Raw genomic sequence first — 72089 nt, 5'->3', positions numbered from 1 at the left:
GTTGGTAGTTTGTATTTCTGTGGGATCAGTGATGATATTCCCTTTATCATTTTTGTTGTGTCTATTTGATTCTTCTCTTTTTTATAATTTATTAGTCTAGCTAGCAGTTTATCTATTTAGTTAATCTTTTTTCCAAAAATCAGCTCCTGGATTCATTGATTTTTTTTTTTTTGAAGGGTTTTTCATGTCTCCATCTCCTTCAGTTCTTCTCTGATCTTAGTTATTTCTTGTCTTCTGCTAACTTTTGAATTTGTTTGCTCTTGCTTCTCTAGTTCTTTTAATTGTGGAGTTAGGGTGTCAAGTTTAACTTGTTTAATGAATCTGGGAGTTCCCTATGAGTATTTTTAATTCAACAGGTGTCAAAAGTCTCAAGCTACTAGGATAAAACTGCCACACTTTGATATCAGCCAAATGAAACGGGAGGATATTGGCAGTATTAAAGCGTATCTGAAACTTTGGAATCAGACAAATCTAACAGTGCATTTTGGCTTCTGTCACTTAAGAGTTTTGTGGGCTTGGAAAGACCATTTTTAATTTTTCTGAATGTCTATTTGTTTATCTTTAATTAGGATAGCTCTTTCTTGGTGTTTTAAATCAGTGATCCCCAACCTTCTTGGTATCAGGACCAGTTATGTGTAAGAAAATTTTTCCACAGATGGGGTCAGGGGGAATGATTTTGGGATGATTCAAGCACATTACTTTTTATTGTACAGTTTACTTTTATTATTACACTGCGATATACAATGAAATGATTATACATCTCACCATAATGCAGACTCAGTGGGAGCCCTGAGCTTGTTTTCCTGCAACTAGAAGGTCCTGTCTGAGTGTGATGGAAGACAGTGACAGATCATCAAGTATTAGGTTCTCATAAGGAGGATGCAACCTGGATCCCTTGCAAGTGCAGTTCATAATAAGGTCCATATTTCTATGAGAATCTAATGTTGCCATTGATCTAATAGAAAGTGGAGTTCATGCAATAATGTGAACCATGGGGAGCAGCTATAAATACAGATGAAGCTTGGTTCACTTGCCTGCTGCTCACCTACTGCTGTGCAGCCCTGTCCCTAGCAGATGGGGATTGGTGACCTCTCTTTTAAATAAATAAATGAAGATCATCTAATCCCAGTGAAGGACCTGGTTCATGGGTGCCTGATGGAGGTTGGTTTCCTTCCTCTTTTTAATTCATCAGATGCCTGTCACATAGGTGGACCACCGTAGCTGGCAACCATTCATATTAACACGAAATCAATCAACCAACAAACATGCATTAAGGGCCTACTTTATGTAAGGCACTGTGCCAGACCCCAGAGTGATATATGCAACCATGCCTCCACTCAGGGAGATGCCAATCTTATTAGGGAATCAGTGTATGAACATATGAAAAAGGAAATAACAATAAAAGATAGTTTAACAATAAAGTCACAAAACTCACCCTAATTGCTGTATGATTCACTGCCCACATTCAAGAGGTAAAGGGTCCTATAAGCTAGATTGAAATGGATGGTTTCATGGGAGCAAAGGATTTGAGCAGGGATTTGAAAGATGAATTAAATTTAGGCAATCTGTGAGGAGGGAGAGTTTTGGTTTATTCTGAGCAAACCTTTGGATTTCTCCCCCCAGTGACCTTCAGAGATCTTGGGTACTTTTAGGGGGAAGTGTTCTGCTCAAGACAGGCTAAGTCAGCCACATGAATATACCACTAAACACTGCCATCTCCACCTCCTCCCCTCTGACTGCCTGCCTCCTTGCCAGGCTTCCTCCCTCCTCCTTCCCCTATCTCAATATGAGACAAAACAGTCTTTCTTCTTTCTGGGATTATTTAGAAGCAGTTTCCCATAATTATAGTAATCCTATCTTCTTTGAATTCACCAAAATTACCCCTTTTCTTTATGTTAGCACCACTGCTACATGACAGACATTATTTGTAAGCTTCGTGCCACGGTGCAATGTTGTTTTTTAAAGTGACATCTGCTCAAATAAACTAATGTTCCTATCTGACTGACTCACTTGGTGAGAACATGTCCACATGCCAATGTGAATGGGTGGGGGTGGGGGAAGATGCAGGAAGAGGAAAGCTCCTGGAAGAATATTTTTTGGTGTTTTAGATTAAGAATAAGACTATTTTATTCTTAAATAGTATTCTTAAATAAAATTTTATTCTTAAATAAAATAGTCTTATTTTATTTAAAGACTATTCCTATGGAAAAGCAGTGGACATTAGTTGAAGCAGCAGCAATGACTAATTGTCTCATGACGTCTGAAACATGCCATGTTTCGAGATGAGTGAAGATGGTTACGTTTTTCAAATACATTTTGATGAACTTGGTGATTCTCGACCACATTTCCTTGTTCTCAACAACCTGAAAATTTCTCAGTTCATCTACCCTCCAGCTATGCCCTTCTTAAGGGAATTTCTTTAAGAAAGCACTAAGATTCCATCTGTGTACCTTTCTGCACTCACAACCTGTGTTTTCACATGTTCAGTGTCTTATGCTCCCTGAAATCCATCCTCAGTTGGCCCTGAGAAGTCAAGAGGAGGATATGGTTTCCTGTCAGGGCCCATTTATTCATCACTCAGTCTATTTACCAAGGGCCTACTATGTGCCAAGCCTTGGGGAAACAAAGATGGTAAATCAGAGCTCTGTCCTCCAAGAACTTACAGTCTTATAGGGCCATGACCAGGGCATCATGGAAGTCTGACACCCAAAGCAGAGCACAAGGGAGGGGGTAGATAAAGCTTCTCCAAGGAGGTGACACCTGAGAAGGATGTAAAATGTTCATTTCTGCTTACAAACTTCAATCATCTCTCAATGGCTGTTTCATAATAACCAAACTCCCTCGTCTGGATCTCTAGGGTCCGTATACCCTGATACCCCAGACATCCCCATCCCATCTCTCTCCCTGCCGTCATGAATCATGAGCTCCTGCTGGGAAGGCCTATTCCATTGTTTACCCTGCACATCCGTTTATTCTTAACTCTTGGTCTTTTCTCCCTTTATTGCTAACTCTGGGTCTTTGCTCATATTTTATATCTAAAATGAACCCTCCACTACCACCTCCACCAACGCCACTAGCAATAACTATTCAGATCCACATCAGTTTCAGGGACCAGCTTATTCTTTTTAGGAAACTCCCTCCGATCACCCCAGTTCTTTATGGAACTTGATCTATCTACCTCATATATTTTATAGCTCCTCTGAATTTCCATAGTACTTAAGCTATAAGTATAACTTAGATAATAAATGAAAAACAATAGTTACACACTCATAAAACACAATGCAAGCATAAGGTATGGCCATTATTTTAAACAGATAAAGAAAATTTTGATGCCTTTTATTGACACTGTGTTTCCTTAGGCAAGTAGGTTCTTTAGCTATAAAACCAAGAAAAACATATTTACATTGCAAGCTTATTGTGAAGATTAACAGATATATTGAAATGCATACAAAACATCTGGCTTGTCATAGGCAGCTCTTGATGAAATGGTAATAGTGGTAGGCATGTTGCTATTCTCAAAGAGGATTACTAATTTTGTTCCTTTTTTGTTCAATAGACCAGGATAGGTGTGTGTATTGAGGTGGTAAGAGGCAGAAAATTTGTCTTATGAAAAAAAAAAAAAAAAAAAAAAAAAAAAAAAAAAGGTTTATCATGAAGGCTAAAAGTAAACATCCTTCAGAGCTCTGCAACTTTTATCTCAAAAATCCAAAGAGAATTATAGTATTGTAATGGTTGATGATCCCCAATTTTCTGTGTCACTGGTTCCTGGCAGGAAGGCAATGGCTTGGCCCTGACACTGCCTTCCAGACTATGGGATCATTGTTCTCTAGTAGACAGTGTTTATCAAAAATGGAGGCACTTTGAGGAAAGTAGAGATGAAGGAGAGGGCAGACTCGCAGGTGCTCTTTTTGGAAGGTGGTGCCTTTCTAACCTTTAGAATCAAAGGATTCTCCTGTGTGGAACTTAGATGCTGAGCCATCAGCAAAACTTGAAGAATGGTTGTCAACATGGGACATTTTACAACTCCCAAAGCCAGGGCATTTGATAATGTCTAGAGACATTTCTGGTTGTCGTAACTTAGGCAGGATGGTGGCATTCTATTGGCACCTAATGAACAGAAGCCAGAGATGCAGCTAAACATCCTACAGTCCACAAGACAGGACCTAATCAAAGACGTTTCTGGCCCAAAATGTCAATAGTATTGAGGCTGAGAAACCCTGCATTAGAAGCAGTTGTAACCCACAGTCCTAGGTTCTGCTAATCCTAGCTGAGTGATCAGAGCTCCAAAGCATTTCTCCTCTGTATCTTCTCTAGACCAGAGTCCAGAATGGCCACGCTGGAATTAATCAATGGAAATCAGTCAGCAAAGCTTGAAGATCTATTACAAACATGATTTCCTCTATGAATTCTCCGTAGATAGACTACCCCCTCCTGTGTCAGCCAGTGTCTCCCTGCTTTAACTACTTACAACTTGTTGTGGAGGGGGGTGTTAATATAAGGAATTGATTCCAGGTGATGGAAGAGTTAAACCCAAACAGCATGGTGAATCAACCTAGAGATTAATAGCCAGCAAGAAGCTACTACCACCATGAACTGGACAGAAGGAAGTCAGTATTACTAGAACTCATAGCCAGCCGAGTGGAGCCATAAAATACAGTCATCACTGCAGCCACTGCATGAGACAAGCAGATAGGAAGAAACACTTCAGCTTCTTCCTTTTTCCCATTGGCTGAATCCAGGTAAGGTCGCTGACAGGGGAATCTGAGAGATGTAACCTGCAAGATCCGTCCTCGAATGAAAAAAGAGGAGCGAAAGAAAGAGGAGGAACGGGCTGGGTGTGGTGGCTCCTGCCTGTGATCCCAGCACTTTGGGAGTCCAAGGTAGGTGGATCACAAGGTCAAGGATCGAGACCATCTTGGCCAACTAAAAATACAAAAATTAGCTGAGCGTGGTGGCACGCTCCTATAGTCCCAGCTACTCGGGAGGTTGAGTCAGGAGAATTGCTTGAACGGGGGTGGCGGGGAGTAGGTGGAGTGAACTGAGATCTCGCACCCTGTCTCAGGGAGTGGATAAAAAAGAGGAGGAACAGCAAGGAGACTCAAGATCAACACAGTACCCAGTGTACCTGGGGCATGCCTCTTCTGCAGCTCTTCCATGATAATCATACAATGATAAGTATGATTCCCTTCCCTTTACTCTCCTCCTACTGGTTGAAATATAGATGTGATGGTGGGAGCTGGAGCAGCCAGCCGTGTTGGACCACAAGATAGAAGATGCAGTTTGAGGATGGCAGAGCAGCAAGACTGAAGAGACCTGTGTTCCTGATAATTGCAGAGCTGCAATGCCAGTCATCTAGACTTTAAAATGAAAGTGAAGTGAACTTTTAATGTGACTAATCAATTTCCATTATTTTGTTGTTGCTGTTGTTGTTTGAGACACAGTCTCCTTCTGTTGCCCAGGCTAGAGTGCACTGGCGTGATCTCAGCTCACTCCAACCTACACCCACCAGGTTCAAGCTATTCTCCTGCCTCAGCCTCCCAAGTAGCTGGGATTACAGACGTGTGCCACCATACCTGGCTAATTTTTGTGTTTTTTAGTAGAGATAGGGTTTCGCCACGTTGCCCAGGCTGGTCTCAAACTCCTGACCTCAGGTGATCCTTGGCCTCCCAAAGTGTTGGGATTACAGGCAGGAGCCCAGCCAATTTCCACTATTACTTTAGTTTTCTCTTTGCATTGCGGCTGAAGCAAACTGCTAAATAACACAAGCCTCTTTACTCCTGGGTCTTGCTGTCTAAAGCATATTAAAGATTCTCTTTCATTCATTCATTCACAATGTAGAAACTAACGAGAACAGAGACAGTGGCAACATCATGTTTCAGACGTGCCTTTTGGGCATGTAAAATGTTGCAGCACCTCTCAAATTACCTTGCTTGAGCAAAATATTTAATTTTTACTTCCATATGTAAAAATAAATTTTTAGTCAGTAATTAAGAGTTTCAGTAGGAAAAGGAAAAAAAAATACAAAATGGCAAATGAAGTACCTTAGAACAGTGTTTCTTAAGCTTTAGGATAGCAACAAAATCACCTGGAAAACTTGTGAAAACACAGACTTCTAGACCCCAAACTCAGAGATTCTGATTGAGTACGTTTGGAGTGGGGCCTAAGAATTTGCATTTCTAAGCTCCCAAGTGATGTTGATGCTGCTGGTCCCAGAACCACACTTCACGTGGTGTTAGTTTAGAACAGGATGCTAGAAGGATGGAGACAGTAAATGAAGACTGCCCACTGTCTCAGACACAACCCAAATGTTCTGCCTTTTAAAATCACGTAAGTGAAACATATAGAAAGCTGAGGTTCCCACATTTCTGGCATGGAAAGATCATTAACGAACCAGGAGAAAAACTGACTTTAAGTTAAGCTGGCTTGGATAAAGTATCCAAGTGATTAGATAAAATGAGAATACACACATCTACATCGACCATGGGGGTTTCATTGGGTAAGTCTGCTTGACTGCCAGTCTGTGGTCAGTTTAGCCACAGTTTTGCCAGCCACTTTGGCCGGGGACACAGACAGTGTTGTCACAATATGGCAATTGCAGCAGCCTATTCTTTTATTTATTTTTATTTATTATTATTATTTTTTTAAGACGGGGTTTCACCATTTTGGTCAGGCTGGTCTTGAACTCCCGACCTCAGGTGATCCGCCCGCCTTGGCCTCCAAAGTGCTTGGATTACAGGCGTGAGCCACCACGCCCAGCCTGCAGCAGCCTATTCTAGGCAGAGGTGCCAGGGAGGATTGGGGGAGTATTGAGGAGACATTAGATCCCTTTCAACCCATCACAAATAAGCACACAGTGTAAGTTTTTTAAAAAAGTATGCTCACTATTCAAGCATGATTTCAATGCAAGTCTTCTAGCTTGCCACGCTCTTCCCACTAAATTACTACCCCTGAGTACTTCCTACACAGAAATGCCAGCACTGCCAGTGCCAAGGAGCGTGGGTTAAAATCCAGCCTTAGTGATCTAATCCGTTTCTGTGAAGTGTGTATAAGATTTCACATAGACAGTAGGGCAGAATAAGTGATTTCACAGGCCTGGAAATAAATTATTGGCTGTCTAAACATAGATACTAAATTTAGATATTGACAGAGCTTAACATAAGACTTCCTTCCTCCTCCTTCCTTTTCCTGTTTCTCCTCCTTCCTCCTTTTTTTCTCTTTCTCTGCACATCTCTAACTCCCACCCCCTCATGCCCACCTCTCTGAGCAATCAGTGGGCTTTTTGGCACTGCTTCACTTCATCCTGAGCAGTTCCTTGCTCTTCTTTACTAAACTGGCAGAACCACAAAGATGTTTGCAGCATCCTCCTTGCCTGGCAGAATCTCTGCTAGGCCTTTCCATTAATTAACCTGACTTGTTTGCAAGGGCTGTGTCATCTGGGCACCCCAGGCCCCTCTCACACTGTCTCTGAGTTCTAAATGACCCAATCAGAGGATTCAAACCAGGATGGGCTTCCCTGCCTGCTTTATGTGCATGCTGGCTACCTGGGCTCTGTTTAGTCCAGGGGCTGAGTCTACACAGTGAGAAGTCAACATAAAATGCATGAAGATTGATAATTTCTCATCGACTGCCCAGAAGACTGTATATGTGATTTCAAGCATGATTTCATTCATTTAAGAAAGTTTTCATTCCCTATCTCCATACCCTCAAAAACAGAATCCATTATGGAAAACCTGGTCCCTAATTTGGAATTTTGGAATTCTGATGCCAGGTTTCTGAAATGACTCTTTTTTTGTCCTACACCCTGTCTGCCAAACACATTGTCATGTTTCTGGGCCTCGAGTTCTCTCAATTCTGCCTTAGCCTTCCCCTAATCCACATCATCACTGGTGGGAGTGACACTGCTCTAGGAACACAAAGGTGTCACATGAGTAGGAGATACAATCCTTTCCTGAAAACAGGTATTGAAACTGTCTCAGCTGTATAAGCAGGGACAAAAGCCCATGTTCTAGCCATCCACCAACCATGTAGGAGAGTCTAGAACAAACTGAGGAGGAAAGTCCTGGAATGCATTCTAGAATGAACTCTGTCCCTCTGTGTGCTTCAAGATTATGAGCCTTTTGGGGTCAGGGTTACTATTTTAGAAATTTACCTATAAATTTCAAGTCTTAAATCTCCTATCATAGGGTAAGACAGCCAGCATGGATCTCCCAGCCAAGATCCCTTTATTGGGCCTGATTTTCTTCTTTATTAAAACAAAAAAATCTAGATTGAAAGCATGATCAGGCCAGGTGCAGTGGCTCATGCCTGTAATCCCAAAACTTAGGGAGTCTGAGGCAAGAGGATCACTTAAGGCCAGGAGTTCAAGGCTACCCTGGGCAACATAGTGAGACCCCATCTCCACCAAAACAAAACAAAACCATGATTGAAGGCATGAAACTAAGGAGCTATGAAACATTTCACCCAGGTATAGCTGCTTCTGAAGCCAAGGAGAAAAGACTGTTCCATAATTTCCTTGCATGGATTCTCACTGCAAAAGTGAGGTACTCACATAGGTACTCACTGAGAAAAAAAGAAGCAATGAGGGCAAAGCATGAAAACCAGAGATTCTGGAAATGTATCAGATCCAAGTTCCTGGACTTAAAAGCCCTCAACTATATTATCAAAATAATTTTGCTATCCCTGAAAGTAGGCTTTTAGGTAGCATATGCATGCACACACACACATACACAACAATCTATAATTACTTTGGGGATTTTCATTAATATTTGATTTTCTGAATAATAATTTTAAAATCGAATTTTGTTTTCTTAAATATTTTAATTCTTTTAATTTTTTTCTTTTTTCTTCAGAGATAGGATCTCACTCTGTCATGCAGGCTGAAATGCAGTGTTGTGATTATAGCTCACTGGAGCCTCGAACTCTTGGGCTCAAGCAATCCTTCCATCTCAACCTCCTGAGTAGCTAAGACTAAATGTGCATGCCACCATGCCTGGCTAAGAAATTTAGTATTTCTTATGTGTTTTACTTTAACTTACTAATTTTGTTATTCTAGTTATGAATCTAGAAAACTTTAGCACCATTTTTAAGACAGAAATTTTTTGATTAAATACTCATGAACATATTAAAATACATCAATCAACTTAATCTATTTTATTTGCTTTGTACTTAATTATCTAATAGAATCTTACCTAATATTTAGATAGCTCTTATAAGTATAATAAATAATATTCAAAACAATGGTGAATCTTATATTCTCTTAGCATTACCATGTTGTTTCTATGCATAGTTAATTTCCCTTCTACTTTTCATATTAAAAAATCATACATCTCAATCAATCATTCAGTTTACATTTGAATCACAAGTGTTAGCTATTGGTGTTTCAACTATCTATTGCCATGAAACAAAGTGCCCCAGAATTTGGTGGCTTAGAATAACCATCATCTTACTTCCTCTTAGAGTCTGTGGGTTGATTGGGCTTGGTTGGGTTGTTCTCATTCAGTTGTAGTCATGCAGGACCTGGGGCTGGCACCACCTGGAGGATTGATTGGAATGTGCAAGGACAGCTGGGCCTCTCTCTCACCAGGCAGTCCCAAGTGTCCCCTCTCCAAGTGGCATCTCCACATGGACTTTCCAGCAGGACAGCCAGACTACTTACATGATGCCACATGGCTCTAAAAACTGAGAGTTCCACAGTAGACACTGGGGACTACAAGAAGCGGGAGAAGAATGGGGGGAAGAGCTGAAAAACTGCCTGTTGGGTACTATGCTCACTACTTGGAAGACAAGTTCAATTGTACCCCAAACCTCAGCACCACACAATATACCCTTGTGCAGCAAATGTGCACATGTACCCCCTGAATCTAAAATAAAAGTTTAAGGAGAGAGAACGAGAAAGAGAATGAGAGAGAGAGTATCAATGGCGAAAAAGAAGCTATCAGTCCTCCTAAAGGTTAGGCCTACAACTGGTACAGAGCCACTTCCACCCACTTCTATTGGCTAACATGAGTACAGGCCAGTCGAAATTCAATGAGGGGACTGAACAAGATCATAAATATTGATTGAGAAGTGTGGTTCATTGGATGACTTTCATTAGAGACTAGTTACCACAGTTAGATAATCCACTATGCCAAAATTTCCAAAAGCTTACAAATATCATAAATATCATTGCCTACCCCATTTCATAAATGCCTATTCACCATAATGAATACCTGGGTCCCAACAAGATATGTGTATTTGCTTCATCCTCTAATACATCTAAAGTAGTTTCACAATTTCCTTGTTCATACAAACACAAAAAGAAAACCTACTCAAAAAAAGTTCAGGGTTTGTTTGCTGATCTCCTCCTCCTAAGACTTAGGGTACATGGTCAAATATCATGTTCTTAAGGTTCTTAAGTTAGCCAGCTTGCTCCCTTTTTTCGTTCTGTGTGGTTATGCAATTCATTCAAAACTCTTAGGGTTCATATGTTTTCATTGGTTTTCAACACTAGGTTCTTTTCTCCACCCACCTCTGTTGATTTAATTATACGTTTTATAAAGAGGTAGTACATATGTGTCAGAAAGACAAAACTGTACAGAAAGTTGTTCTTAGAAAATGCCACTCTATTCCATGTTCCTTCCTCCACATTTCCCTTCCAACACCTTATGTAGGTAGCCAACTTCATTATTTTCTGGTTTATCCTCCCTATATGACTTTTTGTAAAGATAATTGTATGCATAGGTTTTAAAAATTTCTTCTTCTTTCTTACACAAAGAACAATATAACATATATATATTCTTGTATGTATATATATGTATACTTTATATATATACGTGTGTGTGTGTGTGTATGTGTGTGTGTACTTTGCTTTTTTTAACTTCACAATATCTTTTGGTAATCACTCCATATCAATTCATAGAGACCTTTCTCACTGTTTTTATGATTATAAAGTATTATCCTATGTGAATGCACCATAGTTACTCAACTAATCTCCTATACTTGGACATTTAGGCAATACAAAAAACATCTTCAATATAAATAACACTGTAATAAACTTTCGCATATTTTTTAATGTTAACAGGCATATCTGCAAGGCAGACTCTAGGGTCAAAGGGTAAATGCATCAACAAAGTCACCTCCATAAATGTACCATTTTACATTTTCATCAGCGATGTATGAAAATGTCTGCTTCCCCAGCCTACTAACACAGTGTATTGTCAAACTGAGAAAGTTTTGCCTGTCTTGATAGGTAGAAAATAGTATCTCAACCTCCAGGTTCACTCATGTTGTTGTAACTGGCATTACACTCCATGAAATAAGCCAGATATAGGAAGAATAAGACTTTGACCCTAGAGTCTACCTTTTCAGATCTCACTTAACTGTGAAATCTGAAGAAAAAAAAAAGTCAAATAATAGAAACAGAGTAGAACAGTGGTTGCCAGGGGTGAGGAGAAGAAAGAAATGGGGAGATGTAGGTCAAGAGTCACATACTTGTCATTGTGTAAAGTAAGTCTAGAGATCTAACATATAGCAGGAGGACTACAGTTAATAATACTGTATTACATATGGAAGATTTGCCAAGAGAATGGATTTTAAGTGCTCTTACTACCAAAAAAAAAAAAAAAAACTATGTTTAATTGCTTACCTATAATAATCATTTCACCATGGATATTTACATCAAACATTATATCATACATCTTACATTTATGCAATAAAATATATAAATATGTACATATATAAATACATATAACGATAATACATTAAAAGGAAAACAGTATCTATACATGTAAAATTTTTCTTAAAGCAAAAGGACACAACAAAAGAAACGGGAATACTACCTCAGTGTCCTGAGATTCACAAGCAAACTGTAGAAAACTCTCAACTCAGAGAGAGTGATTATTGACAGTGATTTCAACTGAGAAGTGAGTTCTGGAACTGCCCATATCCAGAGCAATGCTTCTTTGCAAGCCTCGCTGAGTCCTATTTAAAATGCACTCTGCCAATTGGAGATCAAAACCATTTTTTTACATAACTAGACTGCCAAATTTCTGTTTACATCCTTTATTTAATTATTTAATAATCTAGATCAACCTTATTGCCTGATTAAGGGGGGAAAATATTCCCTCTGCCAGCCCAGGTGGATCTGCCACTCAATCGACTCAATTAATATTTGCATCACTTGACTCTATTGGAATTCTTTGCATATTCCTCTTCTCTAGAAGAACACATTTTATACAGGTACGTAAATGGCTAACTGTATCTGTATCTATTTCATACCTTTATCTGGTTCTACAGTCATAGCTTCTAAAGTCATCTGTATAAGAGCTCAGCATGTCTTTCAAGTCTTCTCCCCTACCTCTTCCACAGAGGTCACACTCTAGGTCATGGATTTTTTACAGCTTTTATAGTAGAAAATTGTTTCAAATGAATTTCAATACGTATAAAAGATTTATACAAAGAAGGGATAAATTAGGGTATGGTCACTTGCTGTACAAAAGATTTCAAAATAATATACTTTTATTCCAAAGATCAAAAAATTCTTGAGGAAAGAAACACTTATATCCCTACAGAACTTAGCATGGTAAGTCTAGTTGTTTTGTATCATACCATACATTTTTTTCAACTATCTGTGATTTGTATCCACAGAAGATTTCAAGATTCTTGAATGCAGAAACTCTGTGTGTGTGCATGCGTGCGTGCGTGTGTGTGAGTGTGTGTGTGATAGTAACGGAATCCCCAAACAGAAGTTTCACTAGGCAGGACTCCTATTACTGCTTACCTTGGCTCCCCTTCCACTGCCAGCGTGCTGAACCAATAGGATTACAGTGAGAATCCTATCCTGGAATAAATATCCTCTTAGACTCACAACTTTATCTCCCCTTCTCATCTTTCTCAGCAAGTTACATAGTTCCAACCTTCCTACAGAAGTTCAACTTTCCCAGTCTGGTCAAATGTTCGGCTAGTTTGTGCTGAGGGCAGGTCTCATAGGTGACCTGCTAATTAATTAATTAAGCAAATAAGATCCACTAAATGAATAGGCAAATGAATGAAGACCAAAGCTGCTCTTTCTAGACCTTCTGTCACCTTTGTTTCCCACACCATTGATCTAGACCAGGAAAGGCCAAGGCTTATTTTTGTTTCTTTTAGTGCCTTGCGTTAGAGGCTTGTGACCATATAGTCTATGTCATGCCTTCATCATGGTCAAAATTCAGCTGAAAATGGTGATGTTTGTTTCACTTCCAATACAGCACCCACATCCTACAGATGCTATTTACTCTTCCAAGCAGCATCCTGAAACACTGAAGACACTGTAGCAGATGCTCCATGTGTAGCTTCACCTAACTGTGCCAGAGTTTCAGCTTTCACATTAGAAATAAAAGTATGCAAAAGGGTGGTAGGTGGGAGTGAAGCCCAAGGAGGAAGGAGACAGAGACAGGGAGAAGGAAGGATGTTGGCCTCGGCCTTGCTCTGAGGAGATATAGGGCTTTACAAGAGCTCACTAACATAAAGAATGGTGCCACTGTTGCCAAAACTAGGCTGCCTGCAAATGCCAAATAATAAGAATCCTTTATCAGGAACACTAGGAACCTTTTCAGGAGAGAAGCATAAAGAATTCCGGGAAGCGCATATTCAAAGCCTGTTTCCTAGGCAGCTGAAACCACCCACCTTCTCTTGCACAAATGGAGCCAAATTCAGTTCTCAAATGTGCCGTTTGCCTTGGCTTTGAAAACAATTCTGGGAGTTGAGCTGGTTTCTTTTGCTCGCTAAAAGAAGCCCGTAGGAGAAGGGTTGAATGCTGCTCTCTATCTGGCCATTGGAAATCCTTTCATTCCCAGAGCATCCTGCCTCCCAAGCACCCCACCTCGGCCTCAGTCCTACCTCTGCAGTAGCCTTGAGCTGAGTTGTCACTTCAGTCACTGTGGAAATGCAGCACTGCAGTTACTCTTCTTGCAGTTCTTTGAAGTTCTTGGGGAGGAACAGAACACATCATCTATTACTGTCTTGCTGTCTTCTGGGGCCCTGAAGGTAGATTTAAATTTTGAGTTTAGTTGGAATATGGGAGTGGGAGTCAGATCTTAGAGAGAAAATGAGAGTTTGTTTAAATAAATTATGGTACAACTCTGTGATAAAATATTACATAGCCATTAAGAAACGTCTATAAGAGTACTTGATTATATGGCGGAAAGTTCAGGATAAAGTATTAAATGGGAAAAAAGCAAGTTTCAAAATAGAATGGTCCCAGTAAAGTGAAAATGTGTGTATCTAGACAGAAAAAAAAACACCAAATGTCAGTTGTGGCTACATCTGGGTATAGAACTGTGGATAGTTTTTAATTCCTTCTTTTTCTTTCCTTTCAAATTTTCTATGATGAACACATATTTTAAAATTTAAAATATCAAATTTTAATCATAGAAAGGATATTAATATAGAATAAAACAAAAATAATAAAGGAAGTATAAGGTACAAATTGGGCAAAAGTCATGCCAGGTTATGACCAGAGAATTTTCCCTCCCACTGCTGAGTCATTTCTCTTCCCCTTTTAGCACCTGTAGTCTCATTTTTACAAGTCAACATTGTTTTGTACATTATCCTACATCTCTGATAGTTCACTGAAAGCATATTCTGTTTTCCTGGTACTGCCTTTTATTTTTCTTTTACACACAAACCCCTACCTTCAATGACTAAGCATAGAGCTATACACACAGCAGGTATAAGGTTGAACGGTCAATTTAACAGAGCTAGAGTCACTATGAGAAGGAAAAGAATGTTAAGAGGAACTAGGAAAGAGGTGAGCCAAGTCGCCTAAGATGAAGATGATTGATTGATATACAGACAGACAAATAGATAGATAGATGACAGCCAGATAAGCAATTTTTCATCCTGATGCTTTGTATTCCCTAGGAGGGAAGTGAGGGGATCTTCTGAACAATGTTTAATCTGAAAAAATTATCCCTCTCTCTCTCTCTCTCTCTCTCACACACACACACACACAGAGAGAGAGAGAGAGAGAGAGAGAGAGAGAGCACCAGTCCGTTTCACATTAAAATCTGTAGCCCCTAGCATAGAACTTGGTGGTACTCAATAAGAACTCCCTGAATGAACAAAAGAACAAATTCCCACTCTCCATTGTCCCTTCCTCCCATCTAAGCGCTCTTCACTTGGGAAAACTGTGGCCATAGAAAAGGGTTTTGTCGAGGAATGAGATATTTTCCTTGTTTAAAGAGTCTGGAATACACATTGATAGAAGCCCATGATAGTAGATACCTTGGTCTACAAAGCCAACAGCCGAGCCACCATGTCACCATATTGACAAATAAAGCACTGCACAGCTTAGCTAGCTGTTTTTGTATTGTTGCCATATATTTGAACCAAACTGCATGAAAGCTGAGTCATAAGTTCATATATCCAAAAAATATTTATTGAGATCTACCCTATGCAAAGCACTGTGTTAAGATGAGATACAGTTACAAACAAGACAGACCTTTGCAAAGTTAGTCCACGGAGAGGTTATTCCTTGGGAAAACACCGTCTAAGTAAATGTGAAATAGAGACACTCACATTTTTGTGCTCTGTGATAACAGCAAGACAAGACCCTTCTCAGGCTATGCTGCAGGTCTGTCCTCTGAGGACCCTCAGGCTCCATGCTTTTTTAATTTTAATTTTAATTTAATTTTTTTTCTTTTTATATTGAGTCAGGGTCTCACTAGGCTGCCCAGGCTGCTCTTCAACTCCTGGACTTAGGCAACCCTCTTGCCTTAGCCTCACAAAGTACTAGGATTACAGGTGTGAGTCACATCACCTAGCCTCCAAGCCTCTCTAAAGGCCACATAAAACACAACTGAGGGCAAACCACAACCACATTCCTTTGCACCTTCCTTCAGTTAGTGACTTATTTTCTACGTTGACACCAGTGCCTTATCATTGTAGCAGGTACAAGCATGAGTCAGATGATTAGCTAAATTCCTAAAAGACAAAGACTCCACTAAGAGGTCAACAAAGGGTGAATGCAGTAGCTCATGCCTGTAATCCCAGCACTTTGGGAGGCTGAGGCAGGAAAATTGCCTGAGCCCAGGAGTTTGAGACTAGCCTGAGCAACATAGCGAGACCATGTCTCTGCAAAAACATATTTTTTAATTAGCCAGGCACAATGCCACACGCCTATACTCCTAGCTACCTGGAAGGCTGAGGTGGGAGGATCCCTGAGCCCAGGAGTTTGGGGCTGCAGTGAGCTATAATCGCACCTGTGACTCCAGCCTGGGAGTCAGAACAAAACCCTATCATTAAGAAAAAAAGAAGAAGAAGATGATCACCAAAAGAAGTCACAACAGAACTGAAAAAAATGATGTGGTTCCTCCTATGTTTACAATTTACTGAAGGTATCCTGAGTCCTTTTTCTTCTCTAAGAACAATGATACAGCTTGGACCATCATAGTTACCTTTTTACTGATGTTTTAAACAAAAGCATAATACAATTTAATAATAATGTTGAAAATCTGCTACTGTCTTCAAGATATTTTTTACTATGACATGTATTCTTATTTAAACAGTAATTATTGCCGGGCGCGGTGGCTCAAGCCTGTAATCCCAGCACTTTGGGAGGTCGAGGCGGGTGGATCACGAGGTCAAGAGATCAAGACCATCCTGGTCAACATGGTGAAACCCTGTCTCTACTAAAAATACAAAAAATTAGCTGGGCATGGTGGTGCATGCCTGTAATCCCAGCTACTCAGGAGGCTGAGGCAGGAGAATTGCCTGAACCCAGGAGGCGGAGGTTGCGGTGAGCCGAGATTGCGCCATTGCACTCCAGCCTGGGTAACATGAGTGAAACTCCGTCTCAAAAAAAAAAAAAAAAAAAAACAGTAATTATTTGCAAATAATTATATAATTTTTAAAATTTACTCTATATCAAAATAGTAAGGAAGATATTATTGTCATGAATTTACAGCTGAGACAATTTAAGTTTAGAGTTTTTAAGTTACATTTCCAAAGTCATAGGGTCTTATTTGTTTCTGCTATGCAAAGCCAGTGATTGATAATTTTATTCGAATGGGTATTTTCATTTGCTTTCACTTTTCTTACTTTCATATGTATTCCAGAAGATACTTTCTTCCATCGTTTATGTCTATTTTATTCTGCCTCAATTAAAAGAAAAATCAAAGAAAATCTACTTTGTTTTTTATTTTTGTTCTCTTAGTATATAAGATTATCTTGAAATTTGGTTATAAGGACCATAACATTTTAATCCTTTCCACTCTCCTTCTATAACTGGACAATTATATAAAATAACCCTTTCTGTTTCCTTGGTCAGTAAATTATTTTAATACTTAGTTGATTTTGCTCTTTAGTTGAATTAGTTACAACATAATGTTGAACAAATTTTGTAGCCAAAATATCTGTTTGGCAATTTAGATCAATCTGCTTATAATGATGATGATGAAACATGAGTTTGTAAGCTCTATAGTTGCAAAAAATCTGTCTACTTAGTGTCATGAATTTAAGTGCAGTGCCTGGCACAAAGTAGACACGACCTCAAGGGTGTCAAAATCCAGAGTGAAAAAAGGTAAACAATGAAAGAAGTGAAGAAGGCTGGCACAGAAAACCAAAGGAACTGTAAGTGAAATTAGCTAGAAAGGCTTAGTTGAGATAAAGGTTAAAATTACTGGCCTTTGAATGAGAAATTCTATGCTTTAACTTCAAAACTTCACAGCCTTTCCCTTTTTTTATGCGTCTCTCCTGTATCAGATCATCTCCAGTATTCCAATGCTCATGACGACTTATGAGTGACAATGATGAAGAAGTCCTAGGTGGTGTGCTAATATCAAGTTGGCTTTACATCAACCTTTAAATAACCTCTTTCCTATAGGATTATATGGCTGTTGATAAATGGAATTAAGTTAGGAAAAAAGTGGAAATTGTTAACGGATGTAAAGGAGATCTCCCAAGTTCAAGCCGAGGTACCTGTCTTTCACAGCAACAGCAAAATCAGTTGTTGATGTTTACAGAAACTCAATCAATGAAACATGGGGCTTGGTGCTACATAAGTATTTTTGTTGTTGTTTGTTTTGTTTTTTGCAGTAACCCTCAGAGATTCTTATAAAAACATTGACCCTCTCCAAAAGACAAGAAAGAACATGCTTTTATATATACCTATCCTTGTTTTCAGTTTTCTTCCGGATCTCCTACTCCCTCATGGAACCATGGACATTGGATCTATGAGCCTAGAGTAAGAATTTCTGTCCAGATCATTTAAAATGCCTCTTCTAGATATAATATTCTATTTGTCTATGAGTTGACACTGCTGTATTCAGATTCCAACACTGCCAAGGTTCTATTGTTGGCTTGTTGAGACAGGATCTTGCTCTGTCACCCAGGTTAGATGCCATGATGCAATCATAGCTCGCTACAGCCTCGACCTCCTGGGCTCAAGAGATCTTTCTACCTCAGCCTCCCAAGTAGCTGGGACCACAGGCATGTACCACCATGCCCAGCTAATTTTTGTATTTTTGTAGAGATGGGGTTTCACCATGAAGCCCAGACTGGTCTCAAACTCCTAGGCTCAAGCGATCTGCCCTCCTTGGCCTCCCGAAGTGCTGGGATTATAGGCATGAGCCACTGTGCCCAGCCCAACACTGCCAATTCTTTCTGTATTATCTGGGTTAAGTTTCTTAACCTCTCCAAGTTTCTGGCTCTTAATTGTAATTGCGAGGATTAAATGAAGTCATGTGTATAAAAAGCCTTACCTCCTCCCCTTCATCTCTGTGGTAGGCCAAGTAATGCCCCCTTTTCAAAGATGCCCACACCAATCTCTGGGTTTTATAAATTTGTTCAATTGTGTGGTAAAGGGACTTTGCATATATAATGAAGGTTACAGACCTTACGACAGGGAGATGATCCTGGATTATCTGGTGGGCCCAGTCTCATTACATGAGTCCTTAAAAGCAGAGAAACTTTTTCAGCTGGAGTCAGAGAGAAGTGGCGAAAGCAGCAATGGGAGAAATGAGGCAGAGGAGAAGGCAGGAAGATGTGGAGCCTGAGGATGCCATCAGCATTGCTGACTTTGAGGATGGAGAGGGAGCCACAATCTAGAGAAGGCAGGTGGCCTCCATGCTGAGAATGACTCAGCCAATAAACTGCAAGGAAACAGGGACCTCAGTCCTACAACTAACTGCAAAAACCCGTATTCTGCCAGCAATCAGAGTAAGCCTGGAAGTCGATTCTCCTACAGGGCATTCAGTAAGGAATGCAGCTCTGCTGACAACTCAATTTTGGTATGGTGAAACCCTAGGCAGGACCCAGTCAACTCACCCAGACTTTTGATTTATAGAACCGTGAGACAATTAATTCGTGTTGTTTTAAACCATACGTTTTTTGGCATTTGTTATGCCAGCAATAGAAAACAAATACCCTTACATTTCCCTATTCTCATGACAACCTACTGTCCCAAGGATGGATCAGTTAGTTCCTCCATAAAGTGATTTTCAGCTGACAGGTTGCTGTGCTCAGGGTTTTTGTTATGAGGATTCTGGATTTTTTTTTTAACCTCAAGTTATATTTACTCTTCTACTTATAAGTAAAATAAATTTTAGGCAGCAATAATCAAAAGAGAGAAGGTGTTTTGGAAAGATAATAACTTTTTCCTGGCATTTCTAAAGTTATACCATAGCAGAAGCTGCAAGTCCAGTTGATCTTTTCACAAGTAAGCCTCTGTATGTTGGTCAGCACTCTGTCCTGCCTACCAGAACCACATCCTTCTTTGTTCAGACCTCTGACTCTCAATTAACTTTTCCCATCAGCTTTAGGTAGTCCCCACACCTGGGCTAATCAAGGGATCTCTCCGGGGACATGGATTCAGAATTCTGCTTGGTTTCCATATATAAAGGATAGCTCTCAGGAAGCCAGGCAGATAGCTGGAGGAGGAGGCACAGAACCTCCAGTAAATATTCTGCTGTGATGGAATCTGGAGCTGCATTGCAATTCCTTGGAACACCGTCATTGCTGAGAGCTGATGCTGCAGTAAGATCTTATCAAGTTGCTCCTTTGAAGAGAGTGAGCCCTTGTTCCTGTTTTTCAAACACCCAACCTGCCTGCATGCTCAGTAGCCTATACTGTCCATTCATCTCCATAAGAAACCAGGCGATATGATTTGGCTCTGTCCCCATCCAAATCTCACCTTGAGTTGCAATCCCCATAATCCCCACAGCTGGAAGTTAATCGATCATGGGGGTAGTTTCGCCCATGCTGTTCTTGTGATAGTGAGTGAGTTCTCACAAGATCTGATGGTTTTATAAGGGACTCTTCCCACTTCACGCCTCAATCTTCTCTCTCCTGCTGCCTTGTGAAGAAGGTGCCTGCTTCCTTTTTCATAAATTACCTGAGGCTGCCTCAGCCATGTGGAACTGTGAGTCCATTAAACCTCTTTCCTTCATAAATTACTCAGTCTCAGGTAATGTCTTTATAGCAGTGTGAAAATGAACTAATATACCAAATGACTTCGCTTGCACCTGTGGGGCATCATATCTGGGGAAGCAGATAGCTGATGCGTCTGGTCTGGATGTCCCACACAGCACAGAAGCCAAGATATGAATGAGTAGACACCAAGCGAAATAAGCTCCCAAGTCTGAGCAGAGGCCCTAGGGCTCATCAGAAAATATGATTACAGGGTCATGGGTGGCATCATGTGACTGACCAACTCTGTACCAGAATTTTGAAGCAACACAGGAAAGAGAAGCTTGAATCTTTTCAACTTCTGTAGCTGTTGTCAAGGGGAACTGATGCAAAGCACAGGACAGCATTTTTACTGTGTGCATTTCAGAAGATTTTCCAAATAACAGAACTGGAACTTCTCTGTCTCATGCACAGGAGATTGGCCTGGCTTTTCATGTTGGCTGAATTTCCACTGGCCTCTTTGATCTCCAGTTGTTCAATACGCCCTTGTGCTCAGCATTTCCAGGCTCTCCACAGCTTCTTCTCTTCTTTCTTCCTCCTGTCACAGCCAAGCTTTAGATTGTCTGGATTATAAATCCCAACTCAATAGATGCCCTATCATAGATTATAATTTGCTCTTCATTACACTGTCCTGTATTATTTGTTATTGCTTACTCTGTAAAAATACATATCCAGACGTGTGAATGTTGTGGACATAGCTATTTGTCTATCAATCAGGATCACGGAAGCAGAAGGATTCTCAGGATAGAGAAAGAGAAGAACGGGAAACAAAGTTTGGAATCAGAAATTACAGATTTAAATCCCTGACAACTCCACAGTAGCCTTGAATAACTTTGAAATTTCTCTTTGCTCATCTTTTTGACTATAAAATAGGAGTAATTAGACCTATTTATTGTGAAGACTCATGGGAAATCCATGTTCTTATAACAGCCTCCAATCCCTCTCGCTCTCATCCCACCTCCTTCCTATCTTATCTTCTACCTCTCTCTCCTTGATCCTCCTGCTCCAGTCACACTGTCCTGTTAGATACTCCTCAAATACACCCAGAACTGTCTTCCAAGGACATGTGCATTCTATTCTCTCTCCTTGGAAAGCTCTGTCCTCAGATAACCACATGGTTTGCTCCCCCATGTCCTTGGGTAAGCTGCTCATTTCAGAGACCTATCCTCAACACCTATATTATTTAGAGCAATATCACACTGCCACTTCGACACCTCCCAACCCTGGTTCTTCAGAGCCCTCTTGAGTACTTTATGTTTGTCCACTGCTCTTATCACCAGCTTACATAATACTTATATATTTTGCATATTGCTCTCCATTAAGAGTTGGATTTGACTGTTTTGTTCACTGTTGTATCTGCAGCCATTCCATGAAGCACATTTAAAACATTTTAGAGGGCTCAAAAAATAAATGCAGACAGAGTGACTGAGAGAACTTATATAAAGCACTAATGCCCATTACAGGTGGGGCATTTAAGAAACTGCTAAAGACAATATATCTGAGGGGTAGTTGTCTGAAAGAAACTCTTCTTTAGAGGATTTTCTTGGTGATTTAAAATTTAAACTTACTATATTTGGTGACTTAAAATTTATACTTCACTTTGAAGCTTTGAGAGGAAGAAATAATTTGCATCTAGAGGACTAGACTTAAATCTCCTTAGAAATAGCTAACTACTTTCTGGTGGGTGACTTAAGGCTGGTTCTATGATCCAAAATGCTGATTTCTCACTGAAGAGGTGACAAAATAGGAAGTTGAAGAGGAGGGAGATACTTAGCTCTCTGAAGAAGTGCTGGCAATGGCAAGGACTTTGGCATCAAGAAATCTGGATTCAGATCCTGATTCTACCACTTAATAGCAAAGGGATGTTGAGTAAAATTTACCCTTGCTGAGTTTTGCACTCTCTTCCTTTCAGATGATGTTAAGAATAGCTATGGCCTCATGATGTTTCTGCTTCACATGCAATGTCTATGTATGAGAAATAAGGCCATGTATATAAAAGTGTTTTACAAACTGTTAATCACTATGCAAGGACTGGCTATTGTTATTGTTTAGTGGGACCTGTAGGCTCTACAGGTTGTCTTGACCTCAAAAAAATGCCACTTAGTCATTTGTACAAGATTTTGACTTTGAGGTGTTAAGTCCTGTTTTGCAAATTTCTTCCCAGCCTGTGACTTTCTTTCTTTGAGCTTTCTTTCCTTTGAGCTTTGATAACTGTCTAGCACATTCACTTTTATATTCAGATGATACTTTTCTTCAAGAAACTTGAGATGCTTTGTAGACGATTATCTCATTCATTCTTGCAATTTGAAAAGAAAAAATAAAATTAATTTGAATCTATCAAAATGGAGAAGAGCCAGATCATAAAACCCAGTCGGGCTGGGCATAGTGGCTCACGCCTGTAATCTCAGCACTGTGGGCGGCCAAAGCAGGAGAACTGCTTGTGCTCAAAAGTTCAAGACCAGCCTGGGCAACATAGTGAGACTCCACCTCTACAAAAAAATTTAAAATAGCCAAGTATGGTGGCATGTGCCTATAGTCCTAGCTACTTGGGAGGATGAAGTAGGAGGATCACTCGAGCCTAGAAGTTCAAGATTATTGTGAGCTATGATCATGCCACCGCAATCCAGCCTGGGTGACAGAGTAAGATCATCTCAAAGAAAATAAAAATCACAGGCTAATTTCTCATCTACGCATTGACTCTGATTTCCATGGAAGGAGGGTTTTGCACCCTCTATCTGGCCTGTGCCCATCTCTATCAGGTATATCAGGGTTTTATCCAAGACATGAGGGAAGGAGAGAAAGGCTTTTACAGAATCTTGTGATAGAACAAGGAACTTTATAGTAGAGAGGAAATGCGGTGGTTCAACTCTTGTTGATTGTGATTGTTAAACAACAACTATAATAAGCCACTGTTTTGGGCTAAGCTCTCAAACTAGGCCCTAACAGACCATACAAAAAATCATCATGGAGTCACCCATGCTAAAGTTCCATGTCACCAAACTGAAACTAAGTTGTTCTCTGAGCTTCTGAGAAATCAGGAGAGAAAGATTAACAGCCTGTTTTCCAAACAGTCATGATAATGAATTACCTGTTTTAATCTTACAACAAAAAGTAACCTGAATAACCTGACATTAACCAATCAGTTATATTTCTATTGTTCTGTCTCTTTGTTCCAGCCTCACTAGGAAATGACCAATCTGCTTTTAGGTCTTTGTATCTGCTTTCTTCAGCCCTTTCTGTCTATAAAACTAACCTCCTCTGTTCAACTCATTGAAACACTTACTCTGTTTGATAGAATGAAGTGTTGCCCAATTCAATTGGGATTTGGAAACCAAATTTGTTATGACTTCTCTTTTGATATGCTATTTCAATGGGTACTGTGGGACAGAAGACACTATAGAAATATGGATGCTTTGCACTTTCTAAGTCGCTGTCTGAGACCCAGAAACAGATTGACAGGAAAGTGGTTCAGCAAAAATTGGCCTAAGTGTGTGTTTCTCTAAAAATGTAACTTCAGGAAAGCTCAGAATTCAGGAAGGGCAGGACACATGAGGAAGTCATTGCTTCCTGTAAATGCGAGATTGTGTTTTTCCATAAACATTTACTTGTGTTCTCTTCTGATTTTCTTTGACCTTGGCTCTCACTCACTAGGTAGACAGAAGTACAGGCTTCATCGAGGGCCCTGTAGCCAAAGGAACAATAGTGGTTCTATCCCTGTCAATATCCGTGCCCTTGGATGTCACTTAACCTTTCTCTGGCTATTCTTCCTGGTTTTTGAGATGGACACATTACTTGGCCTTCTGTAAATCATGGTATGAATATGAGAACAGAGCAAAATTGTTTGTAATCCACATGTAAGCTGGATTCACACTATTCTTAAACTGTCAAATGAAATTGCGTCAAAATCCCTATTACATGTGTTGAGAAACTTGGTCTTCCTTAGGATTCTTATACTTCTTAGAAAAATTTTTTCCAAGTCAATCTGGCTCTGAATTCCTACCTCTGCCAAACTACTTCATTTTATAGATCACCTGGCCACCCATGTATTAATCTTTTTTCTGTTCTATTTTATAACTTTGTGAGACAGCATCCCAATTACTTCCAGAAAACTGCCAATCCAAGTGTATGCTTGTATAAGACTTTCATTGAAGGTCTGAAAAAATGGAAGGTTTTAATATGGCAGCTTTGCAGAAAATAAAAAAGAAAAAGTAGATATGAGGGTACTTAAGTCCTCAAGCTCATCCTCCTCCAGAAATATCTTACTGGTCTCCACAGCCAGGTTTCTCAGCCTCTATCTTATCTTCTCCATAGATTTCTGTTAATTTCTTATGCACAGATTTTTAGCTATCAGTGTTGACCTCTGGACCTCATCTTCCTCCCCAGTATGGTTTATAAAGTCCTTTTGCAAGACAGAAGCCTATGCCCTCCAGAGAAAATTATACTGCTCAGCTGGGAGGCATGAGCAGCTACCACCAGTTATCTTTTCTAATAATACCTTTTAAATTATTTGCACTGTATCTGAAAACTCTGTATTTTTAGCAAGAATTCATTAGTTCTTATTAAAGTGAAATCTGACATCCAACGCATGTTTTTTCAAAAATGTTATCAATTGCTATTCTACACATCTAAACTTCATTAATAACTGATTTTTTAAATAATAATGGGAAATTATTGTGAAATTCTGAAGTCCCACATTTTGACAGGTCAATTGGAGTCCACTGTAGTACATGTCAACGGGAGAAAGGTGTGAAAGGGACCGTCAAGGATGGGTAAGCCAATAGTTTTCTAAACATTCTTCTTTTTGTTTTCTTGCAATCCATTCTCCACAGGAAAGATGAAGCAACCTTTGATAAATGCAAATCAGGCCATGCCATTCCTTTGCTTGAGACTCTTCAGTGCTTCCTCATGTACTTATGTGTCAGTCTCCTTTCTTACTCCTGTCCAGGTAGGATGGATTCTCAGTTCCTCCAACACACCACAATCTTTCCCACACCAGCACTTTGCCACCACCCAGCCCCATCTCCATTGCCTGGAACAAAATTCCCCCTGATCTGGATATAGCAGAATTGTCCTTGTTCATGGCATATCTGGATCCTTCTCACCCTTTTGACCTCAGGTTAGTGTCGCTTCTAGCTGAAGACGTTCCCTTACAGACTCTATTCACACACATGCTCCTAGCATTCTTCATGTCCTCCTCTTTTTCCCCCTTTGTATCGCCTACCACAATCCGTGGTTATTTTATTATTTGCGTACTTGCTTCTTTTCTGTCTACTGCACTAGTCTAGGAGCCTGCAAACTTTTTATGTAAAGAGTCAGATAGTAAATATTTTGGGTTTGTGCCATACAGTTTCTGTTGCAACTACTCGATTCTGCCACTGCAGCATAAAATCAACTGTAGACAATAAATTAAAAAATTAGTGGGACTGTGTTCCAATAAAACTTTATTGACAGACACTATAATTTGAGTTTCATATACTTTTCATGTGTCATGAAATATTATTATTCTTTCAATTTTTATTATGTTTTAAAATTTAAAAACCATTCTTCTCTTGCAAGTTGTATAAAAATGGATGGCAGACTAAATTTGGCCCATGGGCTATAGTTTAATTACCCTTGCAATAGACTATAAGCTCCAGAAGGACAGGCATGAAATCTTTCGGTTAACCACTGAATCTCTAATACCCAGCACAATGTTTGGCACAAAATAGATACTCAACAAATATGTATTAAATGAATACAGCAATCATACCAAATTCAAAATGAAAGACTGGTTGGAAGTATGAACTGGTAGGAAGGCCAAAGGGAAAAAAAGACAATAGTAAAAATGTGAACATAGAAAACCTTCTAGGCAAAAATTGAATAGAGGCCAGTAAATGCTGTGTCCAAAGTCAATGCCCAAATAAATATGTGCTCTCCCTAGGTAGCTTACCACTCCTCCATAATACTGTAACAATCCAGTAGACTCAAAGGAGAGGTCAGCATATGTTAGTCCCTGTGAGGTTTAAGCATATATAACAGAATGTGGTGGATTTCATTATTTTTATGCCTTTGAGACTGGAAAATATTTGGTTTGTTAGTGATGGAGGGGGCTGTTGTTATATATAATCCCGTGGGTGCTTTACTATTTGGGTAGTCCAGGTTATATAAGAAAAAATCTTAAAGTGTAGCCATTAAATGACAATCATCTAAATTGATTTAAGAAGTTAATGGTTCAAAATGTGAACAATTTAAGATCTGTTTTCCAAAATAACTATACAAATTTTAATTTAAGCATCAGTGAGAATAGTGATATCAGTGCCTCTTGCAGAATTTGTACATGTTTGTGTGGGTGCATGTTCCATCCTAATAGACCAGAGAGAGAGAGAGAGAGAGAGAGAGAGAGAGATTTCTGCTACTTTGTTCTAAAGCTGACTTTTTCTTCAAATTGTTATCATTTTTTGTTGTTCATCATGTCCTTGACCCCTCCATCACTTGAGAGATTTTTTCATTAATTTGTATGAGGCTCTAATATTTTTATATTTAGGGAGAACTTTTACTTTCCTGACCTCATGGTTTGATGAAGGGACTTCTTTTATAGAAAGGATTTTTCACTTGAAGTCCATTGGACATTGAGTCTGGGGATAAAAATGGCAGGAGCTGGTATCTTTGAACTTTAATGGGAAAATTTATATCTTTATTTTTACTAACTGTATTTGTCTATTCTCACGTTGCTAAAAGAACTACCTGAGACTTGATAATTTATAAGACAAGAGGTTTAATTGACTCAGGTTTAATTCTGTAGGCTATACAGGAAGCATGGCTAAGAGAAGCCTCTGGAAATTTACCATCATAGCAGAAGGCAAAAAAGGAGGAGGCATGTCTTACATGGCCAGTGCAGGAGGAAGAGAGAGACAGTGAAGGGGGAGGTGCTATACACTTTCAAACAACCAGATCTTGTGAGACCTCACTTACTATCATAAGGACAGCAGGGGGAAATCTGTCCCCATAATCCAACTACCTCCCACAAGGTCCCTCCCCCAGCACTGGGGATTTCAATTCAACATTAGATTTGGGTAGGGACACAGAGCCAAACCATATCACTAACCTTTACTTGAAGTTAGGATTCTCCAACTCTAATGTAGGTAGCCAACCACATCAATTTAGCAGTACCTGTAACTCTGCCATCAGTAGAAACCATAGATATTTTTATGTCACATTACATATGTTGAAACACGTGTTATGCGCCCCACAATTTCAAAATTATAGTAATTATTGAATCTGCCACTAGAGAATAATGAGCTAATTAATTTAATGGGCTAATTTAAAAGGTTGTATTTCACTAAACCACAAAACATTTTGAATTTCAGTACACTTGGCTTCCTTTGCAATTCTATGTATTTTACTAACTGAATTTACAAATATAATTTTGAGAAGGGGATTCATAGGTTTCACCAAACTGCCAGTGTGGCCCATAGCACCAAAAAGTTAAATTCCTGCCCTGGAATAACACTCATGGCTTCTTTCCATCCTTCTCTTACTCTTTTTTTGTGGGAAAAGAACAAACATCTAATTTATAAGGAGTTAGAGAAGAATGAGAGCGCTTTCTACTCATCAGAATCAGAAACAGATAAGAGGTATAAATGCAGGGTAAGGTGAATAGGCAGGATCTGGTATTGCTCTGAGCATGCCCTTTACCAAAGAGTCTGTACTAGCTTTGGCCTTCCATCACACCGCCGCTGCCAAACTCATGTTAGAGGACTTACAGAAGAGGTATCACTGATATCACTTCATGCTGCACTGACACTACCTGCGAGGAGCTTGGTATAATGGCCAGTTTACCCCTATTCCATCTGTCCAATGTCTGAGAAGAAGCTTGAGCCAGGTCTCCTGCTGCCTCCCCAGCATCACAGCCCATAATTCCCAATGCCATACCTCTTCCTGCAGGTGTAGGCTTGCTCAGAGTCACACACAGACAGGGTCCATCACTAAGGTCTCTGCCTTCAAGTGACGCACACACTAAGAAAGACCAAAATCCCTGCTGTTACAGCCTCCAGCCTCCATTTGAGTCCCTGCTCAGTCTTTTCCACTGATTTCTTCTGCTTGTGTCTGCCACTTCCTGGCCTGCTTTTCTCTGGGCAAAGGGCCAGTGCTAGTAATTGTAACTGATTCTGGGTTCTGCGTTCATCAAATGACTTCCACTCACCACAGTTAGCTCTATTTTATCTGCTTCTTGTTTTTTTATGTTTGCATTTTGTTTCTATTACCCTATTTTAATTTTTCAAGTTCTTCATTATGGATCTCTCTAAGCTAAGAATAACCTGAGTCTTGCCAGCCCCCAAATATTCCTGAAAATAAACTCAAGACATTATTCCTTTACCTTTGTAACAGGAACTCCAGAGGAGTGCAAATGTTACCCTCTTTGGATTTCTCCAGATGCTTAGCAGATAGACCCCACTTGGAGACTGGAAGTAGGAAAGACCTTTCCAAAAACATCTCTTGATTGAGTCAGGTCTTGTCTGGAATGTGCAACTTTTGGAGTATTTGTGCATCTGCTGCTAATATTGTGGGGAAAGATACTGAAGCCTCACACTTTTCCCACTCATCCCTAAGTGCTTGACACCTGGCACCTGCTCTAGACTGTTCCATGCCTCTCCTATGCCTTGTAAGGGGACACTTACAGATAACGAGGCAGACTATAGCCAGAGGTACATGCAACTGGAGTGTGTATTTGAGATTCCTCTGCCACAGCACTCCCATCAAGTCTCAAAAATTAACACAATGCTGTGCCAAGCTCTACTACTGTCTGGGTAATCTTCTGGCTTTGACACCCCCACTCCCATCCCTTCACATAGTTTTTCTCAATCTCTGCTAGTGATGGTTGAGCCCCAGATGTTACCATTGACCACTACCACACTCACCCACTCCCCAACTCTGGGCAGCCTCATTCATTCCAGTTCACCTCAGTTAAGAGAGACCAATAAACACCACATTGACAGAATGAAGGATAAAAATCATATGATCATTCCAACAGATGCAGAAAAATAATGTCACAAAATTTGACATACTTTTATGATAAATACTCTCAATAAATTAGGCATAGAAGAAATGAACTTCAACAGAATAAAGGTTATATATCATAAGCCCACAGCCAACATTATACTTAGCAAACAGAAGCTGAAAGCTTTTCTTCTAAGTTTAGGGGACAAGAGCACCTACTTTCACCACTTATTTAATAGTACTAGAAGTCCTAGCCAGAGCAATTAGACAAGAGACGGAAATAAAAGACCTCCAAATTCTAAAGGAAAATGTAAGATTGTCTTTTTGCAAATGACACAATTTTATACATAGAAAACTCTAAAGACCCCATCAACAAATTGTTAGAACTAATAAATGAATTCAATATAGTTGCAGGATATAAAATCAACATACAAACATCAGTTGTGTTTCTATATGCTAAAGATAAACTATCTGAAAAATAATAAAGAATCCCATTTTAAAATATAGAAAAGTAAAATTAATCTCATTTAAAAATATAGAAAAATTAAGAAAACAATCCCACTTAAAATAGCATCTAAAACAATAAAATACTTAGAAATAAATTTAACCAAGGAAGTAAAAGATCTGTACACTAAAACCTATTAATATAAGACATTGATTAGGGAAATTGAAAAAGATACAAATAAATGGAAAGATATCTTATGGAAGAATTAATATTGTTAAAATACCCAAAGTGATCTATAGATTTGTAGGGCCAGGCGTGGAGCCAGGATGGGATTACACCTGTAATCCCAGCACTTGGCAAGGTTGAGGCAGGTGGATCGCTAGGTCAGAAGTTAGAGATCAGCCTAGCCAACATAGTAAAACCTCATCTCTACTAAAATACAAAAATTAGCCATGCTTGATGGCAGGTGCCTGTAATCTCGGCTACTTGGGAGGCTGAGGCAGGAGAATCGCTTGAACCCATAAGGTGGAGGTTGTAATGAGCTGAGATCATGCCACTGCACTCCAGCCTGGGCAACAGAGCAAGACTTCACTTCAAAAAAAAAAAAAAAACAAAAAGTGGGAGATATACACATACATACATGCATATATTTACATATATATAAAACATTGTACATATATATTTAATATACTGTTATCATATAGTATATACTATATATATACACACACAATACCATAATCTATATATACACAATAGAAGGTTATTCAGACATAAAAAATAAGGGAATCCTGTCACTTACCATAACATGAATAATCCTAGGGAACATTATGCTAAATGAAATAAGCCAGACAGAGAAAGACAATTACTGTACCATCTCACTTACATGTGAAACCTGAAAACTCAAACTCAGAAATAGAATATAAAACAATTATTGCCAGGGGCTGAGGATTGGGGAAAATGGGGAGATATATAGGTCAAAGGATACAGACTTTCAATTATAAGATGACTAATTCCTGGGATCTAATGTAAAGCGTGGCAACTATATTTAATAATGTTTTATACTTGAAAATTGCTAAGAGAATATATCTTAGATGTTCTCACCCCAAAAAGTTAGCAACCATGTGACATGATGGATGTGTTAACTAACCTGATTGGGGTCATCATTTTGCAATGTATATGCATATCAAATCATCACATTGTACTCCTTAAAAATATACAATTTTACTTGTCAATTTTACCTTAATAAAGCTGGAGAAAAAAGACCAACGAAAGGTAAACTCCCTTCATCCAAGCTGTGGCTTGAGGAAGTACCATGTCCCTGCCTTAGCAGCATGAGTCAGACAAACACAGACCCAGAGCAGAGTTGTGGGGTGATGCATCTCTTCCTCTAGGAGCCCTTTTCCTACAGGGACCTGCCATCTTTGAATGCTCAGTGCCTAGCACTGCCCTGGAACTCAAAAGACTCAAAAAAAAGGAATAGGAAATATACCTAGATTTCAACCTTGTTGATACTATAGTACATGTCCTGAGTAGTACATTGTACAGGCCACCCTGACTAACTGGAAGTCAAAAGAGAAACACCAAGAAGAGGAATGGCCTTGAAAGCATGTTATATGAGAAACTGTTGAAGTCTAATTTAGCATGGAATGGCCCAATTTGAGAAAAAAAGGAATATTAAATGAGACATGACAGTTGTTTTCAAGTACTTCAGGATGGCCATATGGAGGACAATCAGACTTACTTCGAATAATTCCAAGTGTGTGTGCAGTGGAGAAAAATAGGACCAACAGGTAAAAGTTACAGGGAGATAATATTCAGCTTAATAAAGAAGAATTTTTCACTGAAGATCGAGTGGTTCAAAATGGACCATGCTGGATTATGAGGTAGTGAGCATCCCACCATTGGAGATGTTTGAATATACAATAAAACCTGCTCTATAGAGAATTTCTACGTTGACTAGTATAATGGAGCAGATAATCTCTGAAGTTCCCATGAACTCTAATATTTTATGATCATCATATCAAGGAAGAGAGGAAAAAATGGAAAGTGACGTTCCATACCGTTGATAGTTACTGAACCTCTACTGTATACTATGATACTATAGTTTTCAGGCCAGGTGCTGTACAAAGTTTTGGAGCTGCCAAGAAAGGTACAATAAGATGTCCTGACTCACTGACTCATCCATTCATGTAATAGATGTAATTGTATATGAAAAGCAGATAGCAAAGTAGACAGTATGATTATTTCCACCTGAGTAGGTGGGTGAGAACTTTAAAGTTAACACCAAGGCAGGCTTTCTAGAAAAACAAGTCTTCACCAGGAAGCCATTCTAGACAGAGGGGTTTCCCAAGCAAGGCACCAGAGCAGATAAGAAAGGTCTTGTTTCATGTGCAGACATGCCCTCCTACACATATAGAAAATGCCAGTGTGACAAATACACACTCATCACTGGCAAACTAGGTCAAGCGGCAAAACGAGACCCAAGCAGCAAAAATATGCAATGGCAGTGCGAAGAGATGTGACACCATAAATAGTAAAGAAGAGGGTTTCTCACATGGGGCCCTGCCAAAGGGAGCCCAGGACTTCTGGGAATACTCTCACCTCTTAGCTCCTTCAGCAGCCCCTGTTCCAAGTTCTTTCAGGAATGAGTCTTCATTCTTCTCTACTACCACCTCAGCTCTCCTTGATAAGACTTGGTGAGAGAAGAAACTTTTCGCTTTTTTCATGGGAATCACCATATAACATATTAGGGGAGAAGAGGGAAGTAGAAAGGGGGCATCTGAACAGGGCTCTATAAGAGGCACTTAGAATATTTCATGTGCTATCTCAGCCCAAATCCTGGGAGGTCAGGCAGGCCTAGCTTTCACTACCTCTCTTTGAATTGCTTCAAGGATATTTTGTTTTTCTTATTTGGCTTTTACTCTCTTTTCCTCCTTACTGAGGCCTCCAAGTGAACCCTGTCTTTTCTATTCAATCTCACATATAATTATTGAGTACTCATTATGCACATTTTTCTACCAAACTTTAGCTGTACTTCTCCCCTGTCACTTGTATTCATCCCACAAATAATCAAGAGTACATTAAATGCAACAATCACTGTTTAAGAATTATTTTTTATTACACTTTAATTTCTGGGGTACATATGAAGAAAGTGGCTTGTTACATAGATTATACACATGTCATGGTGGTTTGCAGCACCCATCAACCTATCATTTACATTAAGTATTTCTTCTAATGCTATCTCTCCCCTAGCCCCCAACCCCCGACAGGCCCCAGTGTGTGATGTTCCCCTCCATATCCATGTGTCCTCATTGTTCAATTCCCACTTCTAAGTGAGAACCAGCAGTGTTTGGTTTTCTGTTCCTGTGTTACTTTGCTGAGAATGATGATTTCAGGCTTTATCCATGTCCCTACAAAGGACATGACTCATCCTCTTTATGGCTGCATAGTATTCCATGGTGTATATGTGCCACATTTTCTTTATACTGTCTATCATTGATGGGCATTTGAGTTGGTTCCAAGTCTTTGCTATTGCGAATAGTGCTACAACAAATATACGTGTGCATGTGTCTTTATAGTAGAATGATTTATAATCCTTTGGGTATATATCCAGTAATGGGATTGCTGGGTCAAATGGTATTTCTGGTTATATATCCTTAAGGAATCACCACACTGTCTTCCACAATGGTTGAACTAATTTACACTCCCACCAACAGTGTAAAAGTGTTCCTATTTCTCCACATCCTCTCCAGCATCTGTTGTCTCCTGATTTTTTAAAGATCACCATTCTAACTGGCGTGGGATAGTATCTCACTGTGGTTTTGATTTGCATTTCTCTAATGACCAGTGATGATGAGCTTTTTTTTTCATGTTTGTTGGCTGTATAAATGTCTTCCTTTAAGAAGTATCTGTTCATATCCTTCACTGACTTTTTAATGGGGTTGTTTTTTTCTTGTAAATTTGTGTAAGTTGCTTGTAGATTCTGAATATTAGCTTTTGTCAGATGGATAGATTGCAAAAGTTTTCTCCCCTTCTGTAGGTTGCCTATTCACTCTGATGATAGTTTCTTTTGCTGTGCAGAAGCTCTTTAATTTAATTAGATCCCATTTGACAATTTTGGTTTATGTTGCCATCACTTTTGGTGTTTTAGTCATGAAGTCTTTGTCCATACCTATGTCCTGAATGGTATTACCTAGGTTTTCTTCTAGGATTTTTATGGTTTTAGATCTTACATTTAAGTCTTTAATCCATCTGGAGTTAAATTTTGTATAAGGTATAAGGAAGGGGTCCAATTTCAGTTTTCTGTGTATGTCTAGCCAGTTTTTCCAACACTATTTATTAAATGGGGAATCTTTTCCCCATTGTTGGTTTTTGTAAAGTTTGTCAAAGAACAGATGGTGATAGATGTGTGGCATTATTTCTGAGGCCTCTATTCTGTTCCATTCATGTATACATCCATTTTGGTACCAGAACTATGCTGTTTTGGTTACTGTAGCCTTGCAGTATAGTTCGAGTCAGGTAGCATGATTACCTCCAGCTTTGTTCTTTTTGCTTAAGATTCTCTCGGCTATACAAGCTCTTTTTTGTTTCCATATGAAATTTAAAGTAGTTTTTTCTAATTGTGTGAAGAAAATGAATGGTAGCTTGATGGGGATAGCATTGAATTTATAAATTACTTTGGGCAGTATGGCCATTTTCATGATATTGATTCTTTCTCTCCATGAGCATGGAATATTTTTCCATCTGTTTATGTCTTCTCTTATTTCCTTGAGCAGTGGTTTGTAGTTCTCCTTGAAGAGGTCCTTCACATCCCTTGTAAGTTATATTCCTAGGTATTTGATTGTCTTTGTAGTAATTGTGCATGGGCATTCACTCATGATTTGGCTCTGTGTTTGTCTGTTATTGGTGTATAGAAAAGCTTGTGATTTTTGTACATTGATTTTGTATCCTGAGACTGCTGAAGTACTTATCAGCTTAAGGAAATTTTGGGCTGAGGTGATGGGGTTTTCTAAATATACAATCATGTCATCTGCAAACAGAGACAATTTGACTTCCTCTCTTCCTATTTGAATTTATTTCTTTCTCTTGCCTGATTGCCCTGGCCAGAACTTCCAATACTATGTTGAATAAAGTGATGACAGAGAGCATCCTTGTCTTGTGCCAGTTTTCTAAGGGAATGCTTTCAGCTTTTGCCCATTCGATGTGATATTGGCTATGGGTGTTTCATAAATAGCTCTTAGTATTTTTAGATACATTTCATCAATACCTAGTTTATTGAGAGTTTTTAGCATGAAGACGTGTTGAATTTTATCAAAGACCTTTTCTGCATCTATTGAGATAATCATGTGCTTTCTGTCATTGGTTCTGTTAATGTGATTGATTATGTTTATTGATTTGTGTATGTTGAACCAGTCTTACATTCCAGGGATGAAGCCTACTTCATCATGGTGGATAAGCTTTTTGATGTGCTGCTGGATTCAGTTTGCCAGTATTTTATTCAGGATTTTACTTCAATGTTCATCAGGAAATTGGTCTGAAATATTCTTTTTTTGTTGTGTCTCTGCCAGGTTTTGGGTATCAGGATGATTTTGGCCTCATAAAATGAGTTAGGGAAGAGTCCCTCTTTGTCTTTCTCTATTATTTGGAATAATTTCAGAAGGAATGGTACCAGCTCCTCTTTGCACTTCTGATAGAATTCGGCTATGAATCCTTCTGGTCCTGAGCTTGTTTAAGTTGGTAGGCTATTAATTACTGCCTCAATTTCAGAATTTGTTATTGGTCTATTCAGAGATTTGACTTCTTTCTTGCTTAGTCTTGGGTGGGTGTATATGTCCAGGAATTTATTTAGTTCTTCTAGATTTTCTAGTTCTTTTTTGCATAGAGGTGTTTATAGTATTCTCTGATAATAGTTCATATTTCTGTGAGATCAGTGGTGATATCCCCTTTATCATTTTTTATTGTATCTATTTGATTCGTCTCTCTTTCTTCTTTATTAGTCTACCTAGTGGTCTATCTATGTCATTACTCTTTATTTATTTATTTTATTTTGTTTTTATTTAATTTTTTATTATACATTAGGTTCTGGGGTACATGTGCAGATCATGCAGCACTGTTGTATAGGTACACACATGGCATGTGGTTTTCTGCCTCCATCCCCCCGTCACCTACATCTGGCATTTCTCCCCATATTATCCCTCCCCAACCTCCCCACTCCCCCGCTGTTCCTTCCTTGCCTCCCCCAACAGACCCCAGTGTGTGATGCTCCCCTCCCTGTGTCCCTGTGTTCTCATAGTTCATCACCCGCCTATAAGTGAGAACTTGTGGTGTTTGATTTTCTGTTCTTGTGTTAGTTTGCTGAGAATTGTGGTTTCCAGATTCATCCATATCCCTACAAAGGACACAAACTCATCATTTTTTATAGCTGCATAGTATTCCATGGTGTATATGTGCCACATTTTCCTTGTCCAGTTTATCATCTATGGGCATTTGGGCTGGTTCCAGGTCTTTGCTATTGTAAACAGTGCCACTAGATGCTGGAGAGGATGCGGAGAAATAGGAACACTTTTACACTGTTGGTGGGAGTGTAAACTAGTTTAACCATTGTGGAAGACAGTGTGGCATTTCCTCAAGGACCTAGAAATAGAAATTCCATTTGACCCAGAAATCCCATTACTGGGTATATATCCAAAGGATTATAAATCATTCCATTATAAAGACACATGTACACGTATGCTGTATGTTCGTTACTGTTTTTTCAAAGACCAGTTCTTAGATTCATTGATTTTTTTGAAGGGTTTCTCATGTCTCTATCTCCTTCAGTTCTGCTCTAATCTTAGTTATTTCTTGTCTTCTGCTAGCTTTTGAATTTGTTTGCTCTTGCTTCTCTAGTTCTTTTAATTGTGATGTTAGGGTGTGAATTTTAGATCTTTCCTGATTACTTTTGTGGACATTTAATGCTGCAAATTTTCCTCTAAACACTGCTTTAGTTGTGTCCCAGAAATTCTGGTACATCATTTCTTTGTTCTCATTGGTTTCAAAGAACTTCTTTATTTCTGCCTTAATTTCATTATTTAACCAGTAGTCATTCAGGAGCAGGTTGTTCAGTTTCCGTGTAGTTGTGTGGTTTTGAGTGAGTATCTTAATCCTGAGTTCTAATTTGATTGCACTGTGGTCTGAGAGACTGTTTGTTATAATTTCCATTCTTTTGCATTTGCTGAGGAGTGTTTTACTTGCAATTATGTGGCCAATTTTAGAATAAGTGCAATGTGGTATTGAGAAGAATGTATATTCTGTTGATTTGGGGTGGAGAGTCCTGTAGATGTCTATTAGGTTCACTTGGTCCAGAGCTGAGTTCAAGCCTTCAATATCCTTGTTAATTTTCTGTCTTGTTGATTTGCCTAATATTGACAGTGGGGTGTTAACCTCTCCTACGATTACTGTATGGGAGTCTAAGTCTCTTTGTAGGTCTCTAAGAACTTGCTTCATGAATCTGGTTGCTCCTGTTTGGGGTGTATATACACTGAGGATAGTTAACTCTTCTGGCTGCATTGATCCCTTTACCATTATGTAATGCCCTTCTTTGTCTTTATTTTTTAATCTTTGTTGGTTTAAAGTCTGATTTATCAGAGACCAGGATTACAATATCTACATTTTTTTTTTTTTTTTTTTTTTTTTTTTTCTTTCTTTCTTTTTTTTAATAATTCTTCCTCCCATTTATTTTGAGCCTATGTCTGTCTTTGCACATGAGATGGGTCTCCTGAATACAGCACGCTGATGGGTGTTGATTCTTTATCCAATTTGCCAGTCTGTGTCTTTTAATTGGGGCATTTAGCTTATTTACATTTAAGGTTAATATTGTTATGTATGAATTTGATCTTGTCATTATGATGCTAACTGGTTATTTTGCCGTTAGTTGATGCAGTTTCTTCATAGTGTCAATAGTCTTTACAATTTGGTATGTCTTTGCAGTGGCTGGTACTGATTTTTCCTTTTCATATTTACTGTTTCCTCCAGGAGCTCTTATAAAGCAGGCCTGGTGGTGACAAAAATTTCTCTGCATTTGCTTGTCTGTGAAGGATATTATTTCTCCTTTGCTTATGAAGCTTAGTTTGGCTGGATATGAAATTCTGGGTTGAAAATTCTTTTCTTTAAGAATGTTGAATATTGGCCCCCACTCTCTTCTGGTTTGTAGGGTTTCTGCAGAGAGATCTGATGTGAGTCTGATGGGCTTCCCTTTGTGGGTAACCTGACCTTTCTCTCTAGTGGCTGTTAACATTTTTTCCTTCATTCCAATCTTGGTGAATCTGACGATTATGTGTCTTGGTGTTACTCTTCTCAAGGAGTATCTTTGTGGTGTTTTTTGTATTCCCTGAATTTGAACGAATTACTAGGTTGGGGAAGTTCTCCCCGATAATATCCTGAAAAGTGTTTTCCAAGTTGGTTCCATTCTCCCCATCACTTTCAGGTACACAAATCAAACATAGGTTTGGTCTTTTTATATAGTCTCATGTTTCTTTGAGGCTTTGTTTGTTCCTTTTCATTCCTTTTTTTTTTTTCTAATCTTGTCTTCATGCTTTACTTAATCCAGTTGATTTTCAATCTCTGAATCCTTTCTTCCACTTGATCAATTCAGCCATTGATACTTCTGTATGCTTCATGAAGTTCTCGTGCTGTGTTTCTCAGCTCCAACAGGTCATTTATGTTCTTCTCTAAACTAGTTATTCTAGTTAGCAATTCCTTTAACCTTTTTTTCAAGGTTCTTAGCTTCCTTGCATTGGGTTAGAACATGCTCCTCTAGCTTGGTGGAGCTATTAGCTACCTTCTGGGGCCTATTTCTGCCAATTCATCAAACTCATTCTCCATTCAGTTTTGTTCCTTTGCTGGTGAGGAGTTGTGATCCTTTGGAGGAGAAGAGGCATTCTGGTTTTTGGAATTCTCAGCCTTGCACTGGTTTTTTCTCATCTTCATGGATTTATATACCTTTGATCTTTGATGCTGGTGACCTTCGGATGGGGTTTTTGTGTGGATGTCCTTTTTGTTGGTGTTGATGCTATTCCTTTTTGTTTGTTAGTTTTCCTTCTCACATTCAGGCCCCTCTGCTGCAGTTCTGCAGGAGTTTGCTGCAGGTCCACTCCAGACCCTGTTTGCCTGGGTATCACCAATGGAGGTTGCAGAACAGCAAAGATTGCTGCCTGTTCCTTCCCTGGAAGCTTCATCCCAGAGGGTCACCTGACAGATGCCAGCCAGAGCTGTCCTGTATGAGGTGTCTGTTGACCCCTGCTGGGAAGTATCTCCCAGTCTGGAGGCACAGGGGTCAGGGACCCACTTGAGGAGGGAGTCTGGTCCCTTAGCAGAGCTCAAGAGCTATGCTGGGAGATCTGCTGCTGTCTTCAGAGCTAGCAGGCAGGAAGTTTTAAATCTGCTAAAGCTGCACCCATAGCCATCCCTTCCCTCATGTTCTCTGTCCCAGGGAGATGGGAGTTTTATCTATAAGCCCCTGACTGGGGCTGCTGCCTTTCTTTCAGAGATGCCCTGATCAGAGAGGAGGAATCTAGAGAGGCAGTCTGGCTACAGCGGCTTTGCTGTGCTATGTGGGCTCCGCCCAGTTCGAACTTCCCAGGGCTTTGTTTACACTGTGAAGGGAACATCACCTACTGAAGCCTCAGTAATGGCAGATGCTCCTCCCACCACCAAGCTCAGGCATCCCAGGTCGACTTCAGACTGCTGTGCTGGTAGCAAGATTTTCAAGCCAGTGGTTCTTAGCTTGCTAGGCTTTGTGGGGGTGGGATCCACTGAGCAAGACCACTGGCTCCCTGGCTTCAGCCCCCTTTCCAGGGGAGTGAACAATTCTGTCTTGCTGTCCTTCCAGGTGCCACTGGGGTATGGAAAAAAAAACTCCAGGTAGCTCGATGTCTGCCCAAATGACCACCTAGTTTTGTGCTTGAAACCCAGGTTCCTGGTGGTATAAACACCTGAGAAAATACCCTGGTCTATGGGTTGTGGAGACCATGGGAAAAGTATAGTATCTGGGCCAGAATGCACTAATCCTCATGGCATGGTTCCGCACAGCTTCCCTTGGCTAGGGGAGGGAGTTCCCCGACCCCCTGCGCTTCCCAGGTGATGAGATGCCCCACCCTGCTTCAGCTCGCCCTCCGTGGGCTGCATCTGCTATCTAACTTGTCCCAATGAGATGAACTGAATACTTGAGTTGGAAACGCAGAAATCACCCACCTTTTGCAATGATCTCACTGGGAGCTACAGACCAGAGCTGTTCCTATTTGGCCATCTTGCCAGCCACCCCCAAGTCTTCAAGAATTAATGATATAACAGTGAGCAAAACACACAGAACTCTAACTTTACATGGGGACTTTTCTTCTATGTTCCCTCCCCCACCGTCCCTGGCCCCCAGCCTTGAGTGCAATACTGTACACACACCGAGAGTAAGAATCCTTATTTAAAACAGAATTCTCTAAGAGGGTTTTTTTTCCTGATTTGCCCACTCTGGATAAAATCTTGACTATAATTCTCAGTTGGAGCCCAACAGACCCAGAAAGCTATTTATAATTATATCTGAAGAGTAGTTTCACTGAGGACTTTATGGAAATAGTAACTGCGGGTGGTTGAACTTTTTAGTATCATATTGCAATTTATTGAAAATTAAAAACTTTAGAGCCTGTTTCTATAATTGCTATAATTTCTAATTTTGAGTATCTTCATCAATTGATTTCTAAAGATACGTCCCTTCCCTCAACTTAAGGCCAGCCTCCACTTAATGGCCAGACAGAAATGGCTTTGGCTGGCTTTTGTTGGAACGTGACTGTTTCCTGTCTCTCTCTCTCTCTCTCTCTCTCTCTCTCTCTCTCTCTCTCTCTGAGACTCTGACAGTTCTCTTAACCTCTCTGTGTCTCAATTTCCATTTGTAAAAAAAAGTATTATAATAGTGACCACATCGTAGGATTATCATGATGGTTAAATAAATTAAACTTCCAAAGTGCCTTAAAGATAAATAAATTTAATATCAACATTGACTAATGTTAACCATTGCTATTGCCCTCTTATCTCTTTCCTATCCTATGATTTTACTTTGTCAAATCAAAGTGCCTTAACTATAGTAGATACCCATTAAATAATGTATAGAATGAATAAACAAACTTGTACATGAAACAGGAGCACTGCCCTCAAGAAGTTCACAACCTCTAGGAGAGGTAGACATATGCTCAGCCTATAAGGAGTCAATCTGTAGACCACACCACAGTGGTAGAAAATGCTTGGGCTGGGATTCATTCTTCTGGGAAAGATTACGGAAGCTACCACAGAGCAGCGAGAGCCATTCTAAAATCTACTGTCTGACTCCGCATTGGAGTCTGCCTCCTGGAAGATCATATTTGTTCACTGTCTATTCAGAAAAGATGATGACTCCCATGAGGAGAAAGGCAGAGATGGATTTATGGAGCCCAAGCCTCAAACCAGAAGATCCCATACAATAATTTTCTTCTCTAAACTATGCCACTAACCAAATTCGCCCCAACCCAAGAAGACTATCTGTTGTTACTGAAGCATGATTCTCGAGAGTCACCCCTTCTCCAAGCCACATTCCAAAGTAACCTTTCAAACTACGCTTTTCACTCTCTGATTAAATGCTGCTAAATACAACTCTCCTAGTCTTCTTCCATACCCAGCTGTGTTTAAGGCTCCCTATCAGTTGGTGCCTCCCAGAGACCACCCCCCTCCCTCATCCATGCATACCACTTAATCTCACTCTTGTGGAGAGGGATGCCCATGTCTAGGGACCATGTTAAGGGGAAAACTGATGGCTGTGGGCACTTCCTGGGTAAATACACAGTATGTGACTGAGAGATGGAGTTTACAAATAAGATGAAGTTTTAGGAAGTAGGAGAAAACACCACCTCTATCTCATGAAGGACAAAGTTATTTGTGATTTAGATTTAGTTCACAATCAACCAGCTATCAGGAGTAGACAGGGTGGCAGTTGAGAGTGAGGAAGAACAGTGGCTCCCAAACACTGGTCCATGCAATAGTCACCAATGGGCTGTAGAAGACTCACCTGGAAGCTTGTTATAAATAAAGATTTCTGGACTCTCCAATCCCAAAGATTCAGATTCAGAACATCTAGAAATCAGTATGATTAACAAGGCTCCAAAGAGATCTTTCTGTGTATGTAGATTTGGTAGTCACAAGGACAAGACATCTGTGTATAGACATCAAGGCAGCCCTGACCAAGGCAAATTCATCAGTCTTCTCTGGGCCTGGCCCTGGGATGGACAGTCTATAATTTTCTCTGGGCCTTTGCAGCAAGCAGTACAGCAGTGACCAGGAGCAGGACCCTGTCTGCATTCACTTGAGGGCAAAGTACCACACCATTTGATTGCTTTCAGCAGCATTGCTCCCAAGAGCTAGGAGGCCATGCCCAACCTTTTTCGATTTAACACTTAGATTTTTCACTGCTGCCTTTCACAGAGCTGAGCAAAAGTTGCAGAGGCATAAGGTAAATATGTCTTATTACAGGAGCAAATTTAGAAACAGTTTCTAGATAGAGTGTGAGGGGTATCCAGAGTTCAAAGGGTATTTGAAGGTCACAGCTTGAAAAAGACTGTGATTCAAATCCTTCTTCTAAACATTCTTCTGTGTTAAAACTTTTCATCATCCTCCTTTCTTGTTCAGTCTCAGGTGCTAAGATAAGAAAGCTGGCTGGCTAAAGATGAAGGATAGTGTGGGGAAATGCTATATTTGTGGCTCCAGCTAGGGGAAAAATGTAGAGTCTCTCTACCTTTCTTTCTGAGTTTGCCCCCCTTTCCCTTTGTATGGCATGTTCTCACTAGGGGCCCTAAGTAATGAATGCATGGAAGGGTGCGCGGGCGGGAAAGCAGAGCAGTGTAAAGGGAGAAAAAGGATGTGAAGGCGAGAGGGACAGGTTGCAATTTTAAATAGAGTAGTCTTACTCATAATGTGACATTTTAGCAAAGACCCCAAACAAATCTTACAGATCTCCAGAGGAAAAGTGTTCCAGGAAGAAGAAAGCACAAATACAGAGGCTCTGAGGAAGCAATCAAGAAGAACAAGGATTCCAGGGTGACTGGACTTGAGTAAGCCGGAGTGCAGGTTATGAAGAGCCGTGGCCACACTCTAAGGACTCCAACTTCATCTGGACAGTTTTTGAAACAAAGTTTAACATAATCATTCTATGCTTTAGTAGATTACTCTGGTTGCTGTAGTGAGAGAAAAGACTGAAGGGAGGCCTGAGCAGAAGCACAGAAAGAACAGTTGAGGGCCACTGAGACCATCCTAGTGAGACATGATGGTAATTAGACAATGTGATGACAGTGACCATGGTGAGAAATTGCAAATTCTGGATATATCTTGAAGGTACAGTCAACAAGCATTACTGACAAATTGGCAATGAGGTATCAGAAAAAAAAAAAGAGGAGTCAAGGATAAATTGTGATCTTGGAAATAACTGGAAGGATTTCCCGTTATCTGAGATGGAAAAGACAGAAATAGGCAGATTTGAGGAGAAATATCAGGAACTCAGTTATATATGTGTTAATCTTGAAATACCTATTGGTCATCCCAGTGGAGATATTTAATCTGCCAACTGAAAGGTAATGCACTCATACTACTGCCTGGAAGGCAATATTTGCTATTACTATGAAGATTTGAAAATTCAAATTCTTTCATTTTTCTACTGTTTGCATACCCTGCAGATACTACCCAAGAAACATCACATGAAAATATTTCCAATCCCTGCTTATTTCCCTTGGTGACTACATTAGTTCAAGTTCATGTCCTCTTAAATACTTGTCTCCTAATAGGTTTCCCTATCTGTCCCTCTTCCACCACCCTCTCATTTCTTTCAAGAATCCCAAAGCACTTCTCTCATTATTTATTCCTTTTGTTCATAAGCCTACAAAAGTACCCCATTTTTCTTAATAAATACAGTGGGAAATGCCTTCAAATAAGTATTCAAAATCCTCCATGATTGAGTGGTAACATTCCATGACATCCTACATACATGTAGAATCCAGTCCAAACCTTCTCTGAGTTCCTTTTTGCATGCTTGTATTGTCTGCTATGTGAGGAGGGTGCAACTAACTCTGTAGAGACTAGCCAAGCCTGTGGGCCTATACAGATGGGAAGTTCATTCTCAAAACACAGCTGCCATTCTGTAGATTCTACACTGCGCCATCTCCCAGCACATACCCTGGACTTCAGGGCCTTCTCCAGTTCACTCCTACTGATGAGACTTCCCTCATTATCTTTCTTTCCCTCTTATGGCTCCTGCTTTCACTCCAGTTTCCCTCTCTACCATGTTGTAGACCTGGAAAAATAACATGTCCCACGTGCCAAGTTAACCATCAAAGAGTAGTTATGGAAGCTTTTGCCCTGTGCTGCCCATGCTGAGAACAGAGATGTGTATTTGAATGGAGTTGGGGGTGAATAAGTGTGAGATAAGGCAAGAAAAACGATGAGATATCAATCCTGTTGTCAAAAACCTTACAATTTAGTTCAGAAAATCAGATTCACATTGTAATAAGTTTAAACAGTAAAAATTGTATAAATTGAGTCTGATTTTGTGGTACATGTTTTATATGTTTTTATTGATTTATTCTTCAATAATTATTTACTGAACATCTCCTACATTTCAGAAACAAAAAGCCATCCCCCTCATGGGGCTTACATTCTACTCAAGGGAAACAATAAGTAGGCATACAAAATATATAGAATGGCAGACTGTACTAAGTGCTTAGAGAAAAATTAAGCAGGGAAAGGAATAGGGAATATGATGGTGGCTCAATTGTAAATAGAATGGTCAGGGCATGAGATTAATAAGGTCTTCATTAAGAAGAGAAAACTGGAGAAAATGAGCTGTGAAAGATGGAAAAGAAGAAGTGATTGGGACAGACATTGCAAACCAGGCTAAGTTAGACTGTCAGTTGCTTCGAAATGGCAGCACAGAAAAGGTGAAGTGAAAAATTATTTTCAGACAGAGGTACTCCCCAGGATATCATTATGGAAGATGGAAAATTGGGAGAAGCAACTCATTTAAGGGGAAAATGACAAATGTAACTAGAATTGATTGAGTTTCCAGGTATTGGTGAATCATCCAGAAGTCAAATTGCCAAGTTGGGAAAAAGGAGACGAGCTTGGGGCTCAGAGGAATTGCCCAGAGCTACAGACACAGATTTAAGAGCCATCACATGAGAGTGATCAATGAAGCACTGAGATTCCTGAAACCAAGAATAAAAATGACAATATTTTGTAAAATCATCACAGACATTTGTTGGTAGTAGGAAAAAAAGCAACAAGCAAAGGAAAACAGAAAAGTTTCCCTTAGTGTTGTAGAAAAAGAAATAGGGTGGGGGATTGTGCTACCCACCTGAGGAACTATGCTTTTCCCACAGATTTTTGCAACTGCAGATGAGATTTCTTCATGAGCCCACACCACAGGGCCTTGGGTCCCAAGCACAAAGCTGTGCAGAACCATGGGAGCCACTAGGGTCAGCAGCCACTTAGGCAGGCACTGAGCTGCAGGAATTTTTGCATACTCTAGCAGCTCCCAAAACTCCAATAAGGCAGAATATCCACCCACTTCCATGGAAAGGCGGCTGAAGCCAGGGAGCCAAGCCATTCAGCAGATCCCACTCCCACAGAACCCCACAAGCTAAGACCCACTGGCTTGAAATCCCCGCTAGCCAGCACAGCAGCCTGGAGTCTGCCTAAGATGACAGAGTTCCCAGGGAGAGGGGTGACCACCATTACTTCAGCTCTAGTTGGCAGTCTTCCCCTGCCAGTGCTAGGGAAACTAGGTGGTCTGGACTGGGCAGAATTCCCCATAGCATAGCACAGCAGCTGTGGTAGATTGTGGCTAGACTGCTTCTTTAGGTAGGAGGGAGATATATCCCTCCTCACCAGGCAGGGCATCCCTGAAGGTATTTCAGCAACTCCAGCCAAGGATTTACAGAGAGAACTCTCATCTCCCTGGGACAGACCATCTGGGACGAGGGGCAGCTGTGGTCTCAGGTTCAGCAGACTTAATCTTTCCTACCTGCTGGCTCTGAAGAGTCTGGGCAATCTGAACAAGGGGCATTCCCCCCTGCCCCCAGCACAGTGCACTTGCTCTGCTAAGGGCCAGCCAGACTGCTTCCTTAAGCAGGTCCCTAATCCTGTGCCTCCTGACTGGGAGACACCTCCCAACGGGGATTGCCAGACACCTCATACAAGAGAGTTCTGGTTGTCATCAGGTCAGTGTCCCTCTGGTACGAAGCTTCCAGAGGAAGAAGAAGGCAGTAATCTCTGCTGTTCTGCAGCCTCCATTAGTGATAGCCAGCAAAGAGGGTCTGGAGTGGATCCCCAGCAAACTGCAGCAGACCTGCAGAAGAGGAGCCTGACCGTCAGAAGAAAAACAAACAGAAAGCAACAACAATATCAACAAACAGAGGAAGTCAAATTGTCTCTTTTTGCAGACAACATGATTGTATATTTAGAAGACCCCATTGTCTCAGCCCAAAATCTCCTTAAGCTGATAAGCAACTTCAGCAAAGTCTAAGGATACAAAACCAATGTGCAGAAATAACAAGCATTCCTATACACCAATAACAGACAAACAGACAGCCAAATCCTAAGCAAACTCCCATTTACAATTGCTGCAAAGAGAATAAAATACCTAGGAATAGAACTAACAAAGTATGTGAAGGACCTCTTCAAGGAGAGCTATAAACCACTGCTCAAGGAATTAAGAGAGGACACAAACAGATGGAAAAACATTCCATGCTCATGGTTAGGAAGAATCAACATTGTCAAAGTGACCATACTGCCCAAAGTAATTTATACATTCAATGCTATCCCCATCAAACTACCACTGACTTTCTTCATAGAACTGGAAAAGACCACATTAAACTTCATATGGAACCAAAAGAGAGCCCACATAGCCAAGACAATCTTAAGCAAAAAGAACGAAGCTGGAGGCATCACGCTACCTGACTTCAAACTTTACTAAAAGGCTACAGTAATCAAAACAGCATGGTACTGGTACCAAAACAGAGATAAAGACCAATGGAATAGAATAGAGGCCTTGGCAGTAACGCCACACATCTAAAACTATCTAATCTTTGACAAAGATTAGACAAAACTGAAGAAAACAGGCAGTGGGGAAAGGATTCCCTGTTTAATAAAAAATGATGGGAAAACTGACTAGCCATGTGCAGAAAGCTGAAACTGGACCCCTTCCTTACACCTTACACTAAAATTAACTCACATGGAGTATAGATTTAAACATAAGACCTAACACCATAAAAAGCCTAGAAGAAAACCTAGGCAAAACCATTCAGGACATAGGCATAGGCAAGGACTTCATGACTAAAACACTGAAAGCAGTAGCAACGAAAGCCGAAATAGACAAATGGGATCTAATTAAACTTAAGAGTTTCTGCACAGCAAAAGAAACAATCATCAGAGTGAACCAACAACCAACAGAATGGGAAAACAACCTTGGCAATCTACCCATCTGACAAAGGGCTAATATCCAAAATCTGCAAAGAACTAAAACAGATTTACAAGAAAAAAACAAACCCGTTCAAAAGTGGGCCAAATATATGAACAGACATTTTTCAAAACAAGACATTTATGAGGCCAATAAACATAGGAAAAAATGCTCATCATCACCAGTCATTAGAGAAATGCAAATCAAAACCACATTGAGATACCATCTCATGCCAGTTAGAATGGTGATCATTAAAAATTCTGGAGATGGTTTGGGATCCAAGATGGCTGAATAGGAACAGCTCTGGAGTGTAGTTCCCAGCAAGAACAATGCAGAGGGTGAGTGAACACTGCATTTCCAAATGGGTTATTACTGCCCACAGACTAGGAGACTCCCAGGCTGAAAAGAGCCACGAGTTTCCAGCACAGCTGTTTCAGCCAGCGCAGTGGGTCTCCGCACAAAAACTCACACAAATCTGGGCGGCCATTTGAACTGGCACCTGGAACACCTGGGAGACAGAGCCACCCATTCAACTGAAAAAAAAAAGGGGCTGAAACAGGGAGCCAGGTGATCTGGCTCAGCAGGTCCCACCCCCACAAAGACCAGCAATCTGAAATGCTCTGAATTGAGAGTTTCGCAGCAAGTGCGGCTGGACATGGGACAGTCCAGCTCTGTAGAGGGAAGGGCATCTGTCATTACCGAGGCAGTCTGCCACTACCGAGGCAGTCTACCATTACTGAGGCAGTCCACCATTACCGAAGCAGTCTGCAATTACCGAGGCAATCCACCATTACAGACGCAGTTCTAACTATACCTCTATAAACAAAACCACAAGGAAGTTCACACAGCAGCTGGGCAGAGCCCACAGCAGCTCAGCAGCATGTCCGCTGGCAGACATGACTAGGCTACCTCCTTGCTGGGCAGGGTAGCTTTGGAAAAAGGTAGCAGCATGTCAGGAACTTATAAACAAAGCCCCACCTTCCCAGGACAGAGCACCTGGGAAAAAAAGGCAGTTATGAGTTCTGCTGCAGCAGACTTAAATGTACCTGCCCAGCAGCTCTGAACAGAACAATGGAGCTCACAGCTCAGCACTTGAGCTCCTATATGGGACAGACTGCCTCCTCAAGCAGCTCCCTGACCCCTGTATATCCAAAGAATCACCTCATAAAGGAGATCTCAGGATGACATCTGGTGGGTATCCTTCTGGGATGAAGATAACAGAAGAAGAAACTGGCAGCAACCCTTACTGTTCTACAGCCACCGCAGGTGATCCCCAGGTAAGCAGGGTCTGGAGTGGACCTCCAGCAGTCCTATAGCAGAGGGGCCTGACTGTTAGAAGGAAAAGTAAAAAAACAGAAAGAAATAATTTCATCAATGAAAAGGACGTCCACTCAGAGACCCCATCCAAAAGTCACCAACTACAAAGACCACAAGTAGATGAATCCACAAAGATGGGAAGAACAAACACAAAAAGGATGAAAACACCCAAAACCAGAAGGTCTTTCCTCCTCCAAGGGATCACAATTCACCACCAGCAAAGGAACAAAGCTGGATGGAGAATGAGTCTGATGAATTGACAGAAACAGGCTTCAGAAGGTGGGTAATAAGAAACTTCTCTGAGTTAAAAGAACATGTTCTAACCCAATTCAAAAAACTAACAACCTTGAAAACAGATTTGATGAACTGCTAATGAGAATAAACAGCTTAGAGAAGAATATAAATATCTTAATGGAGCTGAAAAACACAACACAAAAACTTTGTGAAGCATACACAAGTTTAAATAGCTGAGTTGACCAAGCAGAAGAAAGGATATCAGAGATTGAAGATGAACTCAATGAAATAAAATGAGAAGATTAGAGAAAAAAGAGTGAAAGAAAATAAAGCCTCCAAGAAATATGGGATTATGTGAAGAAACCTAATCTACATTTGATAGGTGTAACTGAATAAGTTGGAGGGAATGAATCCAAGGTGGAAAACACTCTTCAGGATATTATCCAGGAGAAATTCCCAACCTAGCAAGCGAGGCCAATATTCAAGTCCAGGACATATGGAGAGCACCACAAAGATATTCCTCAAGCAGAGCAACCCCAAGGCACATAATCGTCAGATTCACCAGGGTTGAAATGAAGGAGAAAATGCTAAGGGCAGCCAGAGAGAAAGATCGGGTTACCCACAAAGGGAAGCCCCTCAGACTCACATTGGATCTCTCAGCAGAAACCCTACAATCCAGAAGAGAGGGGGGGCCAATATTCCACATCCTTAAAGAAAAGAACTTTCAGCCTAGAATTCATATGCAGCCAAACTAAGATTCATAAGCAAAGGAGAAATAAAATCCTTTACAAACAAGCAACAGCTGAGATATTTTGTCACCACCAGGGCTACCTTACAAGAGCTCCTGAAAGAAGCCCTAAATGTAGAAACGAACGACCAGTACCAACCACTCCAAAAATGTACCAAATGGCAAAAAGCATTGACATAATGAAGAAACTGTGTAAACATAATGAAGAAAATGTGTAAACTGGCAAAACAACCACCTAGCATCAAAATGGCAGGATCAAATTCACGCGTAACAATATTAATCTTAAATGTAAATGGGCTAAATGCCCCAATCAAAAGACACAGACTGGCAAACTGGATAAAACTTCAAAAACCATTGGTGTGCTGTGTCCAGGAAACCCATCGTACATGCAAGGACACATATAGGCTCAAAATAAAGGGATGGAGGAAGATTTACCAAGCAAATGGAGAGCAAAAAAAAAGCAGGAGCTGCAATCCTAGTCTCTGATAAAATAGACTTTAAAGCAACAAAGATCAAAAGAGACAAACAAGGGCATTACATAATGGTAAAAAGGATCAATGCAACAAGAAGAGCTAATGATCCTAAATATATACACACCGAATACAGGAGCACCCAGATACATAAAGCAAGTCCTTAATGACCTACAAAGAGACTTAGACTCCACAAAATAATAGTGGGAGACTTTAACACTCCACTGTCAACATTAGACAGATCAACGAGACAGAAAACTAACAAGGATATCCAGGACTTGAACTCAGATCTGGACCAAGCAAACCTAATAGACATATACAGAACTCTCCACCACAAATCCACAGAATATACATTCTTCTCAGCACCACATTACACGTACTCTAAAATTGACCACATAATTGGAAGTAAATCACTCCTCAGCAAATGCAAATCAATGGAAATCATAACAAACAGTCTCTCAGACCACAGTGGAATCAAATTAGAACTCAGGATTAAGAAACTAACTCAGAACCACACAACTTCATGGAAACTGAACAACTGGCTCTTGAATGTTGATGGGATAAACAATGAAATGAAGGCAGAAAGAAAGATGTTCTTCAAAACCAATAAGAATTAAAATACAACGTACCAGAATCTCTGGGACATATTTAAAGCAGTGTCTAAAGGAAAATTTATAGCAATAAATGCCCACATGAGAATCAAGGAAAGATCTAAAATCAACACCCTATTGTCAAAATTGAAAGAGCTAGAGGAGCAAGATCAAAAAAACTCAAAAGCTATCAGAAGGCAAGAAATAACTAAGATCAGAGCAGAACTGAAAGAGACAGAGACACAAAAAAACCCTTCAAAAAATCAATAAACTAAGGAGGTGGTTTTTTGCAAAGATCAACAAAATAGACTGCTAGCCAGATTAATAAAAAAGAAAAGAGAGAAGAATCAAATAGATGCAATAAAAAACAATAAAGGGGATATCATCACTGATTCCACAGAAATACAAGCTACCATCAGAGATTACTACAAACAACTCTGTGCACACAAACCAGTAAACTTGGAAGAAATGGATAAATTCCTGGACACCTGCACCCTCCCAAGCCTAAACCAGGAAGAAGTCAAAACCCCTGAATAGACCAATAACAAGGGCTGAAGTTGAGGTAGCAATTACTAGCCTACCAATCAAAAAAAGCCCAGGTCCAGATGGGTTCACAGCCGAATTCTACCAGACATACAAAGAGGAGCTGGTACCACTCCTTCTGAAACTACCCCAAACAATCCAAAAAGAGGGCAACCTTTCCAAATCATTTTATGAGACCAACATCATCCTGATACCAAAACCCAGCAGAGACTCAACAGAAAAAGAAAACTTCAGGCCAATATCCATGATGAACATTGATGCAGAAATCTTCAATAAAATACTGGCAAACCAATTGCAATAGTACATCAAAAAGCTTATCCATCATGATCAAGTAGGCTTTATCCCAGGGATGCAAGGCTGGTTCAACATATGCAAATCTATAAAGGTAATTCACCACATAAACAGAACCAAAGGCAAAAACTACATGATTATCTCAATAGATGCAGAGAAGGCCTTCAACAAAATTCAACAACCCTTTATGCTAAAAACTCTAAATAAACTAGGTATCAATGGAACGTACCTCAAAATAATAAAAGCTATTTATGAGAAACCAACAGCCAATATCATACTGAATGGGCAAAACCTAGAAACATTCCCTTTGAAATCTGGCACTAGACAAGGATGCCCTCTGTCACCACTCCTATTCAATATAGTGTTGGAAGTTCTAGCCAGATCAATCAGGCAAGAATAAGAAATAAATGGTATTCAATTAGGAAAGGAGGAAGTCAAATTGTCTCTATTTGCAGATAATATGATTGTATATGTAGAACACACCATCATTGCAGCCCAAAATCTCCTTCAGCTGACAAGCAACTTCAGCAAAATCTCCGGATAAAAATCAATGTGCAGAAATCACAAGCATTCCTATACACCAATAACAGAGAGCCAAATCATGAGCAAACTCCTATTTACAATTGCTGCAAAGAGAACAAAATACCTAGGAATACAACTAACAAGGAACATAAAAGACCTCTTCAGGAACTACAAACCACTACTCAAGGAATTAAGAGAGGACACAAACAGCCGGAAAAACATCCCATGCTCATGGTTAGAAAGAATCAATGTTGTGAAAATGGCCATACTGCCCAAAATAATTTATACAGTCAATGCTATCCCAATCAAGCTACCTATGACCCTCATCACAGAACTGAAAAAAACACTTTAAACTTCATATGGAACCAAAAGAGAGCCCACAGAGCCAAGACAATTCTAAGCAAAAAGAACAACGCTGGAGGCATCAGTTTAACTGTCTTCAAACTATACTACAAGGCTACAGTAATCAAAACAGCATGGTACTGGCACCAAAACAGATATAGACCAATGGGACAGAACAGAGGCCTCAGAGACAACACCACACATCTACAACCATCTGATCTTTGACAAACCTGGCAAAAACAAGCAATAGGGAAAGGATTCCCTGTTTAATAAATGGTGTTGGGAAAACTGTCTAGTCTTGTGCAGAAAGCAGAAACTGGACCCCTTTCTGACTCCTTACACTAAAATTAACTCCAGAGGGATTAAAAACTTAAACATAAGGCCTAACACCATAAAAACTCTAGAAGAAAACCTAGGCAAAACCATTCAGGACACAGGCATAGGCAAGAACTTCATGACTAAAACACTGAAAGCATTGGCAACAAAAGCCAAAACAGACAAACGGGATCTAATTAAACTCCAGAGCTTCTGTACAACAAAAGAAACAATCATTAGAGTGAACTGGCAATGAACAGAATGGGAAAATGTTCTTGCAATCTACCCATCTGACAAAAGGCTAATATCCAGAATCTACAAAGAACTAAAACAGATTTACAACAGAACAAAAACAACAAACAAATTCATTCAAAAGTGGGCAAAGGACATAAACTAGATTTTCAAAAGAAGGCATTTATGAGGTGAACAAACATATGAAAAAATGCTCATCACTGGTCATTAGAGAAATGCAAATCAAAACCACGTTGAGATACTATCTCATGCCAGTTAGAATGGCAATCATTAAAAAATCTGGAGACAACAGATGCTGGAAAGGATGTAGAGAAATAGGAACACTTTTACACTGTTGGTTGGAGTTTAGATTAGTTCAACCATTGTGGAAGACAGTGTGGCAATTCCTCAAGGACCTAGAAATAGAGACTCCATTTGACCCAGCAATCCTATTACTGGGTATACACCCAAAGGACTATAAATCGTTCTACTATAAAGACACATGCACATGTATGTTCATTACAGCACTGTTTACAATAGCAAAGAGCCGGAACCAACCCAAATGCCCATCAATGATAGACTGGACAAAGAAAATGTGGCACGTATACACCCTGGAATACTATGCAGCCATAAAAAAGGATTAGTTTATGTTCTTTGTAGGGACATGGATGAATGAATCTGGAAATCATCATTCTCAGCAAACTGACACAAGAACAGAAAATTAAACACTACATGTTCTCACTCATATGTGGGTGTTGAACAATGAGAACACATAGGCACAGGGAGGGGAACGTCACACACTGGGGTCTGTTGGGGGTGGGGGCCTAGGGGAGAGACAGCAGGGGGTGGGGAGGTTGGGAAGGGATAACATTGGGAGAAATGCCTGATATAGGTGACTGGGGGATGGTGACAGCAAACCACCATGGCATGTGTGTACCTATGCAACAATCCTGCAAGATCTGCACATGTACCCCAGAATTTAAGTAAGAAAAAAGGCCCCTCAAAAATCCCATCCAAAGTTCAACAGCCTCAAAGATCAAAGGTAGATAAATCCAGGAATATGAGGAAAAACCAGTGCATAAATGCTAAAAATTCCAAAAGCCAGAATGCTTCTTCTCCATATGATTGCAATACCTCTCCAGCAAGGACACAAAACTGGGCTGAAGCTGAGATGGATGAACTGACAGAAGTAGGCTTCAAAAAGTGGGTAATAACAAAATTTGATGAGCTAAAGGATTATGTTCTAATCCAACGCAAGGAAGTGATGAATCATTATAAAAGATTATAGTAGCTGTTAACTAGAATAACTAGTTTAGAGAAATATAAATGACTTGATGGTGCTGAAAAACACAGCACAAGAACTTCATGATGCAAACACCAGTATCAATAGCTGAACTGACCAAGCAGAAGAAAGAATATCAGAGCTTGAAGACTACCTTGCTAAGTCAGGAAACAAGATTAGAGAAAAAAGAATTAAAAAGGAATGAACAAAACCTCCGTGAACTGTGGGACTATGTGAAAAGTTCAAACCTTTGACTGATTGGAGTGCCTGAAAGAGGTGGGGAGAATGGAACCAAGTTGGAAAACACACTTCAGGATATCATCCTGGAGAACTTCCCCAACCTAGCAAGACAGAGAACGCTAATATGATACTCCACAAACAGATCAACTCAAAACATATAATCAGATTCTCCAAAGTTGAAGTGATGGGAAAAATGTTAAGGCCAGCCAGAGAGAAAGGCCAGGTCACCTACAAAGGGAAGCCCATCAGACTAACAGCAGACCTGTCAGCAGAAACTCTACAAGCCAGAGAGATTGGGGCCAATATTCAACCTTCTTAAGTAAAAGAATTTCCAAGACAGAATTTCATATCTGGCCAAACTAAGCTTCATAAGTGAAGGAAAAATAAAATTTTTTTAGACAAGCAAATGCTAAAGGATTTCATTACCACCATGCCTGCTTTGCAAGAGCTCCTAAAAGAAGCACTAAATATGGAAAGAAAAAAGCATTGCCAGCCACTGCAAAAACACACTGAAGTATACAGACCAACAATACTATGAAGCAACTACAATACAGTCTGCAAAATTAAGCAGCCACCATCATGATAACAGAATCGAATTTACACAAAGCAATATTAACCCTAAATGTAAATGGGCCAAATGCCCCAATGAGCTCAAAATAACGGAATGGAAGAAAATTTATCAAGCAAATGGAAAGCAGAGAAAAGCAGGGTTTGCAATCCTACTTTCCAACAAAATAGACTTTAAATCAACAAAGGTCAAAAAAGACAAAGAAGGGCATTACATAATGGTACAAGTGTTCAATTAAACAAGAAGAGCTAACTATCCAAAATATCTATGCACCAAATACAGGAGCACCCAGATTCATAATACAAGCTCTTAAAGACCTACAAAGAGACTTAGACCCCCTAGTGAGAAACTTTAATACCTCACTGTCAACATTAGACAGATCACTGATACAGAAAATTAACAGAGGGATTCAGGACTTGAACTCAGCTCTGAATCAAGTGGACCTGATAGATAGCTACAGAACTCTCCACCCCAAAACAACAGAATATGCATTTTTTTCAGTGCCACATGGAAATTGCTCTAAAATTAATCACATAATTGGAAGTAAAGCACTCTTTAGCAAATGTAAAAGAACTGAAATAATAACAAACACTTTCAGACCACAGTACAAATAAATTAGAACTCAAAATTAAGAAACTCACTCCAGGCAAACCACAGGAGATCAGGAGTTTAAGAACAGCCTGGCTAACATGGCGAAACCCTGTATCTACTAAAAATACAAAAATTAGCTGGGCATGGTTGTGGGCACCTGTGGGTGCCAATAATCCCAGCTATTAGAGAAGAACTGCTTGAACCTGGGAGGCACTTGCAGTGAGCCAAGATCGTCACATTGCACTCTAGCCTGGGTGAAAAGAGCAAAACCCCATCTCAAAATAAAATAAGGGTGAGCACGGTGGCTCATGCTTGTAATCCCAGAACTTTGGGAGGCTGAGGCAGGCAGATCACGAGGTCAAGAGTTTGAGATCAGCCTGACCAACACAGTGAAACCCCGTCTGTACTAAAAACACAAAAGTTAGCTAGGCATGGTGGTGTGTACCTGTAATCCCAGCTGCTCAGGAAGCTGAGGCAGGAGAATCGCTTGAACCCGGGAGGCGGAGGTTGCAGTGAGCCAAGACTGTGCCACTGCACTCCAGCCTAGGCAACCAGAGCTAGACTCAGTCTCAAAAAATAAAAAAAGAAACTCACTCAAAACCATACAACTACATGGAAATTGAACAACCTGCTCCTGAATGATTTATGGGTAAATAATTAAATTAAGGCAGAAATCAAGAAGTTCTTTGAAACTAATGAGAACAAAGAGACAATGTACCAGAGTCTCGGGAATGCAGCAAAAACAGTGTTAAAAGAGAAATTTATGGTACTAAATGCCCACATCAAAAAGCTAGAAAGATCTGAAATCGACATCCTAACATCACAGCTAAAAGAACCAGAGAACCAAGACCAAACAAACCTGAGAGCTAGCAGACAAGAAATAAGCTCAGAGCAGAACTGAAGGAGACAGAGATATGAAAAACCCTTCAAAAACTCAACGAATCCATGAGCTGGTTTATTGAAAAAAAAAAAATCAGTAAAATAAATAGGCTGCTAGCTAGACTAATAAAGAAGAAAAGACAGAAGGCTCAAGTAAACACAATCAGAAATGATAAAGGTAATACCACCACTGACCCCACAGAAATAGAAACAACCATCAGAAAATACAATAATCACTTCTATGCAAATAAACTATAAAATCTAGAAGAAATGGATAAATTCCTGGACACATACACCCTCCCAAGACTGAAAAAGGAAGAAGCTGAATCCCTGAATAGAACAATAACAAGTTCTGAAATTGAGGCAATAATAAATTGCCTACCAAAAAAAAAAAAAAAAAAAAAGAAGGCAGGCCCAGTACTAGATGGAGTTAAAGCTGAATTCTACCAGAGGTACAAAGAGGAGCTGGTGTCACTTCTGAAAACATTCCAAACAAATGAAAAGGAGGCACTCCTCCCAAACTCATTTTATGAGGCCAGCATCATCCTGATACCAAAATCTGGCAGAAATACAACAAAAAAAAATAAAACCTTAGGCCAACATCCCTGATGAACATTGATGCAAAAATCCTCAATGAAATACTGGCAAACCAAATCCAGCAGCACATCAAAAACTTGCCAACCATGATCAAGTAGGCTTCTACCCCAGAATGCAAAGCTGGTTCAACATATACAAATCAATAAATGTAATTTATCACATAAACAGAACTAAAGACAATGATTATCTCAATAGATGCAGAAAAGGCCTTGATAAAATTCAATATCCCTTCATGTTAAAAACTCTCAGTAAATTAGGTATTGAAAGAGCATACCTGAAAATAGTAAGAGCCATTTACAACAGACCCACAGCCAATATTATACTGAATGGGCAAAAGCTGGAAGCAGTCCCCTTGAAAACTGGCACAAGACAAGGATGCCCTCTCCCACCACTCTTATTCAACACAGTATTGGAAGTTCTGGCCAGGGCAATCAGGCAAGAGAAAGAAATAAAGGGTATTCAAATAGGAAGAGAGGAAGTCAAATTGTGTTTATTTGCAGATGACATGATCCTGTATCTAGAAAACCCCATTGACTCAGCCCAAAAGCTTCTTAAGCTGATAGGCAACTTCAGCAAAGTCTCAGGATACAAAATCAATCTAAAGAAATCACAAGCATTCCTATACACTAACAACAGACAAGCAGAGAGCCGAATCATGAATGAACTCCCATTCACAATTGCTGTAAAGAGAAATACCTAGGAATAGAGCTAACAAGGGAAGTGAATGGCCTTTTCAAGGAGAACTACAAACCATTGCTCAAAGAAATCAGAGAGGACACAAACAGGTGAAAAAAACATACCATGCTCATGAATAGAAAAATATACTGAAAATGGCCATAGTGCCCAAAGCAATTTATAGATTCAATGCTATTCTCATTAAACTGCCATTGACATTCTCCACAGAATTAGAAAAAAAATATTTTAAAATTTATATAAAAGCAAAAAAAGAGCCTGCATAGCCATGACAATCCTAAGCAAAAAGAACAAAGCTGGAGGCATCTCACTACTTGACTTCAAACTATAGTACAAGGCTACAGTAACCAAAACAGCATGGTACTGGTACCAAAACAGAGATATAGGCCAATGGAACAGAACAGAGGCCTCAGAGGCAATGCCACACATCTACAACCATCTGATCTTTGACAAACCTGGCAAAAACAAGCAATGGGGAAAGGATTCCCTGTTTAATAAATGGTGCTGGGAGAACTGGCTAGCCATATGCAGAAAATTGAAACTGGACATCTTCTTTACATTTTATACAAAAATTAACTCAAGATGGATAAAAGACTTAAATGTAAAAGCCAAAACTATAAAAATCCTAGAAGAAAATCTGGCAGTATCATTTAAGACATAGGCATGGGCAAAGATTTTATGATGAAATGGCCAAAAGCAATTGCACAAAAGCCAAAATTGACAAGTGGGATCTAATTAAACTAAGGAGTTTCTGCACAGCAAAAGAAACTATCATCAGAGCAAACAGACAACCTACTGAATGGGAGATAAATTTTGCAATCTATCCATGTGACAAAGGTCTAATATCTGAATCTAAAAGGAACTTAAGCAAATTTACAAGAATAAAACAAATGACCCCATTAAAAAGTAGGCAAAGGACATGAACAGACAATTCTCAAAAGAAGACATACATGTGGCCAACAAACATGAAAAAAAGGCTCAACATCACTGATCATTAGAGAAGTGCAAATCAAAACCACATTGAGATACCATCTCACTCCAGTTGGAACGGCAATTATTACAAAGTCAAGAAACGGCAGATGCTGGTGAGGCTGTGGAGAAATAGGAATCTGTTTACACTATTGGTGGGAATATAAATTACTTCAACCATTGCGGAAGAACAGCGCGGTGATTCCTCAAAGATTTAGAAGCAGAAATACCATCTGACCCAGCAATCCCAATACTAGGTATATACCCAAAGGAATATAAATCATTCTATTACAAAGATACATGCACATGTATGTTCACTGCAGCACTGTTCCCAATAGCAAAGACATGGAACCAACCCAAATGCCCATCACTGATAGATTAGATTTTTAAAAATGTGGCACATATACACCATGGAATACTATGCATCCATAAAAAGGAAATAGAGCATGTTCTTTACAGGGGCATGGATGAAGCTAGAAGCCATTATCTTCAACAAATTAACACAGGAAGATAAAACCAAACACCAGATGTTCTCACGTATAAGTGGGAGCTGAACAATCAAAACACATGAACACAGGGCAGGGAACAACACACACTAGGGCCTGTCAGGGAGGGTGAAAGGGGAGAGCATCAGGAAAAATAGCGAATGTATGCTGGGCTTAATATCTAGGGGATGAGTTGATAGGTGCTGCAAACCACCATGGCACGTATTTACCCAAGTAACAAAACTGCACATCCTACACATGTACCCTGGCACTTAAAATGAAAAATAATTATAAAAATAAATAGTGCAAAAATCAGTCAGGAAAGAAGGGATGAGGTTGAAGAGGAGGAGAACTAAATAACTGAACAGTATGTGAAAATATTTTGTAAACTGTTAAAAGGCTGAAAATGGAAGTTGGCACCTGGTGATGATGATCATCATTAATTATAACACTAGGAATAAAGCATTGGATTTGTTGTTAAAGAATTTTTAGTGATCTCTAAAAGAGTTATTTCTGTACCTGACAGAAACAGAAGTCTTACATAAGAGTTAGAGGAAAAGTGTGTGTGAATAGGTAGAGAAAATTGATGCAGACTATTTGTTCTAAACATGTGGCAATGATGAGGACATTAGAGGACAATAAAAATGAGCAAACACTTTATAATGAATAGTAATAGCCCATTTGTGCATGACAGAGTACATAAAACAGAAGGAGGAAGAGGGTGAAGGAGGCCCCAAGCTAATTAAGCCTTTAGATCAAAGTTCCAGGTTATAGAAAATGCAGTAGAGTGAGCCTCTATTAAATCACACCAAGAGGAGACAATCAGAAAAATTAAAATTACTGGACATTTTACAAAACAACTGACCTGCAAAAAGCAGAAACCAAGTCAATAGCATGATAGGAAATAAAAAGAAACTGTAGAATTGTTTGTATTTTGATTTTTAAAAAAGAATTAATATAGTGACATAACGAAATGTATTATGTAAACCATATTTGAATCCTAATTGAATCATAAAAAGACATTTTTGAGACAATGATGAAATTTGCTTTAAAATACAGGTTGAGCATTCTAATCCAAAAATCCAAAATCATAAATGTTCCAAAATCCAAAATATTTTATGAGATAGTAACACTTTTGGGATTTAATGGTTCAATGTCACAAACTTTGTTTCATGCACAAAATTATTTGAAATGTTGTATAAAATTGCGTTAAGGTTATAAGTGTAAGGTAAATATGAAACAAATGAATTTTGTGTTTAGATAAGAGGTCTCATTACAGGTATGCAAATATTCCAAAATTGAGAAAAATGCAAAACCAGAAACTCTTTTATTTCATGTACACTTTTGGTTTTTGATGGTTCAATGTCACAAACTTTGTTTCATGCACAAAATCATTTAAAATTTTGTATAAAAATGCCTTCAGGCTATGTGTGCAAGGTAAATATGAAACAAATGAATTTCATGTTTAGACAAGATGTCTTATTCTGTATATGCAAATATTTCAAAATTGAGAGAAATCCAAAATCGAAAACACTTTTGGTCTCAAGCATTTTGGGCAAGGGATACTCAACCCGTCCTAATGCAAATAAATCAGTAAGAAGAAGAAAAAAAATATAATAAAGTAAGAGTAGAAAAATGATAATTTGGGAGGATTATTATGCTATTCTCTCTACTTTTGCATATGTTTGAAAGCTCTTATAATAAACAATTTAAACAAAAGTATGGAACAAGATTAAGTTACTGAGAAAGCACAATACCAGAGAACAAGAATAGGGAGTAGCTTTGGGACACACATAAAAGAACATATGAAAAGACTGTGTTCAGGGATGGAGGAAGAAATCTAGAAGAAATAAGACCTTGTTTGGTGACTATAAAAGTTGTAGCAAAGGAGGGGGTGAAGTTGTCTCCCCACAGTGGAAGAAATAATCAGTTAGGGCTGGGGCTTGAAGAGAGAAAGATTTGGCACAATCATGGCAGGTAACACCAGAGAGAATACACAGTGGAGGGAAATCACGACTCAGAAGCAGCAAGATCGTACAGTTTTACAGAAGCCTTGGTCAGAAATTTGAGCTCTCACTAAATTCCTAAGACCTATATTGTTTCTGACCATAAAGACCAAACCTCCTTTGGGCAATGGGTGGCCTTTTCTGTTCCTATCTACCAGGGTCCTTCAGATTTTTTTCTTCACAGCCAGGCTCTATCTGAAACCCCATTGCAGTCCTCTGCCACGAGCACCCAGAACTCAAAGGAATAGTGCCTCAAACACTAGATGGAAATTTCTCAAGACCCTTGAGTGATTACAGTAATCCAAGAAGTGCTCACCCTACAGTGATCTTCATTTTTCAGAGAAATTAACAAGTCAGTCCTCCTTATCCTTGAGAAGGGTTTTGAGGTGAAAGAAGTGGGGAGAGGCACACAGGCTGAGGGGTTTCCCCTGGGGGTAAGAGGAGATGCAGGGCAAGAAGTGAAGAAGTGCTGGCACCCTGTGCTTGGGAGCCTGGCTCACAGCCATCCAGGGAAACCGGAATTTCCCTGTTTCTGTTCATGGTTCCATGGCCCCTGGCATCATGGAAATTTCCTATACTTGTGGAAAATCTCTAGGAATGCAAAATTGCCAAAGTTCTATCCATGCTGGGCCAACAGACACTTTCTGAAGAATTTACCAATTAAATGACTAATGTCAACTAGATTCCCAGGGAATAATATACATAAAAGGGGAAAAAGCCAGTCTTAACACACCATGGCATCTATAAAAGACTTTGCATTGTGCCTAGCATATAACAAGTGCTCAAAAATATTAGTCCTTTTGTACTCTGAATTTAGCGACTGAAAGTGGGCATGGGTGGAGCTTCTGGGGGTCTGGGAATATCCTGACTCTTGACTTAGGTTCTAGTTATACAGCTGTGTTCATTTTGTAAAAAATTATCAAGCCATATACATATACTCTCCACATTTTTCCTTATTTACATTATATTTAAATCAAAAGTTGCCTAAAACATTTTTTAATGTTGCTTGACACAAATGAGTGATCTAGTCATTAAATTAGGGCCACCTCTACTTTAGATAATTAAACCATTTACTTGAAAGACTTAAATTATAATGTCTTTTTCAAATATTGAGCAATTTGAAATTCCTCTCACTGCAGAAATGTTCATACAATTAGAATTAATGAAGATTCTCCAAGCTTAAAACAATGTATATTTGTTGAAATGTTGAATAAATGGCTTTTCTTTTTTACACATTTCTCTTTCTAGCCAATAGTTTTCAGGAACTCCTTTAACAAGTAAGTGTAGAAAGAAAGGCAAGAAAGAAAAGGCACTACTATATATTATAATGAAACCTTACATTTCTCCTCTTGTAATACATCATAAACTTAATCATATAATTGTCAAATTTGTGTAAGTATTTGCTTAACATCTGTCTCTCCTGTTAGATTGTATGTGTCATGAAAGCCAGGGACATGCTCTTATATTTATCATTACATTCCTAGCACCTAGCAAGGTGCCTAGTACATAATAAATGCTCAACAAACATATATTGCATGAGCAGATAAATGAATGAATAGTTGATTAGATTAACAAATGAGAAATCTATATTAGTTTTAGTTGGGTGAAAACTTAGAGGATACATTGAATAAACCCTGGATAAGACATAAACCTGTACCCCTATTGTCATAAAGAATCAGTGAGAATACAGAGGGAAAAAAGTCTTTCAAGGAGGCTCTCAAGTTCTTTATTGCATAAATTGTTCAAATAAATGTCAGGTCGCTTTGTCCTCATTTTTATTGTATAGGACTTTTTATGTGAGAACTTGATACACTAGATTCCCTCGTTTAAAGTGTATTAGAGAATCTTCACATTAATACACAAGAAACCTTATGGCAAAGTCATAAAGGACCCAAGGGAAGAATTAATATAAAGTCAAAAGTTGACTTATAAATAATAATAAAAAAAAAAGAAATAGCCTATGCCAAGGAGAGAGAAAGTACAAAAAGAGGAGAAACACATTATGTCAAATGATCAGACACCAGGAAAGAAAACATTTTAATAAGAGATTAAAGAGCTGGGAGGAACACTATGCCTTTTGCCACTTGGATATAAGTGTAGGGGTAGAGGGACTAAGGGGCCTGTCTAGAAAGATATGCTCATGTGCAGATCTGGGCAAAGACAGGTCTTGAAGCAGAGGGAGTCTGCCTTAGAATCTCCCCAGCATTCTTTAGACAGGGCTTCTTTGTCCATTTCAGGACATGCTTAAAGCATACTCACCCACACCAAATGCGTACTGTCCTCTTGCTGCCAACTCTCCGCCCTGACCTCCCCACAGGGTTGCAAAGAGTTGTATTTTAATTAGACCTCCTCCCTAGTTAATATGTCTTACTTCTGAGCTTTTTCTCCTTTCAGTCCTCTGTCAAAACAGTACAAACCTATGTCCAAGCTCTGTTCTCCCCTTAAAATTTATTTCACAGTGTTCATTTTATTAAATAACAACCTCATTGAAATACAATTTACATACAATGTCATTCCCCCATTTTAAGCATGCAATTCAATAGATTTTAGTATATTCACAGAATTATGCAATCATCACAGAATTATGCAATCATCACAGAATTATACAATCAATTTAGAAAATTTTCATCATCCCAAAAAGAAACTCTATACCCATCAGCAGTCGTCCCCAACCCTCAGGCCTAGGCAACCACTACTCTACTTTCTGCCTCTATTGATTTTGGCTGTCATGGACATTTCACAGGACTGGAATCATGTAACATGTGGTCTTTTATGGTTGGCTTCCTTTACTTAGTGTGATGTTTTCAAGGTTCATTCATGCTGTAGCATGTATCAGTATTTCATTATTATTTCTGAATAATATTCCATTGTGTGAATACTACATTTTATTTAGCAGTTCATTCGATGATGGACATTTGACTTATTTCCACTTTTTGGCCATTAGGAATAATGCTGCTATGATCAGTCACATAGTGTTCTCTTACAGGATGCTAGAACTGGAATGAAGCTTAGTGGTCATCGGCTCCAATCCCCATGCAACTCATGAGTGTCTTCTACTACATCCCTAGATGTTTATGTTTAGACTCACTGCTCAATGAACACTGAAACAAATTTTAAGGGGAGAACAGAGCTTGGACGTAGGTTTGTACTGTTGCAAAATGCAATAGAATATATACTACTGCCCAAAGAATTCTATTCCAGGATTAGGCTTTTATGGTAATCAAAATATTTTTTTCCTTAGGTTCTGTCTGCTTCCAACTTCCTAGCTTAGGTTCTAGCTTAGTCTTCCAGGGGCCAGAGCAGTTTACTTCCTTTCCCACACATCACTGAAATATTTTAATCTATTACTTTCCCCTTGACTTTTTACCAGGCTCTCCACTAAGAAGACTAGACTACATGATTTGAGATCAGGTTCAACTTTAAAATTCTGTGAAGGTGACCACCACGTATGATTTGAAATTTATCCACATGATGTATTGGACATGTGTTGGTTTTTACCCCAGCATGCCCATATTTTCCTTTGAGAAATACCTATACAGTTTGGTTTACATGAAACCCACTTTCATATCCAGGAATGACCCCCAAATGGCTTAAGTTAATCAGTAAATCTTATTTCCCACGGCTCTAATGATGGTTTGGAGAAAAAAGGAGAAACATATGACCTAAACCAATCCAATATGAGTGAACATTGCTACTTGTGCGGTAAATAATGGTACACAGACTGTCCTCTTCTGTGCTTGATGGTGTGAGGATATGAAATTTGGGAAAACTGTCAGAGAACCATGTGTGAAACTTGAACCTGAGGATAAGACTCACACAAGTGGAAACAGGGTGGAGAAACATATCCTGGGGATATTATTTGGGTTTCTCAATCAGGACATAACTGCAGCAAGAGTTACCCCAGGAATTCTTCAATTTCTTGAGCCAATAATACCTTTTTATAAATCCTGTGTAGCCTGCTTAGATCAGGTTTTTGTCACTTATGACTAAAAAATTCTTATGCTTATATCTTGGTTGAGGATTTATCCTACTGATTCTACTACATGTTAAAGTTTGATAACCAAAACTGATTGTAGTCCTCTAGGGACTTAATACTGTCCCATAGAACAAGTTCTCTTTTTCTTTACTTTAGTAGCCCACATCACACTGTTGACTGATACTGCACTTTGATCAGTGCCTTGTACATAGTAGATGTTAAATAAATGGTAATGGCTATAGTCCTCTATCCTCTTTCCTGAACCAAAAAACAGAGTTCCAATATGCCTGTTCAGAGGCGAGAGCTGAAATATTAGGCTCTGTCTGAGGTATTATACTGACAGTCAGGAGTACAGTCAAAACAGATAGTTCAAGGGGATTAAAGGGTCACAATGCACAGCAAGGGGATGATATACAAAGAAGGTGTTAGCACAAGACTGGATCCTATTTTCTGTACCAATATTATAACCAGTAACTATCACTGATCACTTAGTAAACTCAATTTTGTGCCATCACTACTTTAATTATGGATGTCTGCTATTTAAGTCCCAGGTTGAATCTCATTGAACTGATGATGGTTTTCCTCTGGTGTTAATATATCTAGAAGCAGGACACTTCCACACTTTTCTACCAACTCCAATGCACTCACTCAAATCCAGCATCTAATGAACATGGCTTTCTACCACTTATTGCAACTGCTACTCATAATGCTTTTTTTAAAAATCCATCTGCCACTCTCCTGCATCTTTGTTTCTTGGTATTTTTCTACAATTATTTATTCCATCACACTACTAAGGGGAGAACTTTTTTTGTTCATCTCCTTGAGAAATCCAAGACTTTATTTTTGTCAGTTGCACTTTGCATACTATGTTAATCTGTACCAACTCAAGGTTTCCCAGTTTTACTCTAAGCTATTGGCTGTGGTTAGCCTGGAATTTTTTTCCTACCCTTCTAGGTAAAGACGGATTCTCAAACCTAAACTGTCTTTGAGGTCTCTTACTCCTATAGATGGTTTCAGGCTCCCTGATTCTCCAAGTCAGTGGTCTTTACATATCTAAGGAGTTTCCAGGAAGTACATACTAGTGTGTAGTTTACAAAATCAGTTTCTAGATGTTCAACTTCTGTCCAAACTCTTCCCTGAATTGCTCTGGATGAGAACATGGCTGCTCATGCTAGCTTTTTTCTTTACTAATAATCATCCTTGTCCAATTTAATAAAGGAAAAACTCACCTCCTGTTCATTCTAAAACTGACTTCAATGTATCACCCCACGGTGTTAAAACAAAACAAAACAAAAAATCTCCAGGGCACCAAACAAAGGGGCAATTTAAAATATTGTTTCCATGACAAGAAAGTCAGTAGCTCTAATGGCCTAGAGTGAAAATATCACAAATCAGGTGATTTCAAATTCTTTGCTCCCCAAAAAACTGAAGATGTTAGTTGAGAAATCTTTAAAAATCATTTTTGATGAGTAATAACTATTAACTACCACTGATATAACTCTCTTTTAGTTCTGTCTACTTATTTATATGAAGTTTCTCAGTATTTATACCTATAAAAAATAAAAATATTAGCTTACATTATAATATTCATCCAAAGATACATAAATTTAAACAATAAAATAATCCCAACTGTCTCATTAAGACATGCATTTGCAAGATAAAATTTTACTCTGTTGATATTCATCAAGATATTTAATACATTTATCTTTTTAGCCAGTTGCATAGTAATGCTTTAGAGAGTGATTATTCAATTTAAAATAGATTTTTAACTAAAATTTAAAATAAATTTTTAGTTCAGGAGTCAGTCAGAGATTTGGGTAGATACTGTTTGGAAACCACCGCTCTGGATCTTTCCCTTTCAGAATTTTTTCACTATCTTTAGTGTTTATGGTTTCCTGATTTCACTTTTTTACTCCTCAGGCCTGAAAGATTGCAAGTTTGTCATATGTGCCGCTACACGGGCACTGCTCTTAGTCCCAGTCAAAAGCCCAGAGACAGGAACGTATTTGTTTCTGTCTTACAGAACATATTTGTTCTATAGTCTTCCTTTTCCAAGCACATCTGAATGCCAGAGTCTGTATGCCCCTTATGGCCAGGTTTTGCAGTGGTTTTCTGCATGGATGGAAAAAGTGTGGGCTGGTTATTCAGTAGGGTTTTAGTTCATTATACCTGGGAGCAGAACCCAATTTTGTTTTAGAATGTCAACATTTATGATGGGCTAGGAATTCTATCTTTGCCATCATTTAGACTGATGAAGAAAACATTTAGACATCAATTTTATAATGTACATAAAGTTACTTTTTTTCCAGAATTACCTTAGGTGTATTGTATCAGAAACCTCTTAGGGGCCATTTCAGATCCTCTCAGCCTCTCCCAACTCTTGGTCCAGCTGCCATTACCAGCTCTGCCTGGATTCTGACCAATTTCATACGGGTGAAATCTGAGAGTGCGTCATTCTGTGACTGTACAAAGTGCCCCTTACATCCCATCTTGTTGACACCAAGGCATGGGAATATTGTAGGAGCCAAGATGGAGCCCACATATGAATGATCCAGATTTGTGGGAAGTTAATTCTCTGTAGGATGAATCTTTGACAGATTTGACATGGGAGCCAATAAGTAAATTTACTTTCTCCCCTGAAAACAACTGTCTTACAATGCTGTCATCTGGCTTTGTGGAGCCAGTTCAACAGAAACAAGCGAGCAATCATCCTTCGTAGAAGCCAACTCAATAATGCATCGACTTGTTGGTTTCCCCTCTTCCCTGGCTCACACTCTTTTTCCAACACTCTTTTTCCTTCAGGATGACAATTGATATAGTAGTTCTGTTTTCTGGGGCACCCAGGTTAAAAGAGAAGTACAAGAACCCCACCACTGTCCTATGGACACAGTTTCAATAACCCAGTTAGCACATCTGATTCCTGGTCTGCTGACCTCTCCTGGGCACTTTGACCTATGGTAATTTAACCAGCCTAGGCTTGCTCCTCAGTAGAAACTCACTCAAGTTTCAGTGATCCTATTTGTTCATCAGGAGGGATTTGATATCCAACCTGTGACTTTGCAGAAAACTGAATATCTTTCAGGCCCAGAACTGCTAGAAGGACTACTCCCTAAAGAAACATTAGACCCTGGAACTCTGACTCTTCAGTTGTTCATTGTTCTCCTTTTCAAAAATGTTCCGCTTCTGTCTCACTTGTGGGGCAAAGAATAAAGCAACTCTGGTAAAAATACCAAAAAAGGCAGCTGGCTTTCAAACTACACCTTCCATCAGACAAGCTCTTCTTAATACCTCAGCAATTTTCTGTTCTTGATCGTGTGAGTCTAAACAGCTATGTTCAGCTATCATGTTGATGGGACAAAGGAAAGGACTAGAACCAATGAGTGAACACTAAGTGGAAGCAAACTGTACCCCAATATAAAGAAAAACTTCCTAACAATTGCTGGAGTTAAGCTAGTAGAGCAGAGAGAATGACTGCCCTACAGGAGAGTAAAAGCCGTGTCTCTGGAGGTCTCAGTGCAGAGGCTATATAAACACTGTTTGAAATGTTGATATTCAAGCTTGAGACCCCAGCAATTCTAATTCAATAGTTTGAAATTGCCTGGGAATGTGCATTTCAGCAGGTTTTCAGGTGATGCTACCAATCCTGGTCCAAGGACCATACTTTAAGAACTACTGTTGGACGTTCTGTAAGGTAACCCCCAAACTGAGAGGCAGGAGAGTGTAGCCATTAAGTGAAAAAGCTTTAGAGTTAAATTAGACCTGGGTTTGAATCACAGTTTGGCCATATACTAGCTGTGGAAATTTAGGCATGCTATTAACCCTCCCTAAGTCTGCTTCCTCATCTGTATAATTCGAATATAGACACAACTTACTTCATAGGGGAATGATGAAGTGGACAACAAATATATCCAAATGAAGGTAGCCACTAATATTATCCTTTATCACCTGCAAGGAGCCATAATGTGTCCTTATACATGGAATCATTATCTAATTATCATCGCTCTAGGAATAAAGGCCCTTTCCTTTTCCAGGTAAGAACACCCATATCCAAAGAAGAAGCAGGACCACCAATCCACAGCAAGAATCTATACCACATATGCCAGGAAATAATATTTGGCAGCATTTATTTTCCCAGGAATAGTATATTCCATGTAAACATCACCACAATTAAACTAACTTTCTGGAGAACCATGGCTTCCCCTGTGGTAACAAATACCATAATCATATAATCACCTCTCTACTCAAGAAAGTTAATAATAGCCACTAAAAAGGAATCATTGTAACCAAACGGGGTTTTCAAAAAAAATTTTTTTAGGTGCTATATCAGGAATTTTATAAACCCCAAATGGGGTTTTCTTAAAAAAAATTTTTAGGTGCTATATCAGGATTTCATTGGATAATTTTTCTACAAAATTTTCCTTTGCAGGAGAATAATCCAATGAAATCTAAATTTGACATCACTAGGCATTCCAGGCAGCCAGCCTAAACACATCTCTTTCTACTGTAGAGGAAAACTCCAGCAAATGGATTTTTCAATCGTATCCTTTAAGTGTCTTTGTCTACTGAATTTCGGTTCCAGTTTTTCAAAGCAGAAGTGAATTGGAGATTCATTTTCCACACGAGTGTCTCAACAGCATACAGGCAATCCCCAGTGGACCCAAATGGGTCATTTGGTTCACATTCTGGGCTTCAATAAACCAGAGCATTTGGATAGGTAAGGCCTCGAGAGACAAAGAAAACAAAAATGGAAAGCAAAAGCCGGCTCCATATAAAATAAGACTGAGCAATACACGTCAACTCTTACCTTACAGTTGCTTGCTGAAGCACACAAACTGGAATTCTTCTCTTCCATGGAGGCCTCCCCATTCCTGTGGGCCCTAACAGCTGAGGGAAGCCTTCTCCAAAACAATGTCTCCATGGAGTTGGAGAAGGCTCTAGGAACTATGAATGCCTGAGAGACTGACTCCTACCACTTTCAAAGGCAGGTCAGCCAAGAACAGGGAAACCCGGCATCCCTTGATCAAACACTGCTTGTGCACTAACCATTTGTCAGACATGATGGCAGTAGCCTGTGATCTCAAGAGGAAACAGTACCTGGCCCTGCCTTGAGGAGGCCCAGTCATGCCCAGAAGCTTCTAAAGCACATTTGATTCCCAGACGCATCACTTAGGGAGCTGGAAGGTTCTGTGTGTCTTTTTAGGAGAAGACACTGAGAAGCCTAAGAGATGGCCTCCCAGGCTCCACACAGCTCTCACCCACTTCCAGCACAACAGAGGTAAAAACAGCAGCAGTAGCCACTCCAGTTTTTCCCGTAGGGCCTTGAAGAACAATTACTGGAGACTTCTCTTCAGGTGGCTCCTAAGGTGGAGCCTCCCAGCCCTGCACATCTTAGGGAACTAGTCACCTAGGAGACAGTGTGAAAGGAGCCAGCAAATCGGGTCTTTTATACCATGTGGGCATTTCCACTTCACAAAACTGAGAGGCCAGGCGAGCAGGGGAACACAATAGCTCACATATATCTAACACTGTGTGCTTTACCAAAGCCCTCCATGCCCAACTGAATAAATATTTATGAAGCATTTCACAGAAGTCAAGCAACATTTTAGGCACTTTCAGATCTATTACTTTGTTATAAATTTGATACCTACCCTGTTGGCTAGTTATTATTATCAGAAGTAAATCAGAGAAATTATGAGTTTGGTACAAGTTCAAATTTCTCAAAAGTGGCAGTGGAGTTGAATATTCTGGCTCTATTAAATCTCCTTTGTTCATTATGTTACCTCCAAGCCCTTTGCCCACAGGCAGCCTCAGAGGGGAACATCACTTTAGAGCAGATGTCATTAACAGTTTGAATCTCATACAACAGCCTGAAGAAATGGTAGAAACTAACATTGACTAAGTACCTCCTGTGTGCTGGGCCCTTTCACATACTACCTGCCGCGGACTGAACTGTGATCCCTCTACCTGTGTATGTGGATGCCCAGATGTCCAGTAACTGGGGATGTGACTATATTTGGAGATGGGGCCTTTAAGGAAGTAATGAAGTAAAATGCAGTGGGTGGGCCCTAATCCAATATGACTGGTGTCCTGATAATATTAGGACACATATAACACACAGTCCTCAGGGCGACCATGTGAGGACACAGTGAGAGGTGGATGTCTACAAGCAAAGGAGAGAGGCCTCAGAAGACATCACACCTGCCAACACCTTGTTTCTTCGACTTCCAGCCCCTAGAGCTATGAGAACACAAACTTTTGTTGCTGAAGCACCCAGTCTGTGGTATTTTGTTATGGCAGCCCTGGCAAACTAATATATTACCTCAATTTATTTCTATAGTATCTCTGTAAAAATAAATATAATGTCCATGTTCAAGATGATTAACCAGAAGCTTAGAAAAGTAAAGTAACTTTACAGAGGTCACACAGCCAGCAAACAGGAAAGCCAAAATCTAATTCTAAATTATCTTCTCTTTTTACACCCTACTTGGCCTCTCAGACCACTCTCCACTCTAGCCCAGAAACTTCCTTTGTTCCTTATTCCAAAACCCCAGGCATAGACACTCCCCTGAGAATGTCATCATTCACAGAGAGCATGACACAGGAGCCTGTGCCGGGAATTTCAAAGGCTCTGGACTGAGCAGACTCTTTGAGTAAGATGAGGTACCATACTAATTGCAATATTTTTAGAAAAGCAAGGAGGACTCTGACTTCTCAGCTCTTCTTCGAACCACAGGCTCTTAAGCTAAGGGGTTTCTCATATGTCTTTCTTCCGAGGAGAGTTTACTACATTTTCTGGGTTCATAAGACATAACTGATAATTGAGTTTTTAGTTGGAAAATCTCCCAGATAACTCTTTGC

This window comes from Sapajus apella, unplaced genomic scaffold (genome assembly GCF_009761245.1).
Source record: "Sapajus apella isolate SASKATOON/1434 unplaced genomic scaffold, GSC_monkey_1.0 scaffold25, whole genome shotgun sequence".
In the NCBI taxonomy this organism is placed as follows: domain Eukaryota; kingdom Metazoa; phylum Chordata; class Mammalia; order Primates; family Cebidae; genus Sapajus; species Sapajus apella.
Note: the sequence above shows the minus strand (reverse complement) of the source record.